Consider the following 63163-nt stretch of genomic DNA (forward strand, 5'->3'; position numbering starts at 1 on the left):
GTCAATATCTCTTATGAAATAGGTGCAAATCCCTCAATTAAAAACTAGCAAACTAAATCCAACAACATAAAAAGGGGCTAAATACCACATTCAAGTGGAATTTATCCCAGAAATTCAAGATTAATTTAACATCAAAAAATCAATATAATGCATCATATTGGTGGAACAAAGAACAAACCCCACAGGATTATCTTAATATTCAGAAAGAGCATTTGACAACATTTAAGTGGTTCTGTTCCACTTGAAGATTTATATCTTCAAGATGAAAACATTCAACAACAAACTAGGAGGAGAAGGTAACTTTATTGTGATGGTTAATTTTATTTGTCAACTTAAGTAGGCTAAGGGATACCCAGATAGCGGGTGAGGCATTATTAATGGCTGTGTCTGTGAGGGTGTTTCTGAAAGAGATTAGCATTTGAATCAGTAGACTGAGTGAAAAAGATCACCCTTACCAATGTGGGCCTCATCCAGTCCACTCAGGGCCCAAATAAAACATAAAAGTAGAGGAAGGGTAAATTCTTTTTTTTTTTTTTTTTTGAGACAGAGTCTTGCTCTGTCACCTAGGCTGGAGTGCAGTGGCGCAATCTTGGCTCACTGCAACCTCTGCCTCCTGGGTTCAAGCGATTCTCCTGCCTCAGCCTCCCGAGTAGCTGGGAGTACAGGCGCCTGCCACCATGCCCAGGTAATTTTTGTATTTTAGTAGAGATGGGGTTTCACCATGGTCTGTCTTCTCCTGCCCTCAGATATTGATGCCCCTGATTCTTGGGCCATCAGGTTCAGGCCAGTACTTACATTATCAGCCTTCAGACTCAGATTGAATTATACCACTGGCTTTCCTGTTTCTCCAGCTACAAGCTGTAGGTCCCATAGTAGGTCATGGGACCTTTGAGCTTTCACAACCATGTAAACCAATTCCTAAAATAAATTTTCTTTTATCTGTTTTATATGTGTATATATAAAATTGGCTCTGTTTCTCTGGAGAGCCCTAATACAGATTTTAGTGCTGAGAGTGGTTCTAGTGGAACAGAATTTTTAAGATGAGTTTTCTGAATTGGTTCTGGAATTGGCTGTCTAGTATGAATTGATTTAAAGATGTTAATAATTCTATTTCCAGTAGTAAAAAGAGAGCACTGATAATCCATGGTATAAACTAGATAATCCATGGCATGTTCATATAGATACACAAAATATCTGCTTTGGATGCTCCCAATCAACCACTTATAAGAAGCAAGGAGATAAGTGACTTTGTATATGATACTTTCAAACATTTTTGGAAATGTAAAGAATATAATGATGTAGTTGGCTAATGCTAATGTCACTGGACAAAGTGGTGAAAGAAAAAGACAAACTCAGGGATTTGAATTCCCAGGTCAAGTGCTGCATAAATGATCCAAGAGTTTCTAGGCATACCCTGAAGGAGAACCTTATCTCCTATAGGCACAGGGCTGAAATTGCTGAAAAATCAAATGCAGAACCTCATTCTATGATTGGCTGAATTACAACACAAGTTGAACTCCAAGCCGCATAGGTGTCTACTGTTAAAGTGAGGACATTGGAAAAGAATGGGGTTCTGTAAACTTGGATGACTTTAATAAGGCTAGAGACATTGAGCCTCCAAACTCTGATGAATCTTTTTGCCAGTGGAAGAGGTCTCCCCAACCCCAGAGGAGCTGGCCTCCAAACCTGCAGTGATATTCGTCTTTCCACCTCTGCTTGAGGGGATTAACTTTGTATTGCCTGAGGAAATGGTAATGGCCTACCCTGAGGTAGTTGTCTTGCAAGACACTGCTGGTTTTTCTCAAGACACATACGCACCACCCCTTTTCATTTCTAAACCTATACCTAGACTGAAGTCCAGCAGGTCCCTAAAGAAGAGGTACAAAGTGTGACCCATGAAAAGGTATACTATATTCCAAAAGAACTGCTTGATTTTCTAGTTTAAACAAGCAGAAACCAGGGAACATGTTTAGGAATCAATATTAAGGGTGTGGGATAACGGGGGAAGGAACATAAAGTTGGATCAGGTTGAATTCATTAATATGAGCCCACTAAGCAGAGATTCTACACTTAATGTTTCAGCTCAGGGACTTAGAAAGGGCTCTAACAGTTTGGTTGGTTGGCTGAAACGTGGATCCAAAGATTGACCGCTGTGAGTGAACTGGAAATGTACAACTTCCCTTTGTTTATTTGTTTTGTTTGCTTGTTTTTGAGACAGAGTCTTGCTCTGTCACCCAGACTAGAGTGCAGTGGTGCGATTTCGGCTCACTGCAAACTCCGCCTCCTAGGTTCAAGTGATTCTCCTGCCTCAGCCACCCAAGCAGCTGGGATTACAGGCGTGTGCCACCATGCCTGGCTAATTTTTGTATTTTTAGTAGAGACTGAGTTTCACCATGTTGGCCAGGCTGGTCTCGAACTCTTGATCTCAGGTGATTTCCCCACCTCGGCCTTCCAAAGTGCTGGGATTACAGGCATGAGCCACCGCGCCCACCCATCATCTGTTCATTATTCTTCTTTTCCCTGCCCTCTTTTGAATTGAGTATTTTTAATGATTTCATTTGTCTTTTGTTGGTTCATTGGGTATATGTTGGTTGTGTTATTTCAGTTATATCTTTGAATTTATATTACACATCTTTAATTTACCACAATTTACCTTCAGTAGTATTATACTATTTACACAAAGTAGAACCTTACAACAATGTGCTTCTATTTCAGCCCTGGCCTTTGTGTTATCATAGTTACGCATTTCACTTCTATGTATATCATAAACATCACAATACCTTCTTATTACTTTAAACAGTTTATTATGTATTAAAGCTATTTAAATAGAAACACAGCTTTTACATATGCTTTCTAGTGTTTTTCATTTCTCTGTGTAGATCCCTATTTCCATCTAGTATCCTTTTCCTTTTGATTGAAGGACATCCTGTTTTTTCACTGGGTAAAAAATTCTAAGGTGATACATTGGCTTTTTTTTTCAGTGCTTTAAAGATGTTGCTCCTTTTACCTTGCTTTTTTTTCTTTTTTTTGAGATGGAGTCTCGCTCTGTCACCCAGGCTGGAGTGCAATGGTGCGATTTTGGCTCACAGCAACCTCTGCCTCCTGGGTTCAAATGATTCTCCTGCCTCAGCCTCCTGAGTATCTTGGGATTACAGGTACGCACCACCACTCCTGGCTAATTTTTGTATTTTTAGTAGAGGCAGTGTTTCAGCATGTTGGTCAGGCTGGTCTTGTACTCCTGACCTTATGATCCACCCGCCTCGGCCTCCCAAAGTGCTGGGATTACAGGCGTGAGCCACCGTGCCCGGCCGCATTTTTTATTGAATGAAATCTGCTGTTATCTTTGTTCATTTGTACATAATATATCTCCTCTTTCTGGCTTTTTAAAACAAGTTTCTTTATAGCTGCTTTTAAGCAGTTGTACCTTGCTGTTGTTATTTTCATGTTTCCTTTGCATGGGCTTCACTGAGATGCTTTAATCTGTTGGCTTATAATTTTCATCACATAATTTTCATTTGAGTATTTTTATCCCTGTTTTACTTTGAATAGTTTCCCCTTCCATGTCTTCAGGCTAACTTCTTTTTCCCCTGAAATGTCCAGTCTGCTGCAATACCAACTGTGTCAGTCAAAGTCCTCCAGAGAAATAGAACTAATAGGATATATATATATATGAAAAAGAGAGAGTGAGTAGGATATATGTATATATAGGATATATAAAGAAAAAGGTAATAGGATAGGAAAAAACTAATAGGATATATATATCTATATATATGTGTGTGTGTGTATATATATATATTCCATCTATTGATCTGTTTATCAAGTGTTTATCAAATAGGAGAGAGAAACTGATTTATTTAAGGGATTGGCTCATGCAATTGCAGGGGCTGGCAAGTCTGAAATCTGTAGGGCAGGCAGGCTGAAAATTCAGGTAAGAGTTGATATTGCAATCTTGAGTCTAAAATTCACAGGGCAGGATAGCAGGCTAAAACATCAGGGAGAATTTGTTAGATCCTTAAGGCAGAATTCCTTCTCTGGAAACCTCAGATTTTGCCGTTAAGGCCTTCAACTGATTAGATGAAACCCTCCCACATTGTGGAATGTAATCTCCATTAAAGTCAACTGACTGAAAATGTTAATTACACCTGTAAGATATCTACATGGTAGTATCTAGACTACTACCAAATAATTGGTCATTATAGCGTAGCCAAGTTGACATGTAAAATTAATCATCATACCATCCAGTATGGCATGATGTATAGAAAAACCCTTCTCGAAGTGTTTCCTGTAGCTTCTTGAAGTTGTAGTTATAATAAATGTTTTAGTGCTCTTATCTTGGTTTTTTTTTTAGACAGGGTCTTGCTACGGTCTTGCCCAGGATGGTCTGGAACCCCTAGGTTTAAGCAATCGCCCCATTCGTTTTAAGCAGCCTCCTAAGTAGCTGCAACTACAGACACATGCCACTGTGCCCAGCTTGTGTCCTTACCTTTTAATTATATCGTCTGTGTAATTCCTATTGGTTGACTTTTCTCTTCATTTTGGGGAATATATTCTTTGCATGCTAGCATTTTTTTAATGGAATTCTAAAATCCAGGGTCTTAGGATGGAAGCAGGTCTAAGACTAGAAAAAAAAAGTCCCCAATTTTGCCTTATTGGATGCTGGATAGTTTTGTATTCTTTTAAATATTCTTGAGCTTTTTATCTGGGATGCAGTTAAGTTACTTGGGAACAATTCAGTCCTTTCTAGGCTTGGATTTAAGCTCTGTTAGGTGAGACGAGAGAAGCATTTAGGTTAATTTTTGCCCCACTATTGAGGCAAAACCCTTTTGAGTACATGACTTGATGCCATGTGAATTAGCATTTCCACTCTGTCTTATGGGAACAGACATTATTCCTGTTCTTTTTGAGCTCACAGTATTGCCCTCTACCCCTTTCTAGTGTTTTTTACCCCTAATTTTGAGGAGTTTCCTCACATGTACATGCTGGTCAGCACTTAACTAATACCTGAGGAAGAGGACTCTCTGCACATCTCTGGTGTTCTCTCTCCCTTTCTGTACTCTGCCCTGTGAACTCTAGATGCATAGGCCTCCTCAGATTCCCAGTTCCATATCCTCAACTTGTACTCCATACTTCACTTGAGTTTCCCTTCTTTGTGCTATGACTTGGAAATTCTCTCCATCTGCGGGAAGTTCAAGGACTCACCTCCATGATTTCCCACATCTCGGAGATCACTGCTCTTCATTGTCTGATGTCAAATGTCTTCAAATGTTTCATATATTTTGTCCTTTTAAATGTTGATTAAGGTGAAGGGCTAAATCTGGTTCCTGTTACTTCATTTTGAGAAGAAGCAAATAGGAAGTAACTTAAAAATACCACTTTTTATCAAATTCTTAGAAAAAGAGTATATCTCATTTTGCAAAGACTTTGGTATGTTTCTGAGCGTATTATTCTGTTACATCTAATAAACAATCTTTGTATTAGTAAGATAACTTTAATTGCTACAGTGTTAAATGTCCTCAAGTTTAGTTTTTCCTTATCTTTCTTCTTGTAATCAATTGGAATTAAAAAAAAAACTTCAGAATCTTCTTCTTTATAACAGGAAAAAAAACCCCAGTATTTTTGGCATTTTTAGAAGTACATTCATACACACTGTCATTTAAAACATGGGGGTGGGAGGTGGAGCAAGATGGTGGAATGGGAGGCTCCACTGATCATTCCCCCTTGTAAGAAAAACAAGTTAACAACTATTTACACACAAAAGCACCTTCACAAGAACCAAAAATCAGGTAAGCACTCACAGTACCTGGTTTTAACTTCATATCACTGAAAGAGGCACTGAAGAGGTAGGAAAGACAGTCTTGAATCACCAATGCCCCGACCCATCCCCCAGCAGTGGCTCTGTGGTGTGGAGAGAAAATCTATGTTCTTGGGAGAGGGCAAGCACAGCAATGATGAGACATTGCATTGAACTCAGTGCCGCCCTGTTACACCAGAAAGCAAAAGTGGATCAAACCCAGCTGATGCTCACCCATGGAGGGAGTATTTACACCAGCCTTAGCCAGAGGAGAATCACCTATCCCAGCAGTTGGAATTTGAGTTCCTGCAAATCTCACCACCTCTGGCTAGAGGGCCCTAAATAAACTCGAAAGGCAGTCTGGGCCACAAGGATGGCTCACGCCTGTAATCCCAGCACTTTGGGAGCCTGAAGTGGGAAAATTGCTTGAGGCCAGGAGTTCCAGACCAGCCTGGTCAACATAGCGAGACCCAGATTCTTTTTTTTTTTTTTCCCCCTTGAGAAGAAATCTCACTCTGTTGCCCAGGCTGGAGTACAGTGGTGCGATCTTGGCTCACTGCAACCTCCACCTCCCGAGTTCAAAGCGATTCTCCTGCCTCACCCTCCTGAGTAGCCGGGACTACAGGCGCCCATCAGGATGCCCAACTAATTTTTGTATTTTTAGTAGAGACGGGATTTTACCACATTGGCCAGGCTGCTCTCGAACTCCTGACCTCTGGTGATCCACCCGCCTCGGCCTCCCAAAGTGCTGGGATTACAGGCGTGAGCCACCGAGCCTGGCCGCGAGACCCAGATTCTAAAAAACAAAACAAAAAATTAGCCCGGTGTGGTGCTATGCACCTGTATTCCCAGCTACTCAGAAAGTTGAGGTGAGAGGATTGCTTGGCCAGGAGTTTGAGGCTGCAGTGAGCTATGATCACACCATTGTACTGCAGCCTGGCCGACAGAGCAAGACCCCTTCTCAAAAAATAAGTAAGTAGATAAAGTACAGGGGTGTACAATCACAGGTGTGAATTTGCAGGATGGAGGACATGTAACATCTTTTTTTAAAAAAAATTAAAATTAGAAGGACCGTATAAAAAGTTAAAAAAGAAAGACTTACTGCTCACCTGACCACCCTTCTCATGGACCCGAAAGTTAGATTTTACTTTCTGATTTTTCACAATTTCTCCTGGATGCTGCGGTCCCGCCCCTCGCAGCATTCTGGATGTTGTAGTCCCTCGCTCCAGGGCATCCACGGTAGGGTAGTTGCGCGCCCCGGGGCAGTCTGGGTAGTGTAGTTCCGTGCCCAGGGGCAGACCGGCTCGCGTACTTCCGCGTCCCGCCATCGTCGCCTGGTGCTTCGTGAGTGTCCTTTCACAGTTCTGGTGAGCTATCCCGGAGGTGGTCCCCGCTTCCGCGGCCCTTCCACTGGAAGGAAGGTCGGGAAAGCTGGCATGGGCAGTCCATGTCGTGGCCACATGTTCCTTGGTGTTTGAGTTTCGGCTGTGGGGTCTGGGCGTGCGTGGTCCATCCCGGAAAGAGGTCTTGGCGGAGGTCCTCTGGTGGGGAGGGGGCGTTGGCGTTGTCGCGTGCTTCTGGCGGGACTTTGGGCCCAGTATGTTGACCTGGAGGGGCCATTGCAGGCCTGGGACCGACTTCCTGAGCTACTCCGCAGGTGCGTCCCCGGTACTTCGGGGGCCGTTGAGTGGGCTCTGCCTGGGGTACCCAGACAGCATCTTGCCACTAATATCCTGCCATTCCCTCCCCACCATCGCGCCTCGGAGGTCTCTGGGCCAGCAAATGTGCCTTTGGAGGACATGATATCCTCGGTTGGAGCAAACTTCCCCATTAGTGGGAGGCACGCGGCTTGGGCATCAGTCGGGTTGTTTATTTATTTATTTATTAAATTTTATTTATTTATTTATTTTTGAAACAGAGTCTGCCTCTGTCGCCCAGGCTGGAGTGCAGTGGCGCAATCTCGGTTCACTGCAATCTCCGCGCCCCACCGCACCCGCCAGGTTCAAGCCATCCTCCTGCGTCAGCCTCCCCAGCAGCTGGGATTACAGGCACCCGCCATCACGCCCGGCTAATTTTTGGTTTTTTGTTTTGTTTTGTTTTTTTTGAGACAGAGTTTCGCTCTTGTCCCACAGGCTGGAGTGCAGTGGCGCGATTCCCCTGCCTCAGGCTCCCGAGTAGCTGGGACTACAGGCGCACGCCACCACGCCCGGCTAATTTTTTGTATTTTAGTAGAGACGGGGTTTCACCATGTTGGCAAGGCTGGTCTCAAACTCCTGACCTCAAGTGATCCCCCCGCCTCGGCCTCCCAAAGTGCTGGGATTACAGGCGTGAGCCACCATGCCCATCCTCAGTCCGGTTGTTTATTAGGGCTCTTGTGGCTGGCTGGTGCACTGTGGTGGTGATGGTGCAGCTTGGCCACTAGGACCCGGGTTTGTGGGGGAGGATTGTTTGTGGGTAGATATCCAGACTTGGTCTTGATAGTGGGGGGAACGGCTAGGGCCGTGCGACTTGGGCCTTGGGGTCTGGGGACCCAAGTTAGTGAGTTGAGAAAGGCTTGCCTGGAGTTAGACATCCCTGGATTGTGGGTTGCATGGGGGCGTGCTTTTATCCAGATTGTCTGGCTCCCTCGGACTTGGGGACCCTTCCGGGAGCATGGGTTGCAACAAGCAGAATGGTGCCCATAGGGCCAAGGAACATTTTTCTCAATCCCCAGGGGGCTGTTGGGTGACTCCTTGAATTCCTGGAGGTGGGGGAAGAAGTCGGGTGGAAGGCATCGAAACCTACATTTTTTTTTTTTTTTTGAGATGAAGTCTCACTCTGTCGCCCAGGCTGGAGTGCAGTGGAGCGATCTCAGCTCGCTGCAACCACCGCCTCCCGGGTTCAAGCAGTTCTCTGCCTCAGGCTCCTGAGTAGCTGGTACTACAGGCGCCCGCCACCACGCCCGGCTAATTTTTTTTTGTATTTTTAGTAGAGACGGGGTTTCTTTTTTGTTTGTTTGTTTGTTTTGAGAGGGAGTCTTGCTCTGTCGCCAGGCTGGAGTGCAGTGGCGTGGCGCAATCTCGGCTCACTGCAAACTCCGCCTCCCGGGTTCAAGGGATTCTCCTGCCTCAGCCTCCCGAGTAGCTGGGACTACAGGCACGCGCTACCACACCTGGCTAATTTTTGTGTTTTTACCATGTTGGCTAGGATAGTCTCGATCTCCCGACCTCGTGATCCGCCCGCCTCGGCCTCCCAAAGTGCTGGGATTACAGGCGTGAGCCACCGCACCCCGCTCGAGACGGGGTTTCACCATGTTTGTCAGGCTGGTCTTGAACTCCTGACCTCCTGATCCACCCGCTTCGGCCTCCCAAAGTGCTGGGATTACAAGCGTGAGCCACCGCGCCCGGCCAAGACCTACTCTTATTTCTAACTTTTCAGTATGAAAACATTGCAAAGATATCCAGAAGTAGTTATGAAGTTCCATGGATTCATCACTCAGATTCACCACTTATAAATGACTCACCTGTCTTCTTTCCCCCAAATCTGCAACCCCACGTGTGGATCTCTTTGGGAATTGTCTCTTTCACTAGGGGCCTATACCAGGATTTGGTGTCTTGAGTGACCCTTCATAGAGTGAGTTCAAATCCAGGTCTCCCCTTTGTCACTGTCACTTTGAGCAAGGTACTTAACCTCGTGGAGCTGCTGTGAATGTAGAATGAAGTAAAACTTGTGTATGACACTTCTCTGATGTAGTTCTTTAAAACAAAATTCAAATGTCATATCATTTCATCTGTAAATGGCAAAAACCACAATTACTTTTGCACCAACCTAATACTTCAGTATGCATCTCTCATAAATAAGGAATTTAAAGAAAAACAACTTCAGCATTAATGATCATACCCAACAAAATTAACAGAATTTATTTAGTATCACTTATTCAGGCTGTGTTGTTTCCCTATTTGTCTCAAAAGATGCCTCACTACAGATATTTGTCCACTACAAAGCTTTCCTGAGTTTTCTCTGGCAGAATTACTTCCATTGTGCTTTTTAGTTGCAGAGCACTTTATTACATGAGGACTCCACGGCTGGCATGGTACATCTCAACTGTCTGACTGTCCCACTGGTTTTGAGATAGTTCTTTGAGGGGACAGGCACCTTGTCTGGCTCCTTATGGGTCACTGACACAGTGCTTGGCTCCCACCTGGACTGTGCAACTGACTGACTTTGAGGGTATGAGGAGTTGTCCTTTTTGCCTAGAAAAGGAAGTTCATGGAGGATAGAAACTCAGATGGGAAAAAGGGGTTAGGCTATTACTGGGGAAAGCCTAGGGTGCCAAGATTGTGTGTGGATCTTATATGAGGTCAGCGGGATCTACTGCCGGGTTCTGACAAGAGAAGGGTCATGATTTCTTTTTTTCTTTCTTTTTTTTTTTTTTTGAGACAGAGTTTCACTCTGTCGCCCAGGCTGGAGTGCAGTGGCGCGATCTCGGCTCACTGCAACCTCTGCCTCCCGGGTTCAAGCGATTCTCCTGCCTCAACCTCCTGAGTAGCTGGGCTACAGGCGCGCGCCACCATGCCCCACTAAATTTTTTTGTATTTTTAGTAGAGACGGGGTTTTACCATGTTGGCCAGGATGGTCTCGATCTCCTGACCTCGTGATCCGCCTGCCTCGGCCTCCCAAAGTGCTGGGAATACAGGTGTGAGCCACCTCGCTTGGCTAAGAAGGGTCATGATTTCTAACTACACTCATTACCCTATCTCTCCGCTCCCTTTTACAGTGAAAGTCATCAAAAAAATTGTATGCACTTGATGAATGCAGTGCCTTTCTGTGCATCATCTATTTAATTTTCAAATATTTGGGGGGTTTCTAGATATTCTTACTGACTTCTTATTTAACTCCATTCAGGTCAAAGAACAAATGATGTAGAATGTCAGTCTTTGCAAATTTATTGGGAGTTATTTCACAACCCAGCATGTAGTGTGAGTTGGGGAATGTACCATGGGCCCTTTAAAAGCATGTGCATTCTGTTGTGCAGTGATGAACTAATATCAGTTTGGTCAAGTTAGTTATTATGTTCAAATCTTGTATTTCCTTATGGATTTTGTTTTCTAGTTATTTTATCAACTGTTGTGGCAAGGTGTTAATTCGAACTAGGATTATGGAATTGCCAATTTCTCCATCGAATTCTGTCAATTTTTGCTTCACGTATTTTGAAGCATTGTTATTATAAGGTGCATACATATTTATCTTTGTTATAACTTCCTGATGAATTGACTGTTTTATTATCATGAAACATCCCTTTGTATCTCTGGTAACACTTTCTCTTGAAATATAGTTTATCTGATAGTAATATAGCCATTCCAGTCTTGTTATGTTTACTCTTTGCATGTTATCTCTTTTCTCATTCATTTTCTTTCAACTGACCCATGTCTTTATATTTAAAGTGTTTATATTGTAGACAACATGTGGTTAGGTCTCGCTTTTTTTTTTTTTAATCCATTCTGGTAATCTGTGCCTTGTTTATTTATTTTTAGAGACAACGTTTTGCTATGTTACCCAGGCTATTCTCCAACTCGTGGGCTTAAGCAATCCTCCTGTCTCAGCCTCCCAAAGTGCTGGGATTACAGGCATAAGCCACCATGCCCAGCCAGTCTGTGCCTTTTAATTGGAATGTTTATTTCATGTAATTACTGATACAGTTAGATTTAGGTCTCTTTTACTGTTTGTTTTCTTATTTGCCTCCTGTTTTTTTTCTTCCTCTGTTCCTATTTCTGCCTTCTTTGAGCCAATTGAATTTTTTTTTTTAGCATTCTAATTTAACTTAATTCAATATAACTTAATTGCCACTTAGCTATACTGCTTTGCATTTTTACTTTATATTTTTAGTGCCTGCTTTAGAGATGACAGTATATATTTGTAACTCTTCACAGTCTATGTAATCTTGTACAACTTCATGTAAAATGAGGGATCTTGTAATTGTATAGGTACTTGTACCTACCTACTCTTTCATTCTTCAGGCTGTAATTCTCATATGTATTGAATCTTCATATGCTGTCAATCACAATGCAAATATAATGTATTTGCTATAAACAGTCTTTTATTTTATCTTTTTGAGGTGGAGTCTTGCTCTGTTGCCCAGTCTGGAGTGCAGTGGCACAATTTTGGCTCACTGCAACTTCTGCCTCCCAGGTTCAAGCGATTCTCCTGCCTCAGCTTCCGAGTCGCTGGGATTACAGGCATACGCTACCATGCCCAGCTAATTTTTGTATTTTTAGCAGAGATGGGGTTTCACCATGTTGACCAGGTTGGTCTTGAACTCCTGACCTCAAGTGATCCGTCCACCTTGGCCCCCCAAAGTGCTGAGATTACAGATGTGAGCCACTGCGCCTGGCTTCAGTCATATATTTTAAAGAAATTAGGAGAAAAAAGAAGTAGTCTTTTTTGGGTGTGAACGTTATTTATCGTTTCTGGTGATCTTCAGTCACCACAGAAAATCCAAGTTTCCATTTGGCATCATTTTTCTTCAGTTTGCAAAAACTCTTACAGGGCAGGTCTGCTGACGATAAATTTTACTGGTTTTCTTTTACTTGAAAATGTCTTTGAAGGCTTTTTAAAAATCAGATTTATTACAAAATCGCAACTCTTAAGTGTACAATTTGATGAGTTTTTAGTAATGTATATTGTTGTATAACTGATTTGCTCCCTATCACTAAAGTTTTGCCTTTCCTAGAATTCCATGTAAATGAAATCATATAGTACATATTCTGTTTCTGCCTTCTTGTTACTTGATCAGTAGTTTATTCCTATTCCTTTTTATTGTATTCTGTTGTATGAATCTACTACCTTTTGTTTATCCATTCTCCTTTTTCTGTTGTTTTTGATTGTTAGGTATAGTAATTAAGCTACTGCGATCATTCTTGTACAATTCTTTTTTTTCCAAGGTTCATTTACTAGGCTGATGTATAACTCTTTCTGTACCCTGTTTTTTTTGTTTTTTTTTAAAATATCTCTTGGGTACTTTGGGAATTGCTAGATCATAGGTATGTTTAACATTAAAAAAAACCTGCCATACAGTCTTCAAAAATAGTTGTACCATTTTACAATCCTGTTCCCGGACCAAACTGAGGGTCAGGCTGCTATTTTTCGTGGCCCAATAACGAGATGCAGTTGAACTGGGGAGGAAGAGAGTTTTTATATCTGTAACCGGTTACAGGGAGAAGGCCTGGGAATCAGCACAGAACTCAAAATTACAAAGTTTTGCCGGCGCAATGGCTCATATCTGTAATCCCAGCACTTTGGGAGGCTGAGGCAGGCGGATCACTTGAGGTCAGGAGTTCGAGACCAGCCTGGCCAAAATGGTGAAACCCTATCTCTACTAAAAATACAAAAATTAACCAGGCTTTGTGGCAGGCATCTCTAATCCTACCTACTTGGGAGGCTGAGGCAGGAGACTCACTTGATCCCGGGAGGTAGAGGTTGCAGTGAGCCAAGATCGCCCCATTGCACTCCATCCTGGGGGACAGAGCGAGACTGTCTCAAAAAAAAAAAAAAAATTACAAAGTTTTCCAGAGCTTATATACGAAGCTATATCTCTATGTATAAGTGTGCCTTCATCTAAAGACATAAGTGATTAACTTCTTTTAATCTATAACTAAGGTCTGAGTCCTGAAGACCTTCCTCTGGAGCCTCAGTAAATTTACTTAATCTAAGTGGGTCCAGGTGCTGGGGTGATTACCGTTATCTTACCTCCTGCTAAATCATGGAGGCTTGGGGAGTTCCCTCAGATCCTCAATAAACTTGTTTGTGGAGGCCTAGGGAGTTTCTTCAGACCCACAATAAAACTTGTTTAATCCTAAATGGGTCCTGTTAAGAATTCCTTAGTTATTTACAAAAAATTGGCTGGGCATGGTGGCACGTGCCTGTAATCTCAGCTACTCAGGAGGCTGAGGCAGTAGAATTGCCTGAACCTGGGGGGCAGAGGTTGCAGTGAGACAAGATCACACCACTGCACTCCAGCCTGGGCGACAGAGAAAGACTCTGTCTCAAAAAAAAAAAAAAAAAAAAAAAAAAAATTCTTAGTTATTTCGTCGTGCTTTAAGGCCCAGGAAAGGCCTAGGCAAAATTGTTGATGGGCTTTCGTTACATCCTAGCCTTTGTATAAGGGCACTGACTTTTAATATTTAACTTAACCACTCAGTCAGTACTGAAACAGTTCTTAGTGAGACCTGACCTGCCACAATCCCCACTGTCAATTTGCACATGATTTCTATCATACTTGTATATTTATTTATGACAAGAATTGTAGGGAGATGGGGTGTTACAATCTTTCTGGTTACTTCCTGCTGAGATGGGGTCGTTGTTGCGGAGCACCAAACGCAGCACTGGAGTGAAAGAGTTCAATTTGTTCCGAGTAGCACTCTCTGTTTTGGGGGCGTAAAGGCAGCACCTGCTGAAACATAGTAGTGTGCAACAGCAACACATATAAATAGGTTGCCACTGTTTTCTTCTGAAGTTTAAGATGTCTAGTCTGCAGTTCACAGGGCTTCAAGAAGGCACAGCTTAGGTTTCAGTGGTTTCAAATTAGGAAAAATAGGGAAAAAGGAAAAGAAGGAGGAAAAAATTGAAAACATTATTTTGGAGACTTGTAGACAGAAAAATTAGAATTTAATCCAAATTGTAGAAAATAATAAAAACTGAAAAACATCAGGTGAAACTAGAATTTAACAACAGGTGTACTGTAGTTTTTGAAACATAATTTTTCTCTTTCCAGTTTCCCATTTTTATTAAAAGATAAATCATGGTAGAACTGGTTTGCTTCATTGTACTTGGCCTAATTATTTGTATACAGTGCAGAAAGAATAATTATTTTTCGTGTAGGCCTTTTTTTTTTTTTTTTTTTTGAGACGGAGTCTGGCTCTATCGCCAGGCTGGAGTGCAGTGGCACAATCTCGGCTCACTGCAACCTCCGCCTCCCAGGTTCACGCCATTCTCCTGCCTCAGCCTTCCGAGTAGCTGGGACTACAGGCGAGCGCCACCACGCCCGGCTAACATGTAGGCTTTTTAAATTGGCTTTGATGGAACTTTGTTTCATAGAAGGAATCTGAGATAAGATTTTTTAACGCCAAGCCCAGCCATGGATTTGTATCATCAAGTACCTATCAGTTGGGTGAATTCCTCTCCTCTTGAGGTTCTAAGGTAACCTGGGGTTCATGGACTGTCAGAAAGTGACATTCTTTTCTTACCACAGATCAGAAACCCTGTACAGGGACTGTGTACACAAAATATGAGGCCAGTTTCTAAAGGCTTTCTTGGCTTCATAAGTGAACTTTGATTCCTTAAAGGAGACCACACCTTTCCACTTAAAGCCTTGGTAAAACAACCAGTTTTTCCAATTGTGTCCTGTTACAAAAGAAAACAGATTCTTATTGCACTTATGCAAATAACTGTATTGCCATAAATTAAGAATACTCACAGATAGTTTCCAAATTCTAGAGGAACCAGGTAGAGAGGAACAAATATGCTCCAAATTTTGTTCATGGGCATACACTTACTTGTTAAAAGCTGTTACTAGCTCAAAAGAAAGGTTTCCTTGACACTGAAAAGCAAAACAAAGGATTAGCAATATTTTAAGCAAAATGTCAAAAAGGTCACTCCAGTCTCCTATTAGTTCAGTTCATGCAGTTAATTCCTGTTGTGCTTGATATTAATGAACATTTTAGCTCTTCACGAGTCCTGAACGTTTTTCCTCTATTCTGATGTCACAATCTCTAAAGTTATCAGAAACCTGCATTCAAGAGCACCTGTTAGAGCTTTACAGCTGATTATAAAACTGCCTTCTTTTTTTTTTTTTTTTTTTTTTTGAGACAGAGTTTTGCTCTTGTTGCCCAGGATGGAGTGCAATGGTGTGATCTCGGCTCACCACAACCTCCCCTTCCTGGGTTCAAGCGATTCTCCTGCCTCAGCATCCTGAGTAGCTGGGGTTACAGGCATGTGCCACCATACCCAGCTAATTTTTTTTGTATTTTTAGTAGATATGGTGTTTCTCCATGTTGGTCAGGCTGGTCTTGAACTCCCGACCTCAGGTGATCCGCCCACCTCAGCCTGCCAAAGTGCTGGGATTACAGGCGTGAGCCACCATGCCCAGCCTATAAAACTGCCTTCTAAAGAGGACTGAAACAAGACGATTGTTTATGGATGACAAAAAGTTTTAGGGTAGCCATAGTTAAAGACACAATTGACAAGGAAATCTGTTAACTCTGTGGTACAAAATAATTTAACATAACAATTATAATTATTACTGATAAAGTACACTAAGATAGAATTATAGGAGTTTCCCATAACTTTGGAACACATACCAATAACGTATTTATACAAATATAGCCCAAAGAAAGCCAAACATGATTTCATATTTAACAATGCTTTCTGTATAATTTTTATACCAAATAAGCCCAATTTCATCTTTACATTAGTGTGCTATTAATGTTGGCCTGGCGCAGTGTCTCACGCCTGTAATCCCAGCACTTTGGGAGGCTGAGGCAGGTGAATCATGAGGTCAGGAGTTGGAGACCACCCTGACCAACATGGTGAAACCCCATCTCTACTAAAAATACAAAAATTAGCTGGGCGTGGTGGTGGGGCCTGTAATCCCAGCTACTCAGGCGGCTGAGGCAGGAGAATTGCTTGAACCGGGAGGCAGGGGTTACAATGAGCCGAGATCATGCCACCGCACTCCAGCCTGGGTGACAAAGTGAGACTCCGTCTCAAAAAAAAAAAAAAAATTTCCAAAGACATTTCTAAGTGTCTAAATTATACATTTTCTTAAAAACTCCAGAGTAGCTTTTGTTGTAATAGCTATTAATGAAGAAAACAGAATTCAGTCAACAGAGAAGAAAAAACTTTTGCTCAAAAAGACAAGGTCTTAGGAAAGAAACAAAAACATGAAGGCCTTTTAAATACAAACATGCACACATGCACACATACATATACACATCTTGGATGTTAGCTTTTATTTAAGCCAACTGTCAACCATTGAGCTCCTAAAAAAAAAAAAATTTCCTTCCCAGAGGCCTCTCAGCAGGAATGAACCCAATACCTCCCATTATCAAGTTTACATGGTATCAAAAGGAATAAGAGAGATACACAAACAAGTGGAGACAAATTTTGGACAACACAAGGGGGAGTGCACTCAGGCAAAACAGACTCAAAACCAACTCAAAACCAGATCTCAACCAAAATGCAAAGGGGGTGTATCAGCGAGCCCTCTTGCTTCCCTTGGCGGTACCGGACAAACGGCTTAGCAAGCCCAGACGTGAAAACAGTAGGCTCCTGACATACCATCTGGGCAATTCACCCTTGGAGCCCATCCACTCCTGATCTCCATGCTTCCCTGCTAGTGAAAGGGACATGCAGGTTTGCGCATGCATGAAACAGCCCTCTGGAGGGTCCCCGGGGAAACCTCACCCGGCAGCTACTGGAATCCTCCTGAAGACTGTCTCATTGCAAGCTGCCAGCCACTGAAAGCAGCACTGTCCTTATCTCCTGGCTAGCTCACCAAATTTGTTCCTGGACCAAACTGAGGGTCGGGCTGCTATTTATTGTGGCCCAATAATGAGGTGCAGATAAACTGGGGAGGAAGAAAGTTTTTATTTCTGTAACCGGTTACAGGGAGAAGGCCTGGAAATTATTGCCAGACCAACTCAAAATTACAAAGTTTTCCAGAGCTTGTATACCTTCTAAGCTATATGTCTACATGTAAGTGTGCATTTGTCTAAAGACGTAAGTGATTAACTTCTTTTAATCTATAACTAAGGTCTCAGTCCTGAAGACCTTCCTCTGGAGCCTCAGTAAATTTACTTGTTCTAAATGGGTCCAGGTGCTGGGGTGATTACTCTTATCTTGTCTCCTGCTAAATCAGGAGGTTTGAGGAGTTCCTTCAGGCCCCCAATAAACTTGTTTGTGGAGGCCTGGGGAGTTTCTTCAGACCCACAATAAAATTTGTTTAATCCTAAATGGATCCTGTTAAGAATTCTTTCATTATTTTGTCATGCTTTAAGGCCCAGGAAAGGCCTAGGCAAAACTCTTGATGGGCTTTTGTTACATCCCAGCCTTTGTATAAGGGCATTGGCTTTTTATATTTAACTTAACAACACAGTCAGTACTGAAACAGTTGTTAGTGATACTTAGCCTGTCACAATCCTACCAGGGTTGTATGAGAATTCTGTTGCCTCGTTCTTGCCAACACTGGTATTTTCTGTCTTTTACCTACCCTGATTGATGTAAAGTTAAATTATTACTTTTATCTGGTTTTCTTTTTTTATTTCTTTTCTACTTTTTCTTCACTTTTTGTATTCTTTATATTTCCTAAGTGTTGAATTAAATGGTAAGATGAGACATCCTTTGCATGTTCTTGATCTCAGGGAAATCATTCAATATTTTGCTATTAAGTATGGTATTAGTGCTATGTTTTTGTAGATGCTTATTAAATTGAGGAAGTTTCCTTCTATTGCTAATTTGTTAGGAGTTTTTATCATGAATAGCCATTGAATTTTTTCATATATATATATATTTGCAACTACTAAGGTGATTTTTCTCCTTTATTTTATTATTTTTGAGACAGGATCTCACTCTTGCCTAGGCCAGAATGCAGTAGCACGATCATGGCTCACTGAAGCCTTAACCTCCTGGGCTCAAGCAATCCTCTCACCTCAGCCTCCTGCATAGCTGGGACCACAGGCACGTGCCACCATGCACAGCTAATTTTTGTATTTTTTGTAGAGATGGGGTTTCACCATGTTGCCCAGGCTGGTCTTGAACTCCTGAGTTCAAGCAATCCACCTGCCACTGTCCCACAAAGTGCTGGGACTACAGGAGTGGTCCAGGGCACCTTTCATTTTGTTAATGTAAGTAATTAAATTGCTTTTCAAATGTTAAACTGGCCAGGCTCAGTGGCTCACGCCTGTAATCCCAGCACTTTGGGAGGCCGAGGCAGGCAGATCTCTAGGTCAAAAGATCCAGACCACCCTGGCCAACGTGGTGAAACCCCGTCTCTACTAAAAATACAAAAATTAGCTGGGTGTGGTGGTGCACGCCTGTAGTCCCAGCTACTTGGGAGGTGAGGTGGGAGAATTACTTGAACCCAGGAGGTGGCAGTTGCAGTGAGCTGAGATTGCGCCACTACACTCCAGCCTGTCGACAGAGCAAGACTCTGTCTCAAAAAAAAAAAAAAAGTTAAACTAACGTTGCATTTCTTGGATAGGTCTCATGTGTTCCCGTATCATCCTTATAACTTATTGCTGGGTTTGACTTCTATTATTTTTAAAGGACTTTTGCAGGAAGTGTATGGCTTTGTCAGGTTTTGGTGTCTGGATTATGTTGGCCTCATAAAATGAATTGGGAAGTATTGCCTTCTCTCCTACTTAAGTATTTGACAGAATTTATCTGTGAGCCTGAACTTTTACTTCTGGTTAAAGTTTAAAATCATGATTTTAATGTCTTTACAGATGTAGGGCCATTCAAAATTACCATTTTAGTTTTGGTAAACCTTATGATTAAAGGAATTTGTTCATTTCACAAATTTGGGGCCTGTCGTTTTTATTTTTAATAAGAATCTCTTATTGTCCTTTTAATGTATGTAGGATCTGTAACAATGTTTCCTCTTTCATTCCTGATCTTGGAAATTTGTCTTTTTAAATTTTAATTTAATAATTTTTCCTAGGGGTTTAGTAATTTTTTTGGAGGGGGTTGTAGGAGCTTTGATCTTCTTATTCTTTTTTTAAATTATTGTGGCAAAACAACCACGTAACATATATTTATCCTCTTAATACTTTTTAAGTATACTGTATAATATTGTTAACTATGTACAACAGAGCTCTAGAACTTTTTCATCTTGCATGACTGAAATCTTTTACCCATTGAATGGCAACTCATTCTTTTCCTCTTCCCCATCTATTAGCAACTACCATTCTACTTTCTGTTTCTATCAGTTTAATTACTTTAGTGTTCATATTAGTGGGATCATGCAATATTTTTCTTTTTGTGACTGGCTTATTTTATTTAGTATAATGTCCTCAAGGTTCATCTATGTTGTAGCATGAGCCAGAATTTCCTTCCTTTTAAAGTCTGAATAATATTCCATTTGTGTGGATAGACTACATTTTCTTTATCCGTTCATACATTGAATGGATACATCTGCTTCCAGTTCCTTTGGATATGTATCCAGAAGTTGGATTACAGGATGATATGGTAGTTCTATTTTTAATTTTTTGAGGAACCTTCATACTGTTTTCCATAGTGGCTACACCATTTTACAGTCCCACTAACAGTTCATTAAGGTTCTACTTTTTTACATCCTTGTTAACACTTATTTTCTGTTTTGTTCTGTTTTTTTTTTGTTTTGTTTTGTTTTTTTGTAGTGGCCATACAAATTGGGGTTAGGTGATATCTCATTTTGGTTTTCATTTGCATTTCCCTGGTAATTTGTGATGTTGAACATCTTTTCATATGCTTCTTGCCTATTTCTATATCTTCTTCAGAGAAATGTCTATTCAAGTCCTTTATTCATTTTTAATTGAGTTTTTTGTTACTGAGTTGTAGAAGTTCTTTATATATTCTACATTTTAGCTCCTTATTTGATACATGGTTTGCAAATATTTTCTCTCATTCTGTAAGTTGCCTTATCACTTTGTTGGCTGTTTTCTTTGCTGCAAAGAAGTTGGTAAGTTTGATGTAGTCCCGTTTGTCTATTTTATATTTGTTGCTTGTTCTTTTAGTGTCATATTCCAGAAATCATTGTCAAGACCAATGTCATGAAGCTTTTTCCTTTTTTTTTTTTTTTTTTAGGAGTTTTATAGTTTCAGGTCTAGGGTTTAGCAATTTCAATTTTTTTGCAAACACCCTTGGACTTTTTAATTCTCTATAATTTCATTTCTATTTCATTATATTTTCCTCTTTATTACTTCCTTTCTTCTTATTTTGGGTTCTTTTTACTTTTCTTTTTTTAGCTTCTTAAGATAGGAGCTGAGTTATTTTTAATTAAAACTTCTTTTTTTAAAGTACATTCATTTAAAGCTATAACTTTCTTTCTTTTTTTTTTTTTTGAGACGGTCGCCCAGGCTGGAGTGCAGTGGCACCATCTCGGCTCACTGCCAGCTCTGCCTCCTGGGTTCACGCCATTCTCCTGCCTCGGCCTCCCGAGTAGCTGGGACTACAGGCACCCGCTGCCAGGCCCAGCTAATTTTTTGTATTTTTAGTAGAGATGGAGTTTCACCGTGTTAGCCAGGATGGTCTTGATCTCCTGACCTTGTGATCCGCCCACCTCGGCCTCCCAAAGTGCTGGGATTACAGGCGTGAGCCACCGCGCCTGGCCAAAAGCTATAACTTTCTTTCTAAGAACTGCCTCATTACAGGCTGTATTCATTTGCTAGGGCTGCCATAACAAAGTACCACACAATGGGTGGCTGTAAACAACAGAAATTTTTTCTTCACGATTCTGGAAGATAGAAGTCCAAGATCAAGGTTTCGGCAGGGTTGGTTTCTTCTGAGGCCTTTCTCCTTGGCTTATAGCTGGTCATCTCCTCCCTGTGTCTTCACATGGTCTTCCCTCTGGAACTTTTTATATCCAAATTTTCTCTTCTTATAATGACACCAGTTATATTGGAGTAGGGCCCACTCTAATGACCTCATTTTTACTTAGTTATCTCTTTAAAGACCTTACCTCCAAAGACAGTGACATTCTAAGGTACTAGGGGTTAGGACGTCAACATACGAATATGGGAGACAAGGAATAATTCAGCCTGGAACAGCTCCAAGTCACAAATTTGGTTAAGTGATGATATGTATTAATAGGTTTATTAGAATCACCGAGTTCAAAATATTTTCTCGTATCCCTTGGAATTTCTTCTTTGATTCATATCTGCTTTAGATAAGGGCTGCTTAATTCCTAATTATCAAGGTTTTAAAAAATATCTTATTGTTATTGATTTCTGCTTTAGTTTCATCTTGGGCAAATAATATACAGATGTTCCTTGACTTACAATGGGATCATGTCCCAATAAACCCATTGTAAGTTGAAAATATTGTTTAAGTTGACAATGCATTCAATATACCTAACCTGCCACACATCAGAGCGTAACCTAGTCTACCTTAAATTTGCTCAGAATACTTACATTAGCCTACAGTTGGGCAGTCATGTGCCCAAGGTGGTTGGGGCACAGCTTGGTTTTATATATTTCAGGGAGGCATGAGACATCAATCAAATACACTTAAGAAATACACTGGTTTGGTTCAGAAAGGGCAAAATCATCTGGCAACATGGTCCACTATAGAGTATGGGTTGTTTACCTTCATGATTGTGTGGCTGGCTTGGAGCTGTGGCTTGCTGCTGCTGCCCAGCATTGCAAGCCCTGGAAAAGATTAAAATTCCAAATTTGAAGTAGGGTTTTGACTGGGCATGGTGCTTTATGCCTTGTAATCCCAGTGCTTTGGGAGGCTGAGGCAGGAGGACCACTTGAGGCCAGAAGTTCTAGACCAGCCTGGACAAACTGTGAGACTCCATCTCTATGAAAAATAAAAAAATAGCCAGGCATGGTGGCACACATCTGCAGCCACAGCTACTCTGGCGGCTGAGGCAAGAGGATTGCTTGAGCCCAGGAAGTTGGGGCTGCAGTGAGCTATGATTGTGCCAGTGCATCCAGCCTTGGTGACAAAGTGAGACTCTGTCTCTCAAAAAGTAAATAAAAAAGAAGTGTGGTTTTTACTGAATGTGTATTGCTTTCATACCATTATAACGTCGAAAAATTGTAAGTTGAACCATTGTAAGTTGGGGACTGTAGTCCTTTGAAATTGGAGATTTGTTTTCTATGCCTCAGTATTTCATCTACTTTGGTGAATATTTTGTGTACCCCTATAAAGGATATGTATTCTGTACTTGTTGGGTTTGGTGTTCTGCAAATGTCCGTTAGATCAGTACTGCCCAATAGTGTTTTCCAGATCATCCATTTCCTGACTTACTGTCAATTCACTTTTCCATTAACTGAGTGAGGTGTAATAAATTTTCTTAACTATGATTATGCATTGGTCTATTTCTTTCTCCTATTCTGTCATTTTTCTTCCTGTATTTTCTCTCAGTCTGTGGGTTGTCTTTTCATTATCTTATCAGTGATGTAAAATAGGAGTCGTGGGGGCATCCTTGCCTTGTTCCTGATCTTAGGGGGAAAGCATCTAGTTTCTCACCATTAAATATGATGTCAGCTGTAGGCTCTGCACTCTCTTTTTTTCTTTTTTTTGAGACAGTCTCACTCTGTCGCCCAGGCTGGGGTGCAGTGGTGCGATCTCAGCTCACTACAACCTCTACTTCCCGGGTTCAAGTGATTCTCCTGCCTCAGCCTCCCAAGTAGCTGGGCGCCTGCTACCATGCCCGGCTAATTTTTATATTTTTAGTAGAGACAGGGTTTCACCATGTTGGCCAGGCTGGCCTCGAACTCCTGACCTCAAGTGATACACCCGCCTCAGCCGCCTGTCAAAGTGCTGGGATTACAGGCGTGAGCCACCACACCTGGCCTGCACTCTCTTTTTATTTAAGTGTAGCCACAATTATTTGCAGAGAACATCGGTTAGACCATTTTTAACCTACACTTAATACAATTTATACTGAGTTTTTAAATGTTGTCTAATATCTAATCATGCGCAGGTTTCCTCAATTGCCTCAAAAATGTCTAAACAAGGTTCACACATTACAGTTGATTGGGGTCTCTTTTTTTTTTTTCTTTGGGACAGAGTCTCGCTCTGTTGCCCAGGCTAGAGTGCAATGGCGTGATTTCGGCTTACTGCAACCTCCACCTCCCAGGTTCAAGTGATTCTCCTGCCTCAGCCTCCGGAGTAGCTGGGATTATGGGCACCCGCCACCACACCCAGCAAATTTTTTGTATTTTTAATAGAGATGGGGTTTCACCATGTTGACCAGGCTAGTCTTGAACACCTGACCTCATGATTCACCCACCTCGGCCTCCCAAAGTGCTGGGATTACAGGCGTGAGCCACTGTGCCTGGCCAATTTTTGTATTTTTAGTAGAAACAGGGTTTCACCATCTTGGCCAAGGTTGTCTTAAACTCCTGACCTCGTGATCCATCCTTGGCCTCCCAAAGTGCTGGGATTATAGGCGTGAGCCATCGCACCAGGCCGATTGGTGTCTTTTTAATTCTCTTTTTATTCTATAAGATCTATAAAAGCTCTTTCTATTGTATTTTTTCTACTGTATTTTTAATGCTATCCATTTGTTGAAAGTGTTGCATTTTTAAAAAGTTGCAAACATGTTAGTTCACACCACAGAACGTTTGTATCATTTCTTAATGACTGTTTCCTCCATATCCAGAATATCATGATCACACTGTTGACAAAAAGAGTCAAGCTCTGTAAAATATTTTTAGAGATTTATTCTGAGCCAAATATGAGTGACCATGGCCCGTGACACAGCCCTCAGGAGGTCCTGAGAATATGTACCCAAGGTGGTCAGTGTACAGCTTGGTTTTATATATTTTAGGGAGGCATGAAACATCAATCAAATACATTTAAGAAATACATTGGTTTGGTTCAGAAAGACGGGACAACTCAAAGTAGGGGGGCGGATTCCAGGCTATAGGTAAATTTAAACATTTTCTGGTTGACAGTTGACAATTGGTTGAGTTTATCTGAAGACCTGGGATCAACAGAAAGGAAACGTTCAGGTTAAGATAAAAGACTGTGGAGACCAAGTTTTATTGTGCAGAGGAAGCTCTCAGATAGCAGACTTCAGAGAGAGCAGGTTGTAAAATATTTCTTATCAGACTTAAAAGGGTGACTGGCTCTTAGTTGATTATCTCTTGTATCTGGGAAGGAAGGAAAACAAAGGGGAAAGGGGATTCTCTATAGAATATGGATTTTTCCCACAAGAGACTTTGTAAGGCAATTTCAAGGTATGGCAAGGAAATATATTTTGGGGTAATACATTTTGATTTTCTTGCTTGTCATGCCAGAGTCAGATTGGAAAGTAAGTCATGATATACAGGGTTAAATAAAACTCATCTGACGAGAATTTATGGTTTGTAGGGCACGACTCCCCAGGCCCCTTAGATAGGAATTTGGGCAAGATTTTAAAAAATCAGAGCTTTGTTCTCAAAACCTAACACCGTTAACAACAATTCTCATCACATATTGAACTGTCTCTTGTAGTCTGCTTTTCTCATTCATTTGTGCAAGACAGGATCCAGTCAAGACCTGTACTTGTCATCTGAAGTATGATTTATCTCTTAAGAAATATTTTCATTAAGAAAAAATCTACCCCTACTTCTCCCTTCTTAAAAAATCTCTTCATGAAATTGACTTGTCATAAAACTAGGTCAGTTACTGACTGCCTGTTCCTAAATTCCAAGTCACATTTCAAATTTTGGGACCTAATCTTTGATATGTGAGTGGAGGGAAGGGTGCAGCCAGGGTCACATAGAAGGAAACTCAGGTTATGGCCTCCACCCTGCTTCATGTCTCCCTCAAAACCAGGAACTTCTGCTTTGGACTTCCTGGAACCTGTCCTTTGGCCTCGGGGTAAATATGGATGGGATGCTTTTGTTTTCAGTATGATGAGGCATTTTATTTTTCAACATGAATGCTCACTTGAGGGCACTCTGAGGCCTTTTTCTTTTAATGGAGTCCACACAAAGTCTCACCCAGCTGCTGGAAGATGGGGGCTTCATTCCCTAACTAGAGTTTGGATGTAAGCCTGTTGCTGGCCCAGCTCTGTGGGCTTTTTTTATAAGACACTGGCTAAGAATGGGCTTCACCGATGCCCTCTGCAACCTGTCTTTGTTGCTTCCCTGTTCCTCTACTCCCTACTGAATTGGGAGGCTGGACAGAGTGTGAAGGGTGTTCTTCCCAAGTACCTCTCTCACTTCTCATCTTTTTCCCCAGATTTGCCTCTGCAACTTGACTCTCCTCTAGGAAGAGTACTCCAGAGAGCAGGGATATGGCACCAGGACTTCTGACAACCAGGAAGGAGGTAAGTCCTGAAATTTCTTCCTACCTATTGCAGGAAGGTTTCATAATCTTTTCTTGTCCTGAAGGCTGCCTTCTTGGTGTTAGGCAAAGCCTATCTTGATCTTGTAGGTGTGACTCATCTTATCTGGAGCTTTCTCTCAGTCTTATTTGCTACATTTATGACTCAGGTATTTACCAAGTAGTTAACTGTGACCATCACATCCTGGGCAGTTAAAATAAAAATACAGGACATCCATGCTTATGTGCCCAGTGACTCCGAAGGCCTACAAAAGTATAGTGGCTCACACCTGTAATCCCAGTACTTTGGGAGGCCGAGGCGGGAGGATCACCTGAGGTCAGGAGTTCGAGGGCAGCCTGGCCAACATGGTAAAACCCCATCTCTACTAAAAGTACAAAATTAGCTGGGCGTGGTGGTGGGTGCCTGTAATCCCAACTACTAGGGAGGCTGAGGCAGGAGAATCACTTGAACCCAGGAGGCTGAGGTTGCAGTGAGCCGAGATCGCGCCACTGCACTCCAGCCTGGGCGATAGAGTGAGGAGACTCCATCTCAAAAAAAAAAAAGTATAAGAAGGCTCTCAAAAGAGAAATTGTCTGATTTGCCCCTGAAGGGTTTGGCAAGCTGAAGAGTTAGGGGAAGAGACTGCTGTGAAAATGGTGCAGGACAGTGGCGCGTGCCTGTAATCCCAGATACTGGGGAGGCTGAGGCAAGAGAATTGCTTGAGCCCGGGAGGCGGAGGTTGCAGTGAGCCGAGATTGCGCCATTGCACTCCAGCCTGGGTGACTGAGCAAGACTCCGTCTCAAAAAAAAGGAAAGAAAATGGGGCAGGAATCCTATTCCTTCTCAGAGATGAGGTGACTGGCAGGCTATCCCTCATCATGTGGGAAGCTTTCAACAGCCAGTAGTCTTTAGCCACATTCGTTTTCTGTGTATAGGTGAGGGCTCTAACCTGCTATTTCTGTGTGGTGCATGGATAGATTTAGTTTTGCAGGCCCGTACTTTATAAAGTGAGTTTTCTATACTTAAAAATTGGAAGATTATGCTTAAAGGTCCAGATTGCCTACTTCTCTGAAAATAGATTATTCTCCACCAGCTAGGCCGCATGTGAACTTCATGTAACTGAATGGAATTAACACTTACTGACAACATAAATAGCTGCCAGGCAGAGCATTTTTGTATTGATTTTATCAATTACACAAAATATTTATTGTCATTTTTGCTAATTCAGTTTTGCTTTGTGCCATAAATATGTCAAGTGTAGAATGAGAGATCTGTATGTAATCATATTCTGGGGCTCATGGTGGATATTTGGATATTTCTGGATAAATTAAAAATGATTTTGATCTTATGAGAACGTCACTGAGAGCTGTGAGTCCCTTATTTGTTACACCTTTGAGAGAAATCTGTAACATCTTTGAGAGAAAATGTGTATGTAGCACAGGCAGATCAGGATTTTTTTCCAAGGTAGCAGGAGACTTTTTTCTTCCATACACTTTACTATGTATGTTAACAGAGAAGCATTCTTGCAAAATATGGAATATTGGCTTATGTTTTCTGTCCTTACTCTTCCACTTCCTGTGGAATCTTAGGAGGCCCTAAACCTTATTCTATCTGTGACCAACTTCTCTCAATATACATTTTTTTGGTTTGTTTTAGCCATTTCTTTGTGTTAGAAACAAAATGCTTGTTCCTCAGTGCTGCAAAGAAATAGCACTCGAACATAAATTTAATTTTCTCAGCAAGGCAATTTTTACTTCTATAGAATGGTGCAACTTGCGAATGGAGTAATGGTGAGAGCACACCTGGGCAAGGGAGGGGAAGGGGTTCTTATTCCTGACGCAGGTAGCCCCACTGCTGTGTCGTTCCCCTGTTGGCTAGGGTTGGACCGCACAGTCTAAGCTAATTCCGGTTGGCTATTTTAAAGAGAGCAGGGGTACCAGCCAGAGTGGTGGGGTGGGTAGTTTGGCGGAAGGGCGATTACTCAGGATGATTCAGGCCAGAGCAGGTGACCAGGGGTGACTCAGGTCAAAGCAGGTGACAAGGGGAACAGATGTGAACTACTGATTAGAACTGGTGGGAAAGTTGTTTACTGAAACTAGAGGCAAGGGGACGAAGAGAACCAGGAAGTTAAACTTTAAAATGGAGAATCAAAGAATAAGAGAGCTGAACATACTGACATACTGATTCTTTGAAGAGAAACTTAGAGTTCACTATATCTAACATCTGTGAAAAATTGGTGAAAAGATATAAGCATCTAAGAGGCTTAGCATTTTAAGACAAAGCTTCCATATCTAGAATAGTGTCTCTTAGTCAAAAACTACTCATTGCATAAAGGGAAAGAGGTTTGTTTGTTATGATGCATGTTATTTGAAGCATTGAAATTGTGTATTTTATTATTTTTAAAATCGCATTTCCTGGTACTTTGTTATGCATCAGATCTGAATTATGTAGAAAAACCTGACCTATATGCAACATGACATTTAGGCATTTTTCCTAAGGGCTTTTGCCTGAGAGGAGAATTGTAACATGCATTATAGTTGTAACATAGATAGGGAGCTGGTAAGCACAATATGTTAGCTAATAAGAAACTAGTTAGCACCCTGTGAACCCAGAAAACCTGAGACAGGTCTCAGTTAATTTAGAAAGTTTATTTTGCCAAGGTTGAGGATTGTCAACGAAAAGAGTCTAACTCTGTAAAATATTTTTAGAGTTTTATTCTGAGCCAAATATGAGTGACCATGGCCCATGACACAGCTCTCTGGAGGTTGTGAGAACATGTGCCCAAGGTGGTCGGTGTACAGCTTAGTTGTATATATTTTGGGGAGGCATGAGACATCAATCAAATACACTTAAGAAATACGTTGGTTTGGTTCAGAAAGGGTGGGACAACTCAAAGCAGGGGCTCCCAGGCTATAGGTGAATTTAAACAGTTTCTGGTTGACAGTTGGTTGAGTTTGTCTGAAGACCTGGGATCAATAGAAAGGAAAGTTCAGGTTAACATAAAGGATTGTGGAAACCAAGTTTTATTGTGCAGAAGAAGCTCTCAGATAGCAGACTTCAGAGAGAAAGTAGGTTGTAAAATGTTTCTTATGGGACCTAAAAGGGTGCCTGGCTCTTAGTTGATGATCTCCTGGATCTGGGAAGGAAGGAAGGAAAGCAAAGGGGAAGGGGATTCTCTATAGAATGTGGATTTTTCCCACAAGAGACTTTGCAGAGCAATTTTAAGGTATGGCAAGGAAATATATTTTGAGGTTAAATGTTTTGATTTTCTTTCTTGTCTCATAATGTTATGCCAGAGTCAGATTGGAAAGTAAGCCACGATATATAGGGTTAAATAAAACCCATCTGATGAGAATTTATGGTTTGTAGGGCATGACTCCCCAGACCCCTTAGATAGGAATTTGGGCAAGATAAAAAAAATCAGAGCTTAGTCCTCAGGATGTGCCCATGACAGCCTCAGGAAGTCCTGACAACATGTGCCCGAGGCAGTTGGGATACATCTTAGTTTTATACATTTTAGGAAGACATGCGACATCAATCAATGTATGTAAGAAGTATATTGGTTCGGTCTGGAAAGGCGGAACAACTTGAAGCAAGGGGGGGAAGACTTAAACAAGAGAGGTTCCAGGTTACAGATAGGTGAGAGGGACAGTTACATTCTTTGGAGTTTCTGATTAGCCTCTCCAAAGGAGGCAATCAGATATGCATCTATGTCAGTGAGCGGAGAGGTGACTTTGAATAGAATGGGAGGCAGGTTGGCCCTAAGCAGTTCCCAGCTTGACTTTTCCCTTTAGCTTAGTAATTTGGGTGCCCCAAGATTTATTTTCCTTTCATAACCTCTTCATTGAATCTTAAAATTTTTTAAAATGTTTGTTGTGTACAGGAGACTTTGTTGGTTTAGGAATAATGATACCTACAGCATAGCATCAATTTGTGTAAGATTCCTGGTTTATTTAGGGGTTCACTCCTCATTGGAATTAAAACTTAAAAAATTTTTTTTGGTTGAGATATAGTTCACATACCATACAATCCAACCATTTAAAATGTACTATTCAGAAGATTTTATTATATTAACAAAATTGAGTGACCTTCACCATCATGTTTTCATCACTGCTAAAAGAAACCTCATACCCATTAGGAGTTATTCCCCATTCGCCCCTCTCCCAGCCCCTGGCAACCACTGATCTGCTTTTTGTCCTATGGATTTACCTCTTCTGGATATTTTATATACATGAGATCATATAATTTAACAAAAACGAAACATGTATCAGAAAAAATTACAGAGTAGGGGCCGGGTGTGTTGGCTCATGCCTGTAATCCCAGCACTTTGGAAGGCTGGGGCGGGCGGATCATGAGGTCAGGAGATCGAGACCATCCTGGCTAACACAGTGAAACTCCGTCTCTACTAAAAATACAAAAATTAGCTGGGCGTGTGGCATGTGCCTGTAGTCCCAGCTACTCGGAAGGCTGAGGCAGGAGAATTGCTTGAATCTGGGAGGCAGAGGTTGCAATGAGCCAAGATCACGCCACTGTACTCCAGCCTAGGCGACAAAGCAAGACTCCATCTCTAAATAAATAAATAAATAGTAGGGAAATCGAGGCCTCTGTCCTTCCCCAAAAGCAACTAATGAGCTGGCAAAAACTGTCAGAATCACCTTTCGTAAAATTCTGGAATCTTGTCAAAACTGGAAGACTTGGTGAAGAAATAAGCTGCTGCTTAGTGGTGAGAGAGTACTATAACATTTCAGACTGCCTGGCTACCATTAAGTTGCCTGCCTCCCACCTGTCCATGAGGAAGCTCAGGCACAAAGACTTTAAGTCAACTTTCTTAATAAGCACAAAGAACCAAGGAAACCATGGACATGGAACTAAAGGAAATGAAGTCAACAGTTTTCAACAGAGAGTATCAGTATAGAAAACTTATTTTAAAAAGTATAATATGAGGCTGGGTGCAGTGGCTCACACCTGTAATCCCAGCACTTTGGGAGGCTGAGACTGGTGGATCACCTGAGGTCAGGAGTTTGAGACCAGCCTGACCAATAGGCTGAAACCCCATCTCTACTAAAAATACAAAAAAAATTAGCCGGGCGTGGTGGTGGGCACCTGTAATCCCATCTACCTGGGAGACTGAGGCAGGAGAATCGCTTGAACCCAGTAGATGGAGGTTGCAGTGAGCCGAGATTGCACCACTGCACTCCAGCCTGGGCAACAGAGCAAGACTCTGTCTCAAAAAAAAAAGAAAAAAAAAAAGGACTATAACTAGTAAGTATATTGAATTAGTAATAAAAAATCCTCCCAAGGGTCGGGCACAGTGGCTCATACCCGTAACCCCAGCACTTTGGGAGGCCAAGGCAGGTGGATCACTTTAGATAAGGAGTTCAAGACCAGCCTGGCCAACATGGAGGAACCCCACCTCTACTAAAAATACAAAAATTAGCCGGGCATGGTGGCACGTGCCTGTAATCCCAGCTACTCAGGAGGCTGAGGCAGGAGAATCTCTTGAATCTGGGAGGCTCAGGTTGCAGTGAGATGAGATCGTGCCACTGCACTCCAACCTGGGCAACAGAGTGAGACTCCATCTCAAAAAATAAAAATAAAATAAAATAGTTAGAAGAAACTAGCTTGCACCAGGCAGCAATTTTTTTATAACAGCAGGAATGGACTAAGTCATCCACAGAGAAAATTGTTAGAGCTAATGAATTAACCAAAGTTGCAGGATACAAAGTAAACACACAAAAATCTGTTGTATTTCTGTACATTTGCAATGAACTATCTGAACAGGAAATTTAAAAAAATTATAACAGCATCAAAAAGAATAAAATACTTAGTGATAAATTTAACCAAGAAAGTAAAAGATAAAGAAAACTGCAAAATATTGCTGAAAGAAATTACAGAAGACCTAAATAAATGGAAAGACTTTCCATGCTTGGAATGAATTAGAAGATTTAATATTGTTAAGATGGCAATACTACCCAAAATGATCTATAGATTTAGTTCAATCAAAATTCCAATGGTATTTTTTTTCAGAAATAGACTCATACTGAAATTTATATGGAATCTCATGGTGCCCTGAATAGCCAAAACAATCTTGAAAAAGAAAACAAAGTTGGAGGACTCACACTGCCTGAGTTTAAAGCTTACTGCAAAGCTATCATAATCAAAATAGTGTCATACTGGCATAAGGATGGATACATGTAGATCAGTGGAATAGAATTGACAGTCCTGAAAAAAAATCTCACATATATGGTCAATTGATTTTTTTACAAGGGTGGATGTTGAGATCATTCCATCAGAAAAGGGCAGTGTATACAAATGATACTTGGACAACTGGATATCCACAGCCAAAAGAACACACTTGAGATAAATGAAAGAATTAGAATGCCTCAGCAAGGAAATAAAAGGTTTTAAGAATAAGTACATGGAAATTTTAGAACTGAAATAAAAAGCTAGGGGATAGACTTACCAGTATATTAGCAGTAACAAAGAAATGAGTGAACTAGAAGATAGAACAGAGAGAAAATAGAGTGGAAAGAAAAATGAACAGAGCCTCAAGAATTGTGGGAGTACAACAAAAGATATAATATTTATGTCTTTGGAGGTCGGAAGGGGAAACAAAGGAGGGAAGGGCTGAAAAAGTACTTCAAGAAATAATGGCTGAAAATGTCCCAAATTTGGCAGGAAACAAACCTACAGATTTTAAAAGCTCACTGAGTAAATTTGGAACATGATGAACCCAATAAGTCTATGTCAGAATACATTACAAGTACACTTCTGAAGACTAAAGATGAAAAAATCATCCCGAAAGCAGCCAGATAAAAATTATGTTACTTATAGGGGAAAACAATTAGAATGCCAATGGATTTCTCATCAGAACTGATAAGAATTGGCTGGGCATGGTAGCTCACGCCTGTAATCCCAGCACTTTGGGAGGCTGAAGTGGGCGGGTCACCTGAGGTTGGGCATTCGAGACCAGCCTGACCAACATGGAGAACCCCGTCTCTACTAAAAATACAAAAAAATTAGCTGGATGTGGTGGTGCATGCCTGTAATCCCAGCTGCTCAGGAGGCTGAGGTAGGAGAATCGCTTGAACCCAGGAGGCGGAGGTTGCAGTGAGCCGAGATCACACCATTGCACTCCAGCCTGGGCAACAAGAGCGAAACTCCATCTCAAAAAAAATATATAGCTTACTGTGCCTAAAGTGCATAAACAATGTGGTTTATGCTGGACACTTGATTTCTTTATGAGATCTGGGCTTTTAGTATGTGCTAAGCAGAGGATGTCTGTTGACTAGCCCCATTAAGACTTCGGGCACTGAGTTTCTAATAGGTTTCTCTGATAGACAACATTTAACGTATCGCAAATTATTACTGAAAAATTACAGAGTCACGTGTGACTCTGTTGAGAAAGAATTCTTGGAATTTTGTGTCTGGTTTCCTCCAGACTTGTCTCTCAAACCATTTCCCTTTACTGATTTTGTTTTGCATCCTTTCACTATAATAATCATAGCCATGCGTATAACTATTGATGAGGTTTATGAGTCCTTCTAGTGAATCATCATACTTGGGAGTGGTACTGGAGTCTGATACAGTTTGGCTCTGTGTCCTCACTCAAATCTCAGGTTGAATTTTAATTCTCAATATTGGGGGAGGGTCTTGGTGGGAAGTGATTGGATCAGGGCAGTGGATTTCCCCCATGTTATTTTTGTGATAGTGAGTTCTTACGAGATCTGATGGTTTGTTTGTTTTTTTTTTTTTTTGAAGTTTCAATATTTTATTCAAGTTTTTTTTAACTGATATTAACTACAGCATTTGAAGGGGAGGAAGTAATACCACACAAAATGCAAGACACTAAAATGTACCCATTAAACTGCTAAAAAACAAATTGAGTGGTAAGAATACGACAGAAGTCCAGTTTAGATTCTGAGTGTTGTCATCATGTGATTACAATCATACAGACTCTTCCAAGCTTACAGCTGGAGCTCCTGGAAGCTATTTCATACTCTGGTGCAAGGGCAAAGAAACACAACACAAGAAGGAGTAAGTCCTGAATTATTGGCTTCATCACATCTACCCTCTCCACCCCAAAATGGCAGAAAAGACACAGTGAACCCACCCTGCAGACCTTTTGGCGTAAAAGAGGTGAGGATGAACTGCGGTGGGAACAGGTCATGAAGCTCTGTCTAAAAAAGTCCCTTTCAGGTGAGTTTGTACACACAATCAAGCAATGAGCCTCTCATCAATTAGGGTTAGGAAACCAAGGTTCCATTCTCAGGAAATCACAATTTCATTCATTTACTCAGTATGAATTTACAAAGTATCTACATATTATCAGCTTCCACTTACAGCCATTTCTAGATAAAAAAGAAACTTGGCATCTCAGAGGGGCCACCATGTTCCCTCCAAGTCTACCACTGAAAGAACCTTTTTTGGAATTGGGTTTCTTCTGAACCCCTGAAAGGGTAACATCTTAAAGCTGAATCATCTTTAACTTGGGGGTCTAACATGATATTTAGCAATACTTGCATCCCAGACATACAACATTAAAAGATACACTAAATTCTGAAGGTTGCTATACTGCAAAATTTTTTTTGTATGTTTGTTTGTTTGTTTTGAAACGGAGTCTTGCTCTGTCACCCAGGCTGGAGTGCAGTGGCGCAATCTCTGCTCACTGCAACCTCCACTTCCCGGGTTCAAGTGATTCTCCTGCCTCAGCCCCTGGTTAGCTGGGACTACAGGCGCCTGCCACCACACCTGGCTAATTTTTTGTATTTTTAGTAGAGACAGGGTTTCATTGTGTTAGCCAGGATGGTCTCGATCTCCTGACCTCGTGATCCGCCTGCCTCAGCCTCCCAAAGTGCTGGGATTACAGGCATGAGCCACCATGCCTGGCCAAAAATAGTTTAAAATTAAACAATACAGTGTTCATTTATGCTTGAAATTCTAGTCCTCAACCAAGCTTGTGGCCACCAGCATTGACGTTCTTGCCATCCAGGAGAGCTGACAGTGTCAGTTTGATACTTGGCTTTAGGGTTTGGTTGTATCCTAAACCTCTCAGGCTGGAGTTGTTCATTTTAGCCGAGAAGCAGGCGTCAGGGTCGATCTGATACGTGGCTGCTATTCCGAAGCTAGTGTTACTGTTTCCTGCTGTCCAGGCGAGATTGACAGCAGTCTCCAACTTCTTGTTCACCTTTTAGTAAATGGAGCTGCCAAACTCTGTCCCATCACTCACTTTAGTGTGAAGCTGGAATTCATCAGTCTTGTAGCCAACTACACTGTTGCTCTAGGTCACTCGGGACTTTGCATTCTCAAAATTCATCTGGTAGCTGGCCAGCCAGCCCTCATAACCCAGCACCAGAGCACCCTGGATTTAGGGCCCAGCAGTGTCAAAATCCATGTCTGAGCCCAGGTTAATGTGCTGCTACTTGTACCCTGTCTTGATTTTAGCATTTTTTTTCCCCCAGTGTTAGGTGAGAAGGATGAATTGAAGGTCAGCTTCAGTTCATGTGCAAGCTGATCTTCCACAGTAACCTCAGTGCCTGGTGTGTTGTCAGTGTTCTATTTCTCTGTAAATGTCAGGCCATATTCAGTCCATCTGTACTTGGTTTCCAGGCTGCCCGTCACTTTGGTGGTCTCTGTGTTGGCTGAGCCGGAGCTTGTAAATTCCAATCCATTCTTCTCTTTTGTTTTCAAATCAAGCTTTATTAAGCCAAATCCATAGCCATTGGTGAAGACATCCCTGGCAGATTTGCCAGGATCTCATATGTGAGTAGCACAGCCATCTTCTCAGAGGTGGCGACAACAGGCTCAGAGGCAGCTATGACAGGGGCTTTGGTGCAGAGGCAGGTTTCCCTCATGCTGTTTTTGTGATCGTGAGTTCTCACGAGATCTGATAGTTTAAAAGTATGTAGCACTTCCCTTTCTTGCTCGCTTTTTCTCCTGCCACAATGTAAGATTTGCTCGCTTCCCCTTCATCCTTCCACCATAATTGTGTTTCCTGAGGCCTCCCATCCATGCTTCCTGTACAGCCTGTGGAACTGTGAGTCAATTGAACCTCTTTTTTTCATAAATTACCCAGTCTCAGGTAGTTCTTTATAGCAGGGTCCCCTGAAACAATCAGGAAGAAAAGAACGTGGTAAGGAAGACATACAGGGTAAATGTAGTAGGCATTGCTATTCTTCATGAATTTTCTAAATGTGTTGATGGCTGAAGCAAAGATTATCATATGGTCTGATGTGGATTTGAATGTATATAGAGGAAATGCTTAGGAAAATTATGTTTTTAAACAGAAAGAGTAAGGAGATGTAATGGGAGGTAAGTTCTATACAATTACTCAAACTGGTAAAATGGGCCAGGTGTGGTGGCTTATCCCGTAATGCCAGCACTTTGTGAGGGTGAGGCAGGAGGATTGCTGGAGCTCAGGAGTTTGAAACCAGCCTGGGCAACATAGTAAGACCCCGTCTGTTAAAAAAATAAAAAAATTAGCCAGGTGTGGTGATGCACACCTGTGGTCCCAGCAACTTGGGAGGCTGAGGTGGGAGGATTGCTGTAAACTGGAAGATTGAGGCTATAGTGAGCCATGATCATGCTGCTGCACTCCAGCCTAGGTGTCAGAGTGAGATCCTGCCTCAAAAAAACAACAAAAAAGCAAGCTGGTAAAATGATGACACCAGTAAATTATGATAAGCTATATATATGTAATGTAGCACCTAGAGCAACCACTTAAAAAGCTATACAATGGCCAGGCATGGTGGCTCATGCTTGTAATCCCAGCACTTTGGGAGGCCGAGGCAGGTGGATCACCTGTGGTCAGGAGTTCAAGACCAGCCTGGCCAACATGATGAAACCCCATCTCTACTAAAAATACAAAAATTAGGCAGGCTTGATGACAGGAGCCTGCAATTCCGGCTACTCAGGATGCTGAGGCAGGAGAATCACTTGAACTCGGGAGGCAGAGGATGCAGTGAGCTGAGATCATGCTGTTGCACTCCAGCCTGGGTGACAGAATGAGACTCTGTCTCAAAAAAAAAAAAAAAAAAAAAAGCTATACAGCGAAATACACTAAGAAACACTATAGGCAAATCAAGACAGAATTATAAAAAAGTTTGAGTAACCCATGAGAAATTTGTAAAGAAAACAAGGAGGCAAAAAGCCCAGAGAACAAACAAATAAAACTTAAATGGCAGACATTCCAACCAATAAGAACGGAATGCATATTCTTTTCATGTGCCTTTGGAAACATAGATGAAGATAGACATATCCTGGGCCATAAACCAACATAAAGCAAAAATTTCTTTAGTTAAAAAAGTTTTTTCTAATTTAAGTCATGTAATGTTGGTCATATCGATAGGCTAAAGAAGAAAAATCATGATTTTATCAGTTAATGCAGTAAGAGTTTAGCAGAATTCAACAACCATTTGTAAACAAAACAAACTCTCAGTACAATAGGAACAGAGGAGAATCTTCTAAAGATCTACAGCTAACATTCTTTTTAAAATTTTGGTAATACCTAACACAAAATTGACTATATACTTTTACAATTCAGTGGCCTTAAGTACATTCACATTGTTATACAACTATCACCACTTTCCAGAATTTTTTCATTATCCCAAATAGAAATTGTGTATCCATTAAACAATAACTCCCCATCCCCACTGCCCCCAGCCCCTGGTAACCTCTGTTTTACTTTGTCTGTATGAATTTGCCTATTCTAGGTACCTCACATAAGTGGAATCATACAATATTTGTCCTTTTGTGACTGGCTTATGTCACTTGGCATATTTTCAAGGCTTGTCTCTTAAAAATATCCATCAGAAGGTCCCTCCTTTTTAAGGCTGAAAAATACTCCATTGTATGTATATGCTACATTTTCTTTATTCATTCATTTTTATTCATTCACATTTTCTGTATTCATTCAGTTGATAAACATTCAAGTTGTTTCCAGCTGTTGTGAACAGTACTGCTATGAACATTGGTGTTCAAGTATCTGTTTGAGTCCCTACTTTCAATTTTTGGGGGTATATTCCTAGGAGTGGAATTGTTGGATCAGATGCTAATTATATGTTTAATTTTTTGAGGAACTGCCAAACTGTTTTTCATAGAAACTGCATTGTTTTACATTCCCATCGGCAATGTGCAAGTTTCCAGTTTCTCCACACCCTACAAAAATATGTTTTTTCTTTTTTCTGTTGGTAGTTATCCTGTTTGTGGAACAGTATTTTTTTTATTTAATTTATTTTTAATTAAAAATGTTTTTTAAACACCTACTCTGATTCTGGTCTATGGAACAGTATTCTTTTTTTTTTTTTTTTTTTTTTTTTGAGATGGAGTTTTGCTCTGTTGCCCAGGCTGGAGTGTAGTGGTGTAATCTCGGCTCACTGCAACCTCCGCCTCCCAGGTTCAAGCAATTCTCTGCCTCAGCCTCCCAAGTAGCTGGGACTACAGATGCTCACCACCACGCCCAGCTAATTTTTGTACTTTTAGTAGAGATGGTGTTTTACCATCTTGGCCAGGCTGGTCTTGAACTCCTGACCTCATGATCCACCCGCCTTGTCCTCTCAAAGTGCTGGGATTACAGATGTGAGCCACTGCATCTGGCCAGAACAGTATTCTTAATGGTGAAAGATTAAATGCTTTCCTTCCACGTTTGAGAACAAACCAAGGTTATAGCTGTTCTTACCACTCTCATTCAACATAGCGCTGGAAGTTCTAACCACAGCAATAAGGCAAGAAAAGGAAATAAAAGACATACAGATCATTAACAAAGAAATGAAACTGTTCCTATTTGCAGAGGACGTGATTGTCTATGTAGAAAATCTCAAGTAACGAAGGGAAAAAAAGCTTTTAAAGCTAAGTAAAGTTTAGTCAGGTTGCCATATAGAAGATAAAACAGACAAACAATTGTATCATATGTCATAGCATGAACATATATGGTCACTGAAGTTAAAATACAGTATCATTAAAATTACTAAAAAAAAGAAGAAAGCTGAAGAAATTCTTAGGTGTAAATCTAACAAAACGTGTAGGGTCTGTTTGCAGAAAATCACAAAATGTTGATGAAAGAAATCATAGACTGTCTAAACAAATGGAGAGACATACTGTGTTTATGGATTTGAAGATCCAATATAGTAAAGATGTAAGTTCTCACCAAATTGATATACAGGTTTAATGGGAATCCTATCAAAATTTCAGCAAAGGCTTTTAGAGATATAGACAAGATTATTCTAAAATTTGCATAGAAAGGCACAGACACAGGCTGTTTTAGAATAGCTAAATCAACTTTTAACGTGAAGAATAAAGTGAGAGGAGTCAGTTTACCTGATTTCCAGTCCTGCTGTGTAGCTGCGATAATCAAACTTGTGTGTTTGATCAGTACAACAGAGAGCCCAGAAATAGAACCAGCATCAATGTATGGAGGGGATTAATAGTCTTGAATATATGGAACCAGGTTTCAGGTTAAAAGCAGGAGCTATAAATCTCACTTGGGTGCTCTAGGACTGCTTCTTTCTGCCTTGACTATGGTTAGTGGCTTAAGTTGGTTAGTGGGCGTGGCTGGCTGTTGAGTGAGCAGGGATGTGTTTGTGTTACAGGCATTGATGGCCTTCCGGGATGTGGCTGTGGCCTTCACCCAGAAGGAGTGGAAGCTATTGAGTTCTGCTCAGAGGACCCTGTACAGGGAGGTGATGCTGGAGAACTACAGCCATCTGGTCTCCCTGGGTAAGGCTGGCCTGTTTAAGGTTTCAGATTCTGCTTGTGGGTATTTTAAGCTCTTACATAGCAAGCTGCCATGCTTCTGACTCAGAAAAACAGTTTTTTCCCCTATTCCCCCAGAGAATGCCTGGCTTTCATAGTGCAGTTTTATGTGTGCGTGTGTGTGTGTGTGTGTGCACATGCTGTGAGCGTGTGGTGTGTCTGACACTGCATTTTTCAGGCCTGTTTACCCTGGCTGGGCTCCTCCTCTAAGGTTAACTTCCTTCAAAAGGAGGAATATTTTTATTGACTCAAGCACAGGGTAGAATCAACATATTGCCTTTAGGTCTAGGATCCCCTCCCTGTATGCATCCTTTCTTAGCATTCAGACATAGTTTACTCCACCCCTGCACCTCCCTACCACTTTCTGGGTTTATTGCATTTGTGGGTTGGCTCTGAGTTCTGAGATAGCCTCTTAAGCCACTAACTCAAGATCACCTTGGTTTTTTTTTCCTGTGAGTAGGAATTGCATTTTCCAAACCAAAACTCATCGAACAGCTGGAGCAAGGCGACGAACCTTGGAGAGAGGAGAACGAACATCTTCTGGACCTTTGTCCAGGTGAGTGGGAAGCCCTGGGCAGGCGAGGGTGCAGGGCAGTGAGGAGCTCAGCAGGTAAGGAAGGAGGGGCTGTCTTTGAGGTGCTAGGAGGAAGTTCTTCTTCAGGCCTCCTAGGCCACTGGTAAAGGCTGCATGGCACTGCCTGCCTTCCCCACTGTGTGCCTCCCCCCAGGACAGGGCACCCCTGGCATTCCATCTCCTTCCTCCATCAGGGAGCCTCACTCCTCACTTGGCTTCCTTTCTCGAGCACATTCAGGATTTCTCCATTCTTGGGCTCATGTGGTTGGTATGATCTTCAAAACAGTACCTGTCCTTTGAGACTAAGTCCCTGCCCCTGGGTTTTTTTTTTTTTTTTTTTTTTTGAGACAGAGTCTCGTTCTGTCGCCCAGGCTGGAGTGCAATGGCATGATCTTGGCTCACTGCAACCTCTGCCTCCTGTGTTCAAGTGATTCTCCTGCCTCAGCCTCCTGAGTAGCTGGGACTACAGGTGCCTGCCATCATGCCCAGCTAAATTTTTTTATATTTTTAGTAGAGATGGGGTTTCACCTTATTGATCAGGCTGGTCTCGAATTCCTGAGCTCAGGCAATCCATCTGCCTTGGCCTCTCAAAGTGTTGGGATTACAGGCGTGAGCCACCACGCCCAGCCAGTTTCTATTCTTAACCTGGTAGCTTTTTTGTGCATCATTTCTATCTTGTAAATTCTCATAACTTTGTTTCTTTTGTCATAGATTATTTAAGATTACAGCAAGGTATGAAAAACTGTACAATGAGTAGGGTTGGGGCAGCCCTATAGCCTAAGAGATAGCATGTTATAAAACCAGGTAATAGCCCCATACTTTTCCTAATTGTGCCTGTTCCTCCGCCTCTGTTTTCTGAGTTAGCATTCCATGACTGTCTTTATCCTTTTATTCCATCCGATGGGTTCTTCACTCATACAGGGTGTTGTTTTGCATGTCTGTAAACTTCTCTGCACATGATGTTATTAAGTTGTTTCCAACTTTTTGGCTATGAAATAATCTTGCTCTGTATTCTTGTATGCCTCCTTGGGAATACATCCAAGAGTTTCTCTTAAGATATAGACCAGCCAGGTGCAGCAGCTGACACCTGTAATCCCAGCACTCTGGGAGGCCGAGGCAGGTGGATCACGAGGTCAGGAGTTCGAGACCAGCCTGGCCAACATGGTGAAACCCCGTCTCTCTTAAAAATAGAAAAATTAGCTGGGCGTGGTGGCGCATGCCTATAATCCCAGCTACTTGGGAGGCTGAGGCAGGAGAATTGCTTGCATCCGGGAGGCGGACGTTGCAGTGAACTGAGATTGCGCCACTGCACTCCAGCCTAGGTGACAGAGCGAGACTCCATCTCACAAAGAAAAAAAAAAAAGATATATACCTAGGTGTGTAGTAGCTGGTTCACAGGCATGCATAGCCTCAACTTATATAAGTTATGCCAACTTGTGTTCTGAAGTGGACATGGCAGCTTATGCTCCCAGCAGGAGTCTATGAGAATTCTTGTTGCACATCCTCACCAACATTTGGGATTGTGAGACCTCATGTTTTATCCATCTATTCAGCTGGAAGTGAAATCTCAGAGGGGTTTTTAAGTTGCTTACTAGTGAGCATGAGCATCTTTTCATATGTTGCTTGGCCATTCCTGTTTCCCCATCTGTGATTTGACCATTCAAGGTGTTTGCCTACTTTTCAATGGGTCTCTTCTTTTTGTTATTGATTTGTAGAAATCCCATATAAATTATGGAAACATTTAGGTCTTTAATCTAACTGGAATTAATTTTATATGAATGCTGGGAGACAGAAATAAATTTTTGCCTGCTTTATCTTCTTTCTTGTTTATTTTCATGGTTTCCTGGCATTTTATTTTTGTTTTGTTTTTTGCTTTTAAATATAACTATATAGCTGGTATTACACTATGTAGCAACTGAGTGCTTTTGTCTTTTTAAAAGCATTTCATTATATAAAAATGAGCTGGGCACAGTGGCTCACGCCTGTAATCCCAGACTTTGGGAGGCTGAGGTGGGCGGATCACTTGAGGCCAGAAGTTTGAGACCAGCCTGGCCAACATGGCGAAATCCCGTCTCTACTAAAAATACAAAAATTAGCCGAGCCTGGTGGTGCATGCCTGTAATACCAGCTACTCGGATGGCTGAGGAGTGAGAATCGCTTGAACCTGGGAGGCAAAGGTTGCAATGAACTGAGATCACACCACTGTACTCCAGCCTGGGCTACAGAGTGAGACTCTATCTCAAAAAAAAAATAAAGTAAAATAATGATAAAGATGTTATTAAGATACAGCAATTAAGGTATATTATAAGATATGTTTTTAAGGTATAATAAACTACACTTATTTAGGTGTGAAATTTGGTTAGTTTTGGCATATGTATACATGCATGAAACCACTGCCACAACTAAAGTAACAGGCATGTCTGTCATCCTTGAAAATTTTCTTTTGCCTCACTGTAATCCTACCTCCCACTCCTTCCTGTCCTCCCCTGTACCTGGGCAACCACTGATCAGCTTTCTATAATTATAGATTTGTCTGCATTTTCTAGGATTTGTATAACTGGATTATACAGGATACAACTGGATTCTTCACTCAGCATAAGTATTTTGAATTTTATCTATAATGTGTATATCAATAGTTTATTAATTTTTATTGCTGAGTATTCCTTTATATGTCTAGGTCACATTTTAATACTGACCTATTAAAAGGTATTTGGGTTTTCATTTTTGACAAATATAAATAAAGCTGTTTTAAGCATGCAAGTTTTTGTGTGAATATAATGCTTTCATTTCTGTTGAATAAATACCTGGGACTGGAATGGCTGGGTTGTATGATGATGGATACAATATATATTCAACTTTTGAAGAAACTCACAAACTGCTTTCCAAAGTGGCTGCACCATTTCACATTCCCACAGCAGTGTATGAGAGCCCCAGGTGTTCCATATCTGTCAAAACTTGGCTTGGTTATTAATTTCAGACATTGTTATAGCTGTGTAGTGAGTGGCATCTTACTGTGGTTTTAACATTTTCTTAATGACTGATGATGTTGAGTATCTTCATGCGCTTATTTGCCACCTTGTATCTTCTTTAGTGAAGTATGTTTTCACATCTTTTGCCCATTTAAAAATGTGGTTTCTTATTTTTGTATTATTGGGTTTGAGAGTTCTTCAGATATTCTGTGTAGAAGTCCATTATCAGATATATGATTTACAAACATTTCTTCTGTGGTTTACTTTTTATAATCTTAATAGTGCCTTTCAAAGAGAAATTTTTAATTTGGATGAAGTCTGGTTTTCAATATTTTCTCTTGTGAATTGCAGTTTTGGTAGTGTATTTAAGAAATTTTAGTCTAAACTAAGGTCAAAAAGATTCTCATTTTTTTCCTTTAGTAATTTTACAATTTTTAATTACATTTAGGTCTATAAGACTATTTTGAGTAAATATACTTCATAAAAGATCTGAATTTATGTACTTTTTTAGGGGAGGAAGGGCACACAAATATCCAATTTTTCCAGCACCACTTATTGAAAAGACTACCCTTTTTTTACTGAATTTCCTATGTATCTTTGTGGAAGATCAGTTGACCATATGTGATAGGTCTATACCTGGACTCTATGTTTTTTCTGCTCCTCTGTTAGTGTTTCTATGCCAATACCACAGTTTTGATTACTATAGCTTTATTAGGTCTTGAACTCACTGTAAATCCGCCATCTTCTTTGGGAAGCTGAGGCAGGTGGATCACAAGGTCAGGAGTTCGAGACTAGTCTGGCCAACATAGTGAAACTCCATCTCTACTAAAAATACAAAAAAACTAGCCGAGTGTGGTGGTGTGCACCTGTAATCACAGCTACTCGGGAGGCTGAGGCAGGAGAATCCCGTGAACTCGGGAGGTGGAGGTTGCAGTGAGCCGAGATCGCACTATTGCACTCCAGCCCAGGCAACAGTGCGAGACTCCATCTCAAAATAAAATAAAATAAAATAAAAAATCCTCCATCTTTGCTTTTTTTTGAAAGTTCTTTTCGTTATTCTTCGTTTTTTCATATGAATTTTAGAATCAGCTTGTCAGTTTTTAACAAAAATGCCTGCTGAGATTTTGATTGGGATCGAGTTGAATCTGTATCAATTTGTGGAGAACTTACACATAAATAATACTGTGTCTTACAGTATGTGAACACAGTATAGCTCTCCATTTACGTAAGACTTCTTTCATTTTTGTCGGCATTGTTTTGTCATTTCTGGTATACAGGCCTTACATATCTCTTGTCAGATTTGCCCCTAAGTATTTCATATTTTGATGCTATTTTTAAGTGTCAATTTTCAGTTGTTTATTGATGGTATATAGAAATAAAATGGATTTATGTATAGTGATTTTGTATGCTGTAATCTTGCAAAACTCACATCTTTTTCCACTGGAATATTTTAACATGAAGGACCTTCTCTGTATTCCAGATGGAATGTGAATGGCAATCCCTAAAGCTGCTGAAGTTCCCTCTTGCAGATATGATCTTACTGACTCTAATCAATGATACAAAGAGTTTTTCTTAGGAATAGTATGGTCAAAAATAAGAAATACATATTTTGTGATTAAAAATAGTTAACAAATAGAATAACATATAAATCAGTATTGTATTTATAATCGTCTGCCTTGACCCAAGGGTCTTCTGTTAAGTAGTTTAATTCCATTAAATTGTTCACTTCTGTTCTGATAGGGCGCTTGAAACCCTGATTCAGTTTCTTGCTATGGGTTGTTACTTGCCAGGTACATTTATGATCAATGCTCTTAAAAATTTGTTCCAGGGGCTGGGCGCGGTGGCTCACGCCTGTAATCCCAGCACTTTGGGAGGCCAAAGCAGGCGAATCACTTGAGGTCAGGAGTTTGAGACCAGCCTGGCCAACATGGTGAGACCCTGTCACTACCAAAAATACAAAAAATTAGCCAGGTGTAGTAGGTGCGCCTGTAATCCCAGCTACTCGGGAGGCTGAGGTGGGAGAATTGCTTGAACCCAGGAGGTGGAGGCTGCAGTGGGCTGAGATAGTGCCACTGCACTCCAGCCTAGGCAACAGTGCAAGACTCCTTTAAAAAAAAAAAAAAAAAAAATTTGTTCCGGGAGACTAAATTTCTAATCTGAGTTAAAAAGCAGTAGTCATTAAACAAAAGTAAGGTAAAAAAGATAAACTAGCCATGGATAAGAAAATGCCTTATTTTTCTCTTACCGAATACTTTGCTTATTCACTGCAGCAAACAATTTCAGAGATGATGAAAGCAGACTTTGCTATTGAGGGTTGTCCCATAATGACTCATAAGAACTTAGTCCTGCCGAACGCAGTGGCTCATGCCTATAACCCCAGCACTTTGGGAGGCTGAGGCAGGCGGATCATGTAAGGTCAGGAGTTCGAGACCAGCCTGGCCAACATGGTGAAACCCTGTCTCTCACCTAAGGTCAGGAGTTCAAGACCAGCCTGGCCAACATGGTGAAACCCGATCTCTACTAAAAATACAAAAATTAGCCAGGCATGGTGGTGCACGCCTATAATCCCAGCTGCTCAGGAGGCTGAGACAGGAGAATTGCTTGAACTAGAGGTTAAGGCAGCCAAGATCGCACCACTGCACTCCAACCTGGGCAACAGAGCGAGACTCCGTCTCAAAAAAAAAAAAAAGAACTTAGTCCATAATTACCTAGGAGTTATGGTATCAACTTATGGAAGCTGAAAGCACTGCCAATTTCCAGAGCCTTTAATTTATACCATCATGGGAATTAGTATTATCTCCAATTGGCAGCCTATTTAAACCTAGAAACAAAATTTTTTGAAAAAGTCAATTTGTATAGTTTTAACAGTTTTTGTGCATGGATAAGAATATGCTTAAGCCAAAATATGTATAATCCCTGAAACATCTTTATGCTAATAAGAAGTCATCTATTATTAACCTTCAAATGCTGAGCTTCTCCTTAATTCACCAGATTTTTAAAAAATCCTGGATTGTTGAGCAAAACAGTGTACGCAGTGTTGTGCAATGCTATTCGGGGAATATACTTGGCTGCAGTCTGCCCAGAGGCTAGAGGACAACACCCTCATTTGCCAGGAGGGCAGCATCAGGGATTCCTCTTCTTCAAGAGGACTTAAGGGTGTCCATACAGTTCAGGAGACAACTCACATCAGGCCGATATGGAAGCTCCCTGGCCTAAAGCCTATTCCACACAGGAACCAGTATCTCTTGCTACAGCTTATCTGATTCGTGGGTGCCCCTTACTTCAGTCACCACAGTCAAGGAAGCCCAAAGCATGGCTCCCCTTCAGATGCTTACATCTTATTTATAGCACCTTCAAGATCATAATCAGTCTGTTTCTTACTGCAGCTCAGACACCAAGTTCTTGGCTCTTGCATAAACAGCAGGCCAAACAAATGTTTCTCAGGCAAAGTTTTAATAGGCTTGAGCTGGAGCAAAAGCAAGGGAGCGGCGCCCAAGAAAGGAAGATAAGTGTGTAACTCTACTTGCAGCAATTTATAGAGCTGAAGCTGCCTGTGATGCTTTTTTGAACCTTTTAGTTTGGCTGATAGGACTAGTTTGTAGTGTGGGTTTTCTGTGCTGCAATAGAGCATGTAATATGCCCTTGCGGGTTGGAAGATAGGTCTTTGTTGTGAACATCTGAAGAAAACTGCTGGGCAGGTATTACAATCCACGGTCACCTGTGGTGATTCTGACCAAGACTTTCTCTCTAGCAGAGCCTAGAACAGAATTCCAGCCAAGTCTTCCCCACCTGGTGGCCTTTTCTAGCTCGCAGCTCCTCAGACAATATGCGCTAAGTGGCCATCCCACACAGATCTTCCCAAGCTCATCTGCAGGAGGTGACTTCCAACTAGAAGCTCCAAGATGCTCTAGTGAAAAAGGAGAAAGTGGAGAGACAGAAGGCCCCAACAGCTCATTAAGAAAGAGGCCAAGCAGAATTTCTAGGACATTCTTCAGCCCACATCAAGGTGACCCAGTAGAATGGGTAGAAAGGAACAGAGAAGGAGGAATAGACCTTCGCCTGGCCCAAAGGATGAGTCTTGGGGGGTCAGACACAATGTTGAAGGGAGTAGACACTTCAGAATCTGGAGCAGTCATACGTGGAAACTATAGACTGGGACTTAGCAAAAAGTCAAGCCTGTTCAGCCGCCAGAAGCATCATGTGTGCCCTGAATGCGGGAGAGGCTTTTGCCAGAGATCAGACCTTATCAAGCACCAGAGGACACACACCGGGGAGAAGCCATACCTGTGTCCTGAGTGTGGGCGTCGGTTTAGCCAGAAGGCCTCCCTCTCCATACACCAGAGGAAGCACTCGGGGGAGAAGCCGTATGTGTGCAGGGAATGTGGGCGACACTTCAGGTATACATCCTCTCTCACTAATCACAAGAGGATTCACTCCGGGGAGAGGCCCTTTGTATGTCAGGAGTGTGGGCGAGGCTTTCGCCAGAAGATAGCCCTCATTCTACACCAAAGGACGCACTTGGAGGAGAAGCCCTTCGTGTGTCCTCAGTGTGGGAGAGGCTTTTGCCAGAAGGCATCACTCCTCCAGCACCAGAGCTCACACACAGGGGACCGGCCCTTCCTGTGCCTTGAGTGCGGGCGTGGCTTCAGGCAGCAGTCACTGCTCCTTAGTCACCAGGTCACACACTCAGGAGAGAAGCCTTTTGTCTGTGCTGAGTGTGGGCACAGCTTTCGCCAGAAGGTCACTCTCATCAGGCACCAGAGGACACACACAGGGGAGAAACCTTACCTGTGCCCCCAGTGTGGGCGGGGTTTTAGCCAGAAGGTCACCCTCATTGGACACCAGAGGACACACACAGGGGAGAAGCCCTACCTGTGCCCTGATTGTGGGCGTGGCTTTGGTCAGAAGGTCACCCTCATCAGACACCAGAGGACACACACAGGGGAGAAGCCTTATCTGTGTCCCGAGTGCGGGCGTGCCTTTGGCTTTAAGTCGCTACTCAACCGACACCAGAGGACACACTCAGAGGAGGAGCTTTATGTAGACAGGGTGTGTGGACAAGGACTTGGCCAGAAGTTACACTTTATCTCTGACCAAAGGACACACTCAGGAGAGAAGCCCTGCATTTGCGATGAATGTGGGCGCGGCTTTGGCTTTAAGTCTGCCCTCATCCGACATCAGCGGACCCATTCTGGGGAGAAGCCGTATGTCTGCAGGGAGTGTGGGCGTGGCTTTAGCCAGAAGTCTCACTTGCATAGACACAGGAGGACCAAGTCTGGTCATCAGCTCCTACCCCAAGAGGTCTTCTGACCTTTCCTTTCCCCGTGAGTGTGAAGCTGGCAGAAATCACTAGTAAATGCTTCAGTTTCCTGAAATGGAATGGAAAAAAAAATGTTGCTTTCTTTCATCGATCATGAGATAGTTGATTCTTGGTTTACTTTCTATATTCGCAATTTGTCTTGGCTTGCTAGGGGTTCCATAACAAAGTACCCCAGGCTGGGTGACTTTGACAACAGAAATATATTTTCATATTTATGGAGGCTGGAAGTCCCAGATGAAGGTATTGGTAGGTTTGGCTGCTGCTAAAGCCTCTCTGCTTAGCTTGTGGATGGCTGCTTTCTGGCCACGTCCTCACATGGGCTTTTTTCTGTGTGTATGCTTTCCTGGTGTGGCTTCCTCCTCTTCTAGGGACATCAGTCATTTTGGGTAGAGCCACAGCCACATGGCCTCATTTAACCTTAATAACCTTCTTAAAGGCCTTGTCTCCAGATACAGTCACACTCCACGGTTGGAACTTCAACGTATGAATTTTTGGGAAACCCAATTTAGTCTATAACACTCCACTACCAAAGTTCAGGTCCCTCAGACATTCAAAATACATTCACATGATCCCAACAGTCCCAAAATTCTTTACCCATTCCAACTTCAACTCTAGATCCAAAATCTCATTTAAATATCATCTAAATCAAATGTGAATGAGACTTTAGGTACAATTCATCCTTAGGCAAAATTCTCCAGGTGTGATCCTGTGAAACCAGACAGATTATCTGCTTCCAAAATATTATACAATGGTGGGACAAGCAGAGGCTGGACTTCCCCATTCCAAAGGAGAGACATGAGAAAGAAATGAAGAATGATGGATCCCAAGCAAGTCTCAAACCTGGCAAGGCAACTTCCATTAGATTTTAAGTCTCGAGAATAATCCCCTTTGGCTCAGTGCTCTGCCCTCTGGGCCAACTGGATTGGCAGCCCTGCTTTTTAGGCTCACGGGAGCTGCAGTGTCGCTCCCTTGGCCCTTGGCAGCGGCTCCTGGCCCACTGAAATTGAGGAGGAGACACACTTGCCCTCTAGACCTGTACTCTCTGGGCCCATTAGAACCTTTGAGAATCACATTCTTCCCTTTTCTTGAAGATTTAACGTATGTTTGCAACTGGATAGCTCTATTGTACCTTCCTGTAGAATCCCAGAAGTCTAACAGCCTGCCTTCATTTTTGTCCTGTCTCTTTTCTCTATTCAGTTCAAGCTGGCAGCATTTCTGGTGAGACAGTTAATTGGTTCCATTCAGACCTATACTAATCTCTTTATCACATGGTTGTCCAGCCACACCCTAGTGTTCTTTCAAGAACATACTTTCTCATTTTTTGCAATGCGGACAGGCTGAGAATTTTCCAAATCTTTAAGTACTGGTTCTTTTTTGCTTAACAGTTCCTTCGATTTATCTTTCTCCTCTCATATTTTACTATAAGCAGCAAGGAGAAAACAGACTCCACTTGCATCACTTTGTGTAGAAATATCACCTGAATATTCTGCACTGCCTCACTCACAATTTCTATACTCCACAAAACACTAGAACGCAATTTGGGCAAGTCCTTTGCAAGGATTCCAGTTTCCCATTACCCATTCCTCATTTCTGTCTGAGACCTCACCACAATCACCTTAAAATTAAAAAAAAAAAAAAAAAAAAAACACACATTTTGTAGATACGGGTTTTTGCTATGTTGCTTAGGCTGGTCTCATACACCTGGCCTCAAATGATCCTCCTGCTTTGCCCTCTCAAAGTGTGAGCCACCACACCCAGCCCAGAACCTTTAACATCTACATTCCTACCAACAGTGTTTTAAAGGTCATCCAGGCTTTTCCTAACATGTGCCTCAAAACTCTTGTAGCTTCTTTCTACCAAGTACCCAGTTCCAAGCCACTTCCACATTTTAGGTTACAAAGCATCCCAATCACAGTACCAAAATCTGTATTAATTTGCTAGGGCTGACATAAGAAAACACCAGACTGGGTGCCTTCAGCAATAGAATATTTATCTTCTCACAGTTCAGGAAACTGGAAGTCCTAGAATGAGGTGTTGGCAGGTTTGGTTTCTACTAAGGCCTCTCTCCTTGGCCTGCAGATGGCTGCCTTGCCTCTGTGGTGTCACATAGCTTATTCTTTGTACACACAGTTTCTTGGTGTCTCTCGTTAAAAGGACACTAGTGATACTGGATTAGGGCAACACCCTAAAGACCTCATTTTAACCTTAATTACAACTTTAAATGTCCTGTATGCAAAAACAGTCACACTGGGGATTAGGGATTCAACATATGAATTTGGGTGGGGAGGGGCACAATTTAGTCCATAACACTCTGCCTTCTGGACTTCCAAAATTCCTGTCTAGTCGTGAGCACCTGCCATAAGAGTGCTCTCCTGAATTCCTTTCCTTTCTCCATAAGTGTGAAGATGGCAGAAATCAATAACAGATGTTCCACTTTCCTGATATGGAATGGACAAAAAAGAGTTGCTTTCCTTCATTGATCATGAGATAGTTGGTTTATGCTTTACTTTCTGCACAGTGCTCCTTTGTATTTTATGGTCTTTTGTTTTAATAAACTGCTTCTCTACAAAGCTGCATACCTGGCTATGTACCTCATTCACTGATACTTTGAGGAGAACCCCAAGGCATTCAACCTCTTCGGAGACATGGAGGAATTACTCTGTGTATTTATTCTAGACTACTGTCCTATGGGACAAGGATATTATGGTCTTCAACCTCACCTCTTCCTAAGTCTTCCATTGTCTGTGATGAGAGCCACTGGCCACACGCTCACCTTCCCTGATGCCAGATTGAAGGGCATTTATTCACATCCCTGTCATGTTAGCTATGCCTGTGTGCCAGTGATCCAGCCCTTCAGCCACAACCTTCCTTAAAACTCCAGTCAGGAGCTAAGGCTCTGAAGCCACCCACCCTTCTATCCAACCCAAGACACTGCCCCCTTAGCTATAGTCGCTCCTGTTCCCTGATCCCCAGAGCCCAAATGCCCCAGATCCTGACAAATGCCTACACCAAGAATGGCCCTGGCCCTGTTCCTTCAGCACCGAGTGTTTACTGCCTGGTCAGTCTCCCCAGTGCTTGGAGCCACTGCTGGCTCAGAGGGGTTTCTCACCAGAATGAAAAGAAAGAGATTTTAGTTTGGAAGAATTTTCCTTGAGAGAATAGATGAAAGAAGAATGACAGATGGAGGTCACTGACCCCAGCATCTCAGCTGGAGACGGTCTTCGGGTTAGCTTTGGTGAGGATGCCCTGAGACCACTGGGGACAGCCCTTATCAACACATGTTCACTGAAGCCATTTTGCCTCAGTGAGTTATCCAATGGCCAGAGCTGAAGTCACAAGGGAAGCATGGTGTGTGTGTGCGTGCACGTGCACACGCATATGTGTGGTATGGGGTCATTTCATGCCAGCAGTTTAAAAATTTCTACTGAGAATATAAATAGAAATAATAACCATTCCAGCATATATATTGACCTTGTACTTGAAAGTGTTTTTCCATAATGGAAGTTTCTATGGCCATTCACCCAAAATGGACCTGATAAATGATATATAAATAAAAAACAGGCTGGGCGCAGTGGCTCACACCTTTAATCCCAGCACTTTGGGAGGCCAAGGTGAGTGGATCCCTTGAGGTCGGAAGTTCGTGACCAGCCTGGCAAACATGGCAAAACCCCGTCTCTACTAAAAATACAAAAATTAGCTGGGGCATGGTAGCAGGCGCCTGTAATCCCAGCTACTCGGAGGCTGAGGCAGGAGAATCACTTGAATCCGGGAGGTGGAGGTTGCAGTGAGCCAAGATTGCGCCATTGATTCCAGCCTGGGCGACAAAAGCAAGACTCTATCTCAAAAAAAACAAAAATGTGTGTATGTATGTATGTGTGTGTGTATATATATATATACGTGTATATATACACATATATACGTATATATACGTATATATGTATATATGGAACTTTTTAATAATATCTCTGCTAGATACATCTGAAACCTCCCTTTTAGGTAAAAATGGTGATGGAAGAAGGGGAAAAGAATGATTTGATTGGGTTAATAGAAAACCACACCAGAAACGAATATTAGTGTTTTATGGAAATAAGAAATCTGTGCCTGGCCAGGTGCGGTGGCTCATGCCTGTAATCCTAGCACTTTGGGAGGCCAAGGCAGGCGGATCACGAGGTCAGGAGATTGAGACCATCCTGGCTAACACGGTGAAACCCCGTCTCTAATACAAAAAATTAGCCGGGCGTGGTGGCGGGCGCCTCTAGTCCCAGCTACTCAAGAGGCTGAGGCGGGAGAATGGTGTGAACCCAGGAGGTGGAGCTTGCAGTGAGCAGAGATCACGCCCCTGCACTCCAGCCTGGGCAACAGAGCGAGACTCTGTCTCAAAAAAAAAAAAAAAGAAATCTATGCTTAACACTACTACACAACATTCAGCTATAGGCCTTTTGAAAAGAAAAAAAATACCACCAAAACATCTTTAGGGTTACTCCATTTGAACTCTGGAATATAATAGACCTGGCTGTTAATACCTAAAAACAGCACAAAATGAAATATAAAATTAGTGACTCCAGGCCGGGCACGGTGGCTCACGCCTGTAATCCCAGCACTTTGGGAGGCCGAGGCAAGTGGATCACCTGAGGTCAGGAGTTCAAGACCAGCCTGACCAACATGGAGAAACCCCGTCTCTACTAAAAATACACGGTGGCAGGCACCTGTAATCCCAGCTACTCGGGAGGCTGAGGCAGGAGAATCGCTTGAACCCAGGAGGCGGAGGTTGCTGTGAGCCGAGATCGCACCATTGCACTCCAGCCTGGACAACAAGAGAGAAACTCCGTCTTAAAAAAAAAGAAAATTAGTGACTCCAATTTTGGTAACATTGGATTAAGATAAAATGTTTAGGAATAAGTTTAATAAAGAATGTTTGAAACCAACAAGTAGAAGACTATAAAGCACCAATGAAACCAGAAATAGACTTCAATAAATAGAAAGGCATCCTCTCTTCTTGGTGAGAACATCTCAATATAATGAAGATGTCAGTCTCACTAACCTTATAGTTTACAAAATTTTGCAATCTCATTAAAAATTCTAATGAGTTTCTTCATTGACGTGGACTATAAGTTAATCCTAAAATCCTTACGGAAAATTAAAGAATTGCAACAAAAATGCTGCACAGGAAGTGCTTTAGAGGGACTAGCCCTTCCAGATTTGAAAACTTGACAAAGCCTCTGTAATTTAAACAGCATAGTAATGGCACATGAATAGGTCAAAGTAACAAAAGAGCAGAATGCATTAAAAAATGCCTATCAAAAGGTGGAATATCAAATCACTGTGGCAAATACTCTTTTAATAAATGGAACATTGACTAGCCATTTCAAAAATAATAAAATTCCATTCCTCCCGTCATACATGAGAATTTATAATGGGTCAGAGATTTCAATGTGAAAAAAAATTTTTTCACATTGCTAGAAGAAACATGCTAGATACTAGAAACATGCTAGAAGAAAACTTGGATGAAATAATCTTTAACCTGGTATAGGGAGAGGCTAATTCTAAATCCAGAGCCAATAAAGGATTAATAAATAATATCTACAAATACCAAAAAACATTTGCATGGACAAAGTGTACCATAACATCAAAAGACAAATGACTACAAAAAAATCTTTATCAACGTGTAAATCACCATACTTCACTGATAAAGGGTTAATCCTGAGGCCGGGCATGGTGGCTCACGCCTGTAATCCCAGCACTTTGGGAGGCTGAGGAGGGTGGATCACCTGAGGTCAGGCAGGAGAATTGCTTGAACCAGGGAGGCGGAGGTTGCAGTGAGCTCAGGTCGCACCATTGCACTCCAGCCTGGGCAATGAGTGAAACTCCGTCTCCAAAAAAAAAGAAGAAAAAAAGGGTTAATCCTTACTTTGTAGATGTTTTAAAAATTGAGGGGAAAAGATTAGAAATGCTATAGAAAAGTGGGCAAAAGTCATCACAGACTCTTTACCAAAAGATGTATAAATATATGAAAATATGTTCAACTTCACTCATGGTAAGAGAAATGTAAATTACAACTACACTGAGATACCATTTCTCACCCATCAGATTGTCAAAAATTTAAAAGCTTAACCGTACTCTCTATGGGTAAGACTGTGGAGAAACAGGCATTTTCATACATTGTTGGTGGGAATGCAAAATGTTTTAAGTCCTACAGAGGGAAGTTGGCAGTATTTAATTAAATTATATATACACATACCTGTTGACACAGCAAGCAAGTGCAGGGATAAATAAGAATTTATCCCTTAAGAGTCACCTCCAGGCCGCATGCAGTGGCCCACATCTGTAATCCTAGCACCTTGGCAGGCCCAGATGGGTGGATTGCCTGAGATCAGGAGTTCGAGACCAGCCTGGGCAACATGGTGAAACCCTGTCTCTACTAAAATACAAAAAACGAGCCAGGTGTGGTGGCGGTTGCCTGTAATCCCAGCTACTCAGGAGGCTGAGGTACGAGAATTGCTTGAACCTGGGAGGCGGAGGTTGCAGTGAGCTGAGATCATGCCACTACATTCCAGCCTGGGCAACAAAGGGAAACTGTCTCAAAAGAAAAAAAAGACTGGGAGCTGTGGTTCACGCCTGTAATCCCAGCACTTTGGGAGGTCAACGCGAGGTCGGCAGTTCAAGACCAGCCTGACCAACATGGAGAAACCCCATCTCTACTAAAAATACAAAATTAGCCGGGCATGGTGTTGCATGCCTGTAATCCCAGCTACTCGGGATACTGAGGTCCTGAACCCAGGAGGCGGAGGCTGCAGTGAGCCGAGATCGCGCCATTGCACTCCAGCCTGGGCAACAAGAGCGAAACTCCATCTCAAGAAGGAAAAAATAGGGTCACCTCCAGTGATATGAATTACAGGTGCACATGATTACTTGTCAGCATTATTTATAGTTTCAAAATATTGGAAGTTGCTTGGACATTCAAGCATAGGAAATGGATTGAATAACACATGATGGAGTCAAATATAACCATGAAAAGAATGAAGGCCGGGCGCGGTGGCTCACACCTGTAATACCAGCACTTTGGGAGGCCAAGACGGCGGATCACAAGGTCAGGAGATCGAGACCATCCTGCCTAACACGGTGAAACTCTGTCACTACTAAAAATACAAAAATTAGCCAGGCGTAGTGGCACATGCCTGTAATCCCAGCTACTCAGGAGGCTGAGGCAGGAGAATTGCTTGACCCCAGGAGGTGGAGGTTGTGGTGAGCTGAGATCACACCGCTGCACTACAGCCTGGGTGACAGAGTGTTTGTTTCAAAAAAAAAAAAAAATATATATATATATATATATAAGGAAGATAATTTTAAGATATGTAAATAATCTTTTTTTTTTTTTTTTTTTTTTTTGACAGGGTAGGGTCTTGCTCTGTTACCAAGGCTGGAGAGCAGTGGAACAATCATGGCTCACTGCAGCCTCTACCTCCCAGGCTGGAGCAATTTTCCCACCTCAGCCTCCCAAGTAGCTAGGACTATAGTCGTAGTCTGGCTGGAGTGCAATGGCGCAATCTCAGCTCACTGCAACCTCTGCCTCCCAGGTTCAAGCGATTCTCCTGCCTCAGTCTCCCGATTAGCTGGGATTATAGGCATGCACCACCACGCCCAGCTAATCAGCTAATGTTGTATTTTTAGTAGAGACGGTTTCTCCATGTTGGTCAGGCTGGTCTCAAACTCCCGACCTCAGGTGATCCACCCACCTCGGCCTCCCAAAGTGCTGGGATTACAGGCGTGAGCCACCGTGCCAGGCCCATGTTAGTTTTTAATATTTTTTAATATGAGTGTGCATATAGTTGTTAGTATGTTATTTTATTATCTCTTAAATGACTATGGGATCTGTGGTTATATCTCCTCTTTCATTGCTGGCATCGTTTTTTTTTGGTTTTTTTTTGTGTTTTTTTTTTTGAAACGGAGTCTCGCTCTGTTGCCCAGGCTGGAGTGCAGTGGCGCGATCTCTGCTCACTGCAAGCTCAGCCTCCTGGGTTCACGCCATTCTCCTGCCTCAGCCTCCCGAGTAGCTGGGACTACAGGCACCCACCACCACGCCCGGCTAACTTTTTGTATTTTTAGTAGAGACGGGGTTTCACCATGTCAGCCAGGATGGTTTCGATCTCCTGACCTCGTGATCTGCCTGCCTCGGCCTCCCAAAATGCTGGGATTACAGGTTTGAGCCACCGCACGTTGCTGGCATTCTTAACTTGAATCTACTCTATTATTTTAGCATCAGAAGATTATGAATTTTACTGACTGTATTAAAAAACAATTTTAAGCCAGGTACGGTAGCTCAAGCCTGTAATCCCAGCACTCTGGGAGGCCAAAGCAGGCGGATCGCTTGAGGTCAGAAATTTGAGACCAGCCTGGCCAACATGGTGAAACCTCATCTCTTCTAAAAATCCAAAAATTAGCTGAGTGTGGTGGCGTGCACCTGTAGTCCCAGCTACCTGTGGCAGGAGAATGGCTTGAACCCAGGAAACGGAGGTTGCAGTGAGCCAAGATCACACCATTGCACTCCAGCCTAGGCATGGTGAGACTCCATCTCAAAAAAAAAAAAAAAAAAAAAAATTAAATTGTATTGATTTTCTCTTTTCAATTTTATTGATTTCATCTTTTATCTATTATTTCCTGTCCTCTGCGTGCTCTGATTTTATTTTGCTCTTTTTCTGGTTTCTTTATGTGAAAGCTTAAATTATTGATGTGAGACTTTTCTTCTTTTCTAATATATGCTTCTAACGCTGATTATTTCCCTCTTCACAATGCTTTATCTGTATCTTAGCACGTTTTATATGTTTTATTTTTATTTAGGTCTGTATTATTTTTAATTTCCCCCAAGATTACCCTTTAACTCATGAGCTATTTAGAAGAATGCACTTCAATTTCCAAATGTTTGAGAACTTTCCTTCTCATTTTTATGTAATGAAAGCTTATACTATAGACACATTAGATTAAAATTCAATTACACTTGTTTAGTTACATTGTATAGGTTGTTCAAGTATCATTGGCGCAAACTTTTCAAAGATTAACTTTATGTAGTGGTTGTCAGTCTTTTGCACTTGTAGAGTGGCAAATAAAAACTACCCTGAAAATATGGCCCTCAGGCCGCTGGAGAAGCTCACAGAGACAGAAATAGTGGGAATTTCCTGAGTCCTCAGTGCTCATTACTTTCTAGGCCAGCACACAGGGATCCAACAAAGCCAGAGTTAGTGTTCATTAAAGGGCAGTGGGCTAGAAGGATGGAGAATGCCCTGGTATCACCTAGCTGGTTCTAATGACCCATGCAGGATCCCATGGTATAAGCTGGCTTGTAACATTTCTCTTTCAAGACTCCTTCTGTGCATTAATGAGCGAATCTGTATTTGAACATGTTCACGTGAACAGATTGGAAGAGATGATAAATTTACCATGACCAATCCCTTTAGGATTGGTTTTAGGAACTTACTGATCCTGTATTCATCTTGGGCATTTGTCTGTTGTATTTGCTGTCACAGAATGTCTTTTAATCCCAAATACACTTCTACAGATCCATCCAATAGAAGTCCCTAGTCATGATCTTTGGAATGAAGTAATGCATTTCAAAGAACATTAGAAGGAAGGACTATGGCAGGAGAGATGGAATTGGTCCTTCAGAGGACTGGGATGAAGATGAGAAATGAACCAGCATTAGGACAGCCTTAGTCTCAATACATTTGCCTAACATAAGCTCAAAGGGCACAGTTGTGTGCAGAAAGTATCCTTGATGACATCATAACTCAGAATTCAGTAAAACAGCTCATCAGGTCCCTCACAGGGGATGTGCTAGGGTGGTGGCCAGTCTTGAGACTCTGTGCCCAGTGATGAAAAATAGTATGAAGGTTGTGTAAAAATGAAAAATAGAATTACCATACTATTCAACAATCCTACTTCTCAGTATATAACCTAAAGAATTAAAGGCAGGATCTCAAAAAGATATTTGCACACCCATGTTTATTGCAGCATTATTCACAATAGCCAAGAGATAAAAGCAATCCAAATGACTTTGGTGAATGAAAGGATAAAATATGGTGTATATATGTGTATTTGTGTATATATATATGAAGACTAAGCAGCCTTCGGAAAGAAGGAAACCATGTCACATGCTAGAACATGGGCGAACCTCAAGAATATTATGCTAAGTGAAATAAGCCAATCACAAAAAGACAGATTTTTTTTTCATATGAAGTATTTAAAGTAGTCAAAATCACAGTAGTGGTTGCCAAGGGCTGGGAGTGGAAGTGGTGGTGGTGGGATTAGTGTTTAATATCTTCCAAAATTTTAGTTTTGGAAGATGAAAAATTTCTAAAGATTAAGAAGTAAGAATATACTTAACGTGTTAAGTATATTCACAATGATGTAAACATACTTAACATTACTTTAAATGTTAAATGTTATACTTTAAAGTATACAGTACTTTAAAGTACTGTATACTTTAAAATGTTTTAAATGATTTTTTTAAAAAGCAGCAGCGTAGGAATAAGTCTTCATGACCTAGCACTAGTTCATGATTTCTTAAATATGACACCAAAAGCACAAGTAACAAAAGAACACATAGATAAACTGGACATCATCCAAAGTAAAAAACTTTTGTGCTTCAAAGAATACTGTCAAGAAAGTAAATGATGGCCAGGCGCGGTGGCTCAGGCCTGCCATCCCAGAACTTTGGGAGGCCGAGGCAGGCGGATCACGATTTCAGGAGTTCGAGACCGGCCTGGCCAACATGGCAAAACCCTGTCTCTCCTAAAAATACAAAAATTAGCATGCCTGTAATCCCAGCTACTGGGGAGGCTGAGGCAGCAGAATCCTTGAAACCAAAGGCAGAGGTTGCAGTAAGCCGAGATCATGCCACTGCACTCCAGCCTGGGCAAAGGAGCAAAACTCTGTCTCAAAAAAAAAGAGGCTGGGCACAGTGGCTCACGCCTGTAATCCCAGCACTTTGGGAGGCTGAGACGGGTGGATCACGAGGTCAGGAGATCAAGACCATCCTGGCTAACATGGTGAAACCCTGTCCCTACTAAAAATACAAAAAAAAAAATTAGCCAGGTGTGGTGGCACGTGCCTGTAGTCCCAGCTACTCGAGAGGCTGAGGCAGGAGAATGGCGTGAACCCGGGAGGTGGAGCTTGCAGTGAGCTGAGATCGTGCCACTGCACTCCAGCCTGGGCAACAGAGCAAGACTCTGTCTCAAAAAAAAAAAAAGAAAGGACAACCCATGGAATGGGAGACTATTTCTGCAAATTATATCCTGTAAAGGATTTAAAAATATATATAAATAAAATATATATTTTCTTTTTATTTTATATATATTTTTTCTTTTTCTTTATTTTATATATATTTTATATATAATATGTATTATATATTTATATATTATATGTATTATATATAAATATATAATTATAATTATATATAATATGTATAATAATAATATATATTATTCACAGTAGCCAAAAAGTGAAAACAACCCAAATGTTCATCACCTGATGAATGAATAAGTTTCAGGATATCCACCAATGGAATATTATTCAGCAATAAAAAGGTTTGATGTAACAATAGATGCTAAAAACATGGATGAACCTTGGAAATATTCAAGGTAAAATAAGACAGGTGTGAAAGACATATATTTTATGATTCCATTCATATGAAAGTCCAAAGCATGTAAAGCTATATAGAAAGTCAATTCGTGGTTATGTAGGCCTAGGGTGTAGATCAGTGGGGGGCAGGGGGTGATAGCTAAAGGACAAGGGTTTTTTTTTCTTCTTCTTCATTTTTTGAGATGGAGTCTCGCTCTGTCACCCAGGCTGGAGTGCAGCGGCACAATCTCGGCTCACTGCAACCTCCGCCTCTCCGGTTCAAGCAATTCTCCTGCTTCAGCCTCTCATGTAGCTGGGATCACATGTGTGCCACCATGCCCAGCTAATTTTTGTATTTTTAGTAGAGGCGGGGTTTCACCATGTTGGCCAGGCTGGTCTCGAACTCCTCACCTCAAGTGATTCACTCACCTCAGCCTCCCAAAGTGTTGGGGTTACAGGCGTGAGCCACTGCACCCAGCCTAGGGGTTTTCTTTTTGAGGTGATAAAAATGTTCTGAAGTTTATAGTGATGATGCTTGCAAATTCTATAAGTAGACTTAATGCAGTGATGGTTGCAAATTCTATAAATATATTTCATGTGGTGATGGTTGCAAATTCTATGAAAAACCCAAATTGTACAATTTCAATGAGTGAAAGCATGCTATGTGAATGTCTTCATAAAGCTTTTATTTAAAAAATGAGCAAACGGTAGAATGTTAACATGGCCCACGTCTATGTGGTGTCTATATTGGTTTCTATTATATGTTTTCTATGTGGTTGAAACATTCCTAATAAAATGTGCATAAAATGTGCATAAATGTGCTCACCTGCTGTGAGCAAGCTGCTTGGCTTCGCCAAGTATGGATATGACGATGTCATGGGTGTTTACAGGTTCCCTTGCACTGTGTCCCACAGCAGTCCTGGTTCACGTGTGATACACTGCACTTGGGTTGGAGGTGTGCTGACAGTCGTAAAGAGCCGAGCCTTTCTTCATTCTTTCCCGTGGCTCTGATACAGTTTCCAGATACCAGTCAGGAAGGAAGTTCCTGAGATGATGGACCTTGTCCGAGTCACATAGGGCTGCTAGGACAAAGTGTCATAGACTTGGTGGGTGGGGGGGCGGTGCGTATTAAGAAACGAAATGTATTTGTCAGTCTGGAGGCTGGAAGTCTGACGTTAGGGTCACAGCAAGGTGAGGTTCTGGTGAGGGCTCTCTTCCTGGCTTGCAGACGGCTGCCTTCTCACTGTGTCCTCATGTCAGGGAGAGAGCGCTGGGATCTCTGCTTCTTACCATGCCCCTAATCCCATTAAGGGCCCCACCCTCATGTTCTCTTCTAACCCTGAATAACTCCCAAAGGCCCCATCTCCAAATACCATCATGTTAGGAGTTAGGGCTTCAACACAGGAACTGGGGGGGACACATGTTAAGTCTACCAGAGTCCCCCAGTCAGCCCCACTGTGCCCGTTTAGGGGCAGATTGTAGGGCTCAGGTGGGACACAGAGGTGAAGGAAGCATAGGTTCTGCCTCTTGGAAATGGCTCAGCCAAAACAAGGACAGGGACAGTGGGGCAGAAAACAGCTAGTGGGGTAAACCAGCAGAAGCCCCGAGGTGCCACTAAACCAAGGTATCGCTTTCACACTTAGGTGAGGAAGTTGGCTGAGTACCCACATACGCCAGAGAGTACGGACCACATTCCCTTCAAACACGGCTCACTTAACATTCCTAAACCCTGCAAAGGGGAGGTGTTACCTTGTCTCCTGAGGATGGCCCTGAATGTAGAGGAGTCACAGGAGCTGCCCACATCACCCATCCGTGGCTCTTCACTCCCCACATTTTCCCCAAGGTTCTGTTGTGCACTGAGCTGGGGAAGCCCTGCCAAGATAAACTCTCCTTCCCAAAGGCCAAAGAGGGCGGCAGGCCTCCGACACTGCCCACATGGAGCAGAAGGGATGGGGCAGAGAGGCATCTGTCTGGCTGACTGCTGTGTTCTGTGGGCAGATGGGGCCAGAGAGAACCCAAACATGGCTCCCTTTGTCACTTGGCAGAGGGGCCAGGCCGCCATATACCAGAGAGCTTTGCCCCATCAGCTTCTGCTGCTGGGCCAACTCCCAGCACCATGACCACAGCTCTGCCTGCAGGCAGTGCTGGGACCAGTGCCCTGGCAGTCACAGCGGTCCTGAGCCAACAAGGGCCCTGGGGAGGAATCAGAACTCAGACTGTGGAGAAGAAGGTGTTGGCCAGGAGGGAACCAGGGCAGGTGCCAGGTCCTGTCCATGCTGGGATCTGAGATTCTAAGAGGTGGGTTAGGAGTAAGGGGGGCAGAGGTTGGCCCATGGGGTGAGGGGAGTTCAGCAGAGATGGGGAGGACAGGACAACCTGGGAAAGAGCAGACAGTCCTCCCCAGCCTCAGTCCCTCTCCTGATGCAGTCCTCATCTCACTCATAGACTCCAGAAGTCTCCCTTCAGTGAACACCTGGCCCCCGACTCTCAGGGCACTTCCCAGATAGCCAGTGCCACATCCCAGGCAGCCCCTGCTCTGCCCTTGGGGTCTGTGCCTGGCAGAAGAGCGACTGACCCTCGGCCCCTCTTGGCCTGGGCCCCAGCTCCCCCTGGCCCTGGGACCAGCAGACACACCCACCTTGCGCCTGGCGGGCTGGTCATGCTTGTTCCCGTTGGTGATGGTGTGTTGGGAGGGAACTGTTTTAGATACCAATGTAAATCTGTGTCTACATCAATTCCACACGAGTTCAGTCATCATATGGGAAGGGAATCATAGCTGTGGGGGGCTCCATGCAGAACCCTGAGGGCCCCTGAGGCCATTCCCTGTGGCCACATCAAGGAGCATCTGCTTCAGCCAGTTGGACAAGACTCTCTCCTGCCCAGAAACAGGCAGAGGGACTTCCCCTGCTCTGCGCCCCTCGTTATATCCCAAATACACCCATGTGAATGGTCACCTCAACGTCTCCCCTCAGCCCAGTGCCCGTGCTCTTCCTGATGAGGGTTAAGCAGGAGTGGCTGCCTCTCCCCATGTCCATGTTGCAGGCAGCTGCCTTCTCCTCAGCTCCCACCGAGCAGAACAAAAGCCAGCCAGCTCTCTCCATCCCAGGATTTTCCAGGGATACTGATAACGATGGGAGGCCCCGCGAAGCCT

General features: G+C 42.2%; 1 protein-coding gene and 1 pseudogene across 7 annotated transcripts; one reads left to right on the plus strand and one right to left on the minus strand.

Moving 5' to 3' along the window:
• The first annotated feature begins 7067 nt into the window (after positions 1–7067).
• On the plus strand, positions 7068–50978 carry ZNF169 (zinc finger protein 169). 7 transcript variants are annotated; one of them, XM_054520264.2, is made up of 5 exons: positions 7068–7135; positions 25706–25793; positions 39377–39503; positions 40000–40095; positions 46837–50978. In XM_054520264.2, exons 2-5 carry the CDS (start codon positions 25761–25763, stop codon positions 48390–48392), a joined length of 1812 nt encoding a protein of 603 aa, XP_054376239.1. In that variant the 5' UTR covers positions 7068–7135; positions 25706–25760; the 3' UTR covers positions 48393–50978. The 7 variants fall into 7 exon arrangements, with proteins under 7 accessions (XP_054376239.1, XP_063570360.1, XP_024108673.2 ...); XM_063714290.1 differs by having other exon boundaries at positions 7073–7158; positions 46834–50978; XM_024252905.3 differs by having other exon boundaries at positions 7073–7158.
• On the minus strand, positions 34717–38482 carry LOC103891496 (voltage-dependent anion-selective channel protein 1-like; annotated as a pseudogene).
• Positions 50979–63163: the final 12185 nt, after the last annotated feature.

This window comes from Pongo abelii, chromosome 13, assembly GCF_028885655.2.
Source record: "Pongo abelii isolate AG06213 chromosome 13, NHGRI_mPonAbe1-v2.0_pri, whole genome shotgun sequence".
NCBI lineage: Eukaryota > Metazoa > Chordata > Mammalia > Primates > Hominidae > Pongo > Pongo abelii.

What these genes read in the sequence shown, in the direction of transcription:
- ZNF169 (XM_063714290.1), top strand. Translation starts at nt 25,761, where the DNA reads ATGGCACCAGGACTTCTGACAACCAGGAAGGAG. An exon ending in TTCTGACAACCAGGAAGGAG is followed by an intron (nt 25,794 to 39,376) that starts GTAAGTCCTGAA and finishes TTTGTGTTACAG; the next exon opens with GCATTGATGGCCTTCCGGGA. An exon ending in CAGCCATCTGGTCTCCCTGG is followed by an intron (nt 39,504 to 39,999) that starts GTAAGGCTGGCC and finishes TCCTGTGAGTAG; the next exon opens with GAATTGCATTTTCCAAACCA.